This window comes from Lactuca virosa, chromosome 9 (genome assembly GCF_052849685.1).
Source record: "Lactuca virosa cultivar CGN04683 chromosome 9, Lactuca_virosa_CGN04683_v6, whole genome shotgun sequence".
Classification (NCBI taxonomy): Eukaryota; Viridiplantae; Streptophyta; class Magnoliopsida; order Asterales; family Asteraceae; genus Lactuca; species Lactuca virosa.
Genome location: NC_136434.1, coordinates 71,032,874 through 71,104,962, shown reverse-complemented (window position 1 = coordinate 71,104,962; position 72,089 = coordinate 71,032,874). Strand labels below are relative to the sequence as shown.

The following is a 72,089-nucleotide window of genomic DNA, read 5'->3' as shown; positions in this document are numbered from 1 at the left end:
CGTAAGGGTTAACGGTGTGGTGGATATATACGTAAGGGTTGCCCACTCTCGTTACCACTCTTAATAACGCCTAAGAACACCGCCCCTCTTCACCGTTATTGTACGTTATAGGTATTCCCATTGTTTCCAGTTACGAACACAGCATCCGGTAACGGCGTTTCCCTTTTTTTTCTTCTAATAATAATAACGCCTGTGGGCGTTGCCCACTCCTAACACTCTAAGGGTTAACGGTGTTGTGTCGATCGGTTTTACTCATAAAAAGGTAAGGTTTTACATTCCATATAAGTAACACTTCACTGATCTTGACATTTTTGTTAGAAATTACGGTGCGGTGTTGAAAGGAAAATCTTGGCAAAAGAAGATAGAATGAGGAGGGAGAGAGAATGAATTCGAACGGTAGAAGCCTGTTTGTGAGAATTACCGCCAACAATAATTTGCAATGTTGGGCGGTGTTTACCGCCGAGAATATCTGTCACGTTTGTAACAATCAAAAATATGGTCCCAAAAATTTTCATTTTAATAATAGATCAAATAGTATTTTCCAACATCATCCAAATATTCAAATAAAAACCAATCTATCAATTATTATAAAATCAGAGTGAAACATCATAAGCGGAATCCCAATGGTGCATGCGATGCAGTCATCCCGAGCTCAACCCTTTACAACCAGAAGTACCTGAAACATAACTAAAATCCGTAAGCACGAAGCTTAGTAAGTTCCCCCAAAATACCCATAGCAATCATACAATAAACATATAATGGGCCCCGCCCTGTCATCGGGCCCCGCCCGACATCGGACCCCGTCCGACATCAAGCTGGGCTCGGTAAACGGGCCCCGCCCAACATGCAATAACATATATCAATTAAACACATACACATGCAATAATCACATAGATACATAATTCATCAAGCCCCGCCCGACAAACACATAAACATAGACACATGCAAGAGTCACAAAGACAGCTAGCATCCTAACAACATAACGTAGACATAGGTCGACATTGGTGCCTTCGACCTGCTAAATCCGGTAAGGAAACTCACCTCGATAAGCTGACTGAACGAATGATCCCTGACTGCTGGTCCTACAGCTCTCTAAGCTAACAATTTACAAATAAAAGCTAATCAACCAAAGGATCTACCTCATTACCCAAAAATCTCTACTTGGGGTAAAAGACTATTCTACCCCTAACATAACTTGGTCCAAAAGATAAACAATCCCATGAACCCAATATATGGCCCAATTTCCAATTGGGCCCAATCCTTTCGCATAGGCCTTAGCCCAAGGCCCAACAATGTTTCTCTAGCCTATTGGTCCAGTTCCAGATGGTCCACCACGACCCAAGTCACTAATCTAAGAAAGTGACCCAAACTGAGGCCCAAGTAATGCAAAGCCCAATCCAGTGAGTACGCGGGGCGTACTCATCTGTACGCTAAGCGTACAGGCTGCATGGCGTGTACGCTGCACGTACGAGCTTGTACGCCCAACGTACTCTCCTATTAAGCCAAAATACCAATAAGCACTTAAACCATTTAGATCTGAGGCTCCAAACACATATCTGAGTCCAACGAAGGCTCTTAATCCATAAAGTCGACCACTTGGTGGCTTGCATGCCCCCAAATGAACCCAAACTTGGAATATGACAACCTACTTCCTTAAAAGAGACCAATACTCATGCATGGATGCTTCAATACCTCCAAGTTGGTAACTTTATGACTTAGGGACTCAAATAACATCAACGGTGGCAACCCCAAGCTTAAGAAACGACTTTGAACAATAAAGCTTCATCCTTGGGACCAAAAAATTCCAAAAACTCAACCACAAGAGATCTAAGCATTCATAAGGAAAGTTCTGAACTTTATACCTCAAATGAGTGCTAAATGATGATGATGATTCAGATCTTCAAGCTCAAGTTTCACTAACTCTCCTTCACCAACTTCCTCTTCTTCTTTCCAAGGCTCCAAGCTACCAAAAATGATCTTCACAAGGCCAAGAACACACAAGGATGATAAGGGGTTAGATTTTAGGGTTTCTGAGCTAAGGAGACTGATAAGGAGGCTGGGGAATGGGACATAATGACATATTTATATGGCTTGAACCCTAAAAATTAGGGTTTTGAGTCAGCACATATACGTTGCGCGTACCACCTAGTATGCTGCGCGTACGTGCATGGCTCCGCGCTTTTCCTTGACCTTACTACGCCCAGCGTACGGCTTCAGCTAGCCCAACATGAAGAGGCCCAATCTCTAAGCCCAACAACTACATGGCCCGAAACTAAATAAATGCAAGATTAAATAAATTAGCAATACCTTGGGATCACAGATGTTACAATTCTCCCCCACTTGAATGAGACTTCGTCCTCGAAGTCCGCTGCCCTGAACAAATCTGGATAATGCTCTGTCATCTCCTCATCGGGCTCCCAAGTCCACTCCGACCCCTTGCGGTGCAGCCACTGCACCTTCACTAGCTCCACAACCTTGTTCCTCAAGGTTTTTGTGTTCCGATCTAATATTGCCACTGGTCTCTCAACATAATTCAAACAGTCATCCACCTGAATATCCTCTAAGGGTACCACCACAGAATCATCCACTAAACACTTCCACAGATGGGAGACATGAAATGTGCTATGAATCTGACTGAGCTCGGCTGGAAGATCAAGACGTAAGCTACCGGGCCCACCCGAGCCAAAACCCTGAAAGGAACAATATACATGGTGACACCTTCAGGAGAACCATATCTGTCACCTGGAACTCCAAGTCTGACCGACGCTTGTCGGCATAGCTCTTCTGCTGACTTTGAGGTGTTTGGAGCCTGCTCCGAACCTGCTGAATCAGCTTAGTAGTCTTGAGTATCACTGTACCACCTTGGTACTCCTCATGACTCGCTGACCGACCTCGCCCCAACAAATCGGGGTCCTGCATTTCCTCCCGTAGAGCATCTCGAAAGGAGGTCGATCAATGCTAGCGTGATAACTGTTGTTATACGAAAATTCCGCTGACGGAAGATACGTATCCCAACTCCCACCAAAATCCAATACACACGCACACAACATATCCTCAAGAGTCTGAATTGTCCGCTCACTATGTCCTTTGGTCTGCAGATGTGAAGCCGTACTGAAATGGAGACGAGTGCCCATCTCGTCATGAAACCGCTTCCAAAACCTGGAAGTAAAACGAACATCCCAGTCTGAAACCACCGATACCGGCACCCCATGACGTGCCACCACCTCACGAACATAAATCTCGACTAACTTCTCTGCATAAATACTCTCCTGGATCAGAATAAAGTGCGCGCTCTTGGTCAATCGGTCCACGATAACCCAAATAGAATCCACTCTGCGCGCAACCCTGGGAAGCTTTGTGATAAAATCCATCGTGGTGTCTTCCCATTTCCATATGAAATCTCCAACGGCTGCATCTTTCCGTGAGGTCATTGATGCTCGGCATTGACTTTCCTGCAAGTCAAACTCCGCTCCACATACCATGTTATATCCCGCTTCATGCAGGGCCACCAATAATCAGGGCGAAGATCCATATACATCTTCGTCGCCCCAAGATGAATGAAGAATCTCGACTTGTGAGCCTCCTCCATCAGAACTTGGCGCACCCCGCCCCAATATGGAACCCAGACCCTCGATGCAAAGTCAATAATCCACGACTATCATAATCGAAGGAAGCCACCTGACCCATAATCCGCTCACATTTATGGCGCTCTTCCTTCATAGCCTCACCATGTGCCTCCCGAATCCGTTCCAGCAACGGAGTAATCACTATCATCCTTAAGCATATATCACAAATCGGAGCCGCAACCGCCTTGTGATAAAGGATCTCACAATCATTATCCTTCACCACATCCAACCAAGGTTGTAGAACTCGCTACTCGGTACCTGCTCGGCCGACTGGGGAGTAGCGAGTACCCGGGAGTACTCGGGGAGTACTCGGATTTGGTAATTCATGTAGAAATATTTTTAGGAAAATTATATATGTCAAAATCGTAAGTTAAAATCATAATTTGATTGAAATATATAACAAAATTAGATACATGTGAATACATAAGAACTTAAATACACACAATTTTCTCACTTCGTGAATAATTACTGAAAATTTAAGATATATATATTTAGTAATAATCACATGTGTGTGTTAAATAATAAATCATTAAGTGTATTATACATATTAATCTTGAAATTTCATTTTAATTAAGTTATTAGAAAAACCAACAGTATAAAAACATTCATAATAATATCTCATGTCAAAACCAAAGTGTCAATAATCAAAACATATTCTCATAGAACCATATTAGAGTGTAATCCCAAAAATCTCATGTGCGGAAAACATAGTGTGATGCGCTGCGATCAAGGCAGCTCCTTTCCTTTGAAAACGAATACCTGAAACCAAAACTGTAAACCGTAAGCACGAAGCTTAGTGAGTTCCCCCATCATACCACATACCATACAAATCACATACTGTCGGGCATATCTGGGTGCCCGGCCTACCCTGTCAGGCATATCTGGGTGCCCGACCTACCTTGCTGAGCATACCGGAGTGATCAACCTACCCCACTGTCAGGCATATCTGGGTGCCCGACCTACCCTCCGGTGTATCTCAACCGGTTACGGGGACTATTTCACTCCTACCACTACCACATAATAACATAACATAACATAGACATACTGTCTAGCATAGTAGGGTACTAGACTACCCTTTGTCCCTATCGGCTGGTAACCGGGGACTACTCCCCCTACTACCACTATCATATAACGTCATATCATGCTAGCTCATAAAACATATCAGGTAGTAGCAAACCTAGATAATTATCACAAAGACAATCATCTATCAAACAACTCCTACTAGTGGACCGGCATTGTGGCCTTAGACCCACTCCTACTGGAAGGTAACTCACCTCACACTGCTGAAGTCCCGCAGACCCAACCCCAGCTGCTGGATGATAGGTTCCCGAACTGTCAACATCAAAATAACACCCAATTAATAATTGGGTTCCAACACAAAAATCATAAATCCATGCTTGGGTAAAGGACTGCTTTACCCCAATCCTAGCTTGATTCAAGCCCAAGGCCCAATCCAAAAGCCCAACAGTCAACTATGAGTCAAAGCCCAACATACGGCCCAATTTTCCAAATTGGGCCCAAACCTTTACATGGCCTTATTCTAAAGCGCAACCAAAAAGTCCAGTCCAAACATTTCGCATTTCTAATGGCCCAATATCATATAATCATAAGGGCCCAAACTATGGCCCATCTATGGCCGAATTTTCCAAATTGGGCCCAAACCCCCTACATGGGCCTTACCCTAAAGCCCATTAAATTATTCTAGTCCATTTTATTGTTCTTGGATGGCCTAATATTGGCCCAATCACCAAAGCCCAATAGAAAGGCCCAACTCAAGGCCCAATTAAAAATTAGGGTTTCTTACATGAAATGATGATTAGGGTTAAGTGTTCCTACTTAACCCGTTAAGGACTTAATCCATCAAGTCCAATATTGCTTTAGGTTGATTGCAAATGATTATTAATTAATATATTAAGTTTAGTGAATAATTCAAGTGTGGGTCCCGATCAAATTCGCAAAATTAGGGTTTCACATAAAATGACAACTAGGGTTAAGTGTTTCTCACTTAACCCATTAAGGACTTAATCCATTAAGTCCATCACTCTTCTAAATAAATCATATGGTGTGATTGGGTTAAATTCAAAATTCTAATCTAATGGTCCAAATGTGGGTCCCAAGAAGTCCAAGGCCCATATATCCAAAATTAGGGTTTTCTAAACCCTAATTAGGGTTTCCAACCCACTCCCAACCCAATAGGCCCAATAACTAAGTCCTTAGATCCATTAGGGTTTCATTAGGCCCCTTAGGGTTTCACTAGGCCCATTAGGGTTTCACTAGTCGGGCACCACCCACTACCACCTCGGGTAGTGGTGGTCAACGGCGGCTCACGGAGGCGGCAGCACCACCTCACGGTGGTGGTTTTGAGTTTCTTTCCATTATTCTACTTTCCGGTTACAATTTAAAATGCTCAAACTCAAATAACCCACACACACACTAAGCTAAACACACACACAACCACCCTAGTGGTGGCCGGCGGTGGCACGTGGTGGTGGTGGCTATTCTCGATTTTTCCGACTAGACAAAACACACACAACACACCCGATTCCAATTTGTTCAAGGGTCCAACCACCCACTTGGTGGCTCACGGCGGCGGCTGCAGCTGCTTCACGATGGCAACAACATCGGAAATTGGAAGGAACGGCGGCAGGCGGTGGGATTTGCGATGACAGCCACCACCTCATGGTGGTGGCGAGTTTCTTGAGTCTAGGCCTAGCAACACACGACCACCCGAACATATTCGTCGCGAGCCCAACACCAAAGCGTACCCCGAACTCAGCCACACTCATGGTGGCGCACGACAGTTAGAGAAGAACACCATCTGCAACAGCCGCCCAGAATGGCTGCTACGACGACAGTGCAGTGGCAGAAGAAGACAGAGGAGGGAACGACAGTCCGACCGGTCCACGGAAGCAGCAGGTCGCCCCTCTTTGCGATTCACAACTTTGTTGGCAGAACATGGCGGAAGAAAAAGAAGAAGACACAGAGAGGCGGCACAACAGCGGCACGGCGGCGACAGCAGCTCCATCGGCCGGAGATGGCAGCTCGGTGGTGGGAGGCATAAGGGGGAGATGACGGTTGATCCTCTCCTTTAGGGTTAGGGTTCCTTAAGTCTATATACCCAATGCCCTACTAAAGTCATTGCCATAATGGAAGAAATGGTCCCTCTCCATAAATATCCTTTCAAAATAACTATTTACCCTTTAAACCCCAGCATTAAAAATCCATTACAACCTAGGTATAATATTTACCAAACAGACCCTGCCCTCAGAAATCTTTTCATACTAAGTCCATAATTTATCAAACAACCCCTTAGCCTCCAGAATTTCTTCAAATGAAGTCCCATAAGTTATCATTTAGTCACTGCCTTCATAAATACTTACAAAGTCAATCCAAAACTTACACTTTTAACCCCAACTTCTAAAACTGTGACAATTAGCTCTTTGAGACCATCCCTTGATATATAATTATTATTTTAGGGCTACTATTCGTTCATTAATTTATTTATTTATTTATTAAATAAACGGGGTGTTACAACTCTCTCTCACTTAAATTAGATTTCGTCCTCGAAATCATTCCTTACTATCCCTTACATGCCAAATCACTCAAGTAACATGGCCACAATCCTGGGCACACCCTAGCCTTCCAAGGGTAGCCGTGACAAATATTTGCAAAGCCCTAAAATTCGCAGGTGAACGAAATCCTTGCAACAAAATCACGTCTACTCCATATGAAATCTGCAGTCTCGAGGTGGTCTGACTCCCTGACAGGCCGCTCATACTACATCGGTATCGTTGAACCCAGTCCACTTGAATCTCAACTGACTACTCAACTGACTACTCAACTTCTGATAACTCGAGGTTTCCACTGGAAAACAGAATCACAAACCTAATTATCCTTGCAGACCACTTATACTTGGCCAAGGCTCAGATACTCCCGCTGTGAATGACTTGTCACTCCCCAAATCATCTACCTATATCGTGCATATGAGCAACCTAAAACACAATTACTAACACTGCCCAAACGTTGAAACTGTCCAAACATTGAACTGCTTGAAGCAGTATGTTGCCACATGGCTGCTTCCACAATCTACCGAGACCTGCCTGGTCTCAATTTGTTCGCCTATCATCTGAAATATCGGGTTCCGACCCGGATGCGGAGCCAAAAGACTCACACGCAGTCGCTCCACGCGACTTCTGAACGAAATCCTTGTCTGGAACTTGTTGCCACTAGTTATCATGCCACTGTGGCTCTAACAACCTCCTGATCCGACCGATCGGGTCCATGCGTCGAATCCTGACGTCACCAAATCCAAAGCTAAAAGTGATTGCTACATGACCAATGGTAGCCTAATATCCCAAATGACCTTACGCTGTCCATTGCTTTCCTGATCTCATAATTGTAGGGGCGATCCTACAGGCATATCATTGTCTCAACCAGATCTAATCCATCTGGGTAATTCCGAAACCCAATATGTGGATTTCCATATCCTCACTGCTGCACCCGAACTGGTGGGTACCACTGTTCCTTCCGCGTTCCAACAACACGCTCATGCCATCTACCAACCTAGTGAATGCTACGGCTACACCCACAGTCTCATGAAACTCTATCACTATCTGCCAACCTCATGGCCACGACTACACCCGCAGACTTACAACATTGTATCAGTATCTGACCGCTAGTGAATGCTACGGCTACTCCCGCAGTCTTACAACACTTCTCGTGCTAACTGACCACTAGTGAATGCTACGTCTACCCTCATAGTCTTACAACACTTCCCATGCTAACTGGCCACTAGTGAATGCTACGGCTACCCCCATGGTCTTACAACACTTCCCATGCTAACTGACCACTAGTGAATGTTACGGCTACCCCCGTAGTCTTACAACACTTTCCATGCTAACTGACCGCTAGTGAATGCTACGGCTACCCCCGTAGTCTTACAACACTTTCCAAACCGGGTCGAACACACACTCGACCTAAAACTCAACCGAACTTGAGTCCTAACTAAAGCTCTAATCTGGCTCCCAAAACCTGCTGTCTGAGAGTCTCGAAGGTTGTCTACTGCTCAGGCCCCCAGTGAAAGGCCACCGACTTCTTGGTCAGTCGGGTCGAAGGAACTGCAATCTCGGAGAAGTCCCGTATAAATCTCTGGTAATAGCCCGCTAGACCCAGGAAACTCCGAATCTCAGATGGAGACCTCGGAATCTCCTACTGCATCACAGCCTCTATCTTGGCCGGATCGGTCAGATTATCCTTCTGGTTGACAAAGTGCCCAAGAGATTGCACCTCGCGCAACCAGAACTCACATTTGGAGAACTTTACAAAAAGTCACTCCCCCACTTAGATTCAACTAAGTCTTCATGATACGCGAGAATTGAAGGATTCCAAATCCTTCTCGCTTTTTGATATCCCACTGATGACAACCTGTGCTTACCAATGCTAGCGATTAATCACCGGTTAAACCTTGAGATCGCCCATCCTCGGAAGTCTTGATGAGTACTCTTGAAATCTGGTCCAGTCTGACACCTCAATTTATCTCCTATGCTGTCAACTGAAGGCCCTAATCTTCACTCTGGCTGACGAATCCTCGTTACCACTTCCATTATCACAGCACGACTGAACTCTAACCAAATGCAACCCATGCGAAAATACAATTCTCTTGAACATCCAATGACCAACCACTTATGCATCTAATACCCGCATGTCGCACCCCCGACCGTCGGCGGAAACACCGGGTGATGTAACGTCATTCTTCGTATCACTGTTATATAACATACATTGAACAGTACTAAAGAAAATGCATACCTTTATTGATGATTGAAAGTTACATTACTTTTTTTCTAGAACCTATTACATAATATCTGACTATTGTATACTTCTTATTGAACAGAAAGGTAATAGTAAAACTTCTCCTGTTCGAATACATACCAGCTTTTCAATTTCCTGAAAACACATGCATTTAAAATACGTCAATATAAAGTTGGTGAGTCCACAGGTTTTGACTCCATATAAAAATAATACATTTTCCAAGTTCAAAAGTATAGTTTTGAAAGTATCATTTTGACTCTCCAACGTTTAGTAGATATATTAGGTATAATAGTTTACTTATCAATTAAGTGATACACCTAAACGTTCTATGTACCTAGGGTATAAGTATGGGGAAACTTATACTTAACATTTATACTTGTATGACAGCAAAGTATAATGTTTCTAACAATTTGCTACCATGAGCCTGTAACCGCTGCTATGACATAATACCTCTAATAAAACACACTCATGATTTCCATGAGAAACAACACACTCGTGATTTCCATGAGAAACAACATCGCACGCTTCATCGACGCCGGAACAATAACAAGTAAAAGGATAGTTCGCCACTCACTTATGGTTGACTGTAGCTAACAATCACAAGTGGGGTGGTCAACCCGTATACTAATTATACACGACTTCCTCGCTCACACGGGATTAACGGTTACAGTTCAGAGGATTTCCGCTAAGATCCCCAATCTTAGTTGATGAATAAAATTACTCATGTAGACTTCGACGACTTCTTATAGCTCTAACAACAAAAGCATTTTAATGTCTAAAATCCTAAGTTATTAGACTTTTCTTTTAAACATTTCTCCTAAGTTCGTATTACTTTAGGTAGTACAACCGTTATAACTTGAGGAAGAAACCAGCTTTTATCATAAAACCAACAATAACAACATACAACATACCAAGTTTTATTTAGTCATAAAACTAACAATAACAACATATAGCGTACCAAGTTTTATCTTGACATAAAACCAATAATAGCAACATATTTTGTAAATTAACATATAGAACTTCCGAATATAACTTCGGAACTATATCGCACACAACATATATATAGAATCCTAAGTATAACTCAAGATCTACATTAGTATAATAACATTCTAACAAGTTGATCATAGTTGTATATATTCAAAATATTATATTTAGAACAACTATACCCTGGTTATTATAACTATCTACGTTGATACTAATATACTATCATATAGACATAATAGTAACGTATATACAATATTTAGCATGCGTTTTCCCCGAAATATTAGAAAGTAACGGTCAGGGGTACGAGGTCATCGGGGCTCGAGATGCAAGAGGGCTTCAACAAATGAGAGAAAGGAAAGAAGTTCAGGTGTAAGAATGGCCGGGGTCGAAATTTATATTTATAGTAAGTTTTTAGACTCTCATGTCGTGAGTTTTATAAGACTCACGTCGTGAGTCAAGCATGCTCATCTCGTAGACTTGCCATTTGTGTCCCTAGCTTCGGAAGGTGGCCAGATGAGTCCTCACGTCGTGAGATATCCTTGCTCACGTCGTGAGTTTGGAACTTATCCCTTCGTAGCCTCGTTACGCACCTTCTAGATCCGAAATGTGGCAAAATGACTCCTCATGTCATGAGTTTCTATGCTCACGTCGTGAGTTCAGTCGGATTAGGGTCTCTGGCAGCTGTATCTTCGGAAAGTCGTAACTTTCGCATACGAACTCTGTTTTTGACGTTCTATATATGCACGCGTAGGTATTTACAAGTACTGCAACTCTCTTTTAGACTCCAATAGGTAATTCTAAGTCTATTTTAAATTCCTCTTATTATAGAGATTTATAGTGTTTGGTTTATCATAACTTCTTCATGCGAAGTCAGATTCAGACGTTCTCTATATTTTTGGAATCGTATGGACGTATACTTTGAGTTGCATCATAAAGAAAGTTCATATTTGTATTAGAACTTATCATGAACTACATAAAACCTTTATTACATTACTAGTTTAACAAAATCACATTACATGATTGGCATAATCACATGTGATTGTCTATTGACCTATTTTGACTGGTGTTACATTCTCCCCCCGTTAGAATAATTTCGTCCCGAAATTTATCTTATGGATGGGGTTTTGTCAAATAGTTGGGGTTATATTTCTTTCATCTGATCTTCACATTTCCAAGTAAATTCAGGTCCTCGTAAAGAGTTCCATCGAACTTTCACTCTGGGAAGACGACTTTGCTTTAATCGTTTGACTTCCCGATCCATAATCTCGACAGGTTCTTCTACAAAGGTGATTTTCATATTAACTTGTATTTCTTCGAGAGGTATAAAAAGAGTGTCATCGGATAGACATCTTTTGAGATTTGATACGTGAAAAACATCGTGTACATTACTTAGTTCTTGAGGCAACTTAAGTTGGTATGCGACAGAACCAATTCTTGCTAGAATTTCAAAAGGTCCTATATACCGTAGGTTTAGTTTGCCTCGTTTTCCGAATCGAATTACACCTTTCCAAGGAGTAACCTTCAACATTACTCTATCTCCAACTTGGAATTCTAAAGGCTTATGTCTAACGTCAGCATAGCTCTTTTGACGATCACGTGCAACCTTTAAGTGATCGTTAATTTGCACGATCTTTTCAGTTGTCTCGTGGATTATTTCTGGTCCAGTACGTAAGGTATCGCCTGTACATTCTCTGGCCATCTGCGTATCTCCAACTTCTGCCCAACATATTGGGGAATGACATTTTCGTCCATAAAGAGCCTCATACGGTGCAGCCTTGATGCTGGTGTGATGACTATTGTTGTAGGAAAACTCAATTAACGGTAAATGAGTATCCCACGTATTTCCAAAGTCTATTACACAGGATCGGAGCATATCTTCTAAAGTTTGAATGGTTCTCTCACTTTGACCATTAGTCTGTGGATGGTTAGCTGTACTCATATCTAGACGTGTTCCAAAGGATTTTTGTAGAGATTGCCAAAATCGTGAAGTGAATCTACTATCTCGGTCAGAAATAATAGAATTTGGAACTCCATGCAATCTGACAATTTCCTTAAGATAAAATCTAGTCAGCTTGTCCATCTTGTCGTTCTCCTTAATTGGTAAGAAATGGGCGGACTTAGTCAATCTATCGACTATTACCCAAATAGTGTCGAACCCAGTAGGAGTTTTAGGTAACTTAGTGATGAAGTCCATTGATATCTGCTCCCATTTCCATTCAGGTATTTCCGGTTGCTGAAGTAAACCTGAAGGCTTTTGATGTTCTGCCTTTACTCTAGAACAAGTCAAGCATTTGCTCACATAGGTAGCATTTTATGCCTTCATGTTTGGCCACCAGTAATGTACTTTTAAATCTAAGTACATTTTGTCAGAACCTGGATGCACAAAATATCTGGACTTGTGGGCTTCTTCTAAGACCAAGTCCCTGACTCCATGGAACTTAGGCGTCCAAAGTCGGTTCATAAAGCGTCGCGTTCCGTCATCTTTTTGTATAAGTTACTTTTCCATTCCTCGCAAAGCTTCATTCTTGATGTTTTCTTCTTTTAGAGCCTCAAGTTAAGCATCTCTAATTTGTGTGGTAAAGTTAGAATGGATAGTTATAGTTAATGCTCGTACCCGACGGGGTTTAATATATTCTTTTCGTCTCAAGGCATCTGCTCCCACGTTTGCCTTTCTGGGATGATAACGAATCTCACATTCGTAATCATTCAACAATTCGATCCATATTCGTTGTCTCATATTAAGATCTTTTTGGTTGAAGATGTGCTGGAGACTCTTGTGGTCGGTAAAAATAGTACACTTAGTACCGTATAAGTAATGTCTCCAGATTTTTAGTGCAAAAACTACAGCTCCCAATTCAAGATCATGGGTAGTGTAATTATTCTCATGCACCTTAAGTTGTCGTGATGCATAGGCGATAAATTTTCCTCTTTGCATCAACACACATCCCAATCCTTGATTTGATGCGTCGCAGTATACGACAAAATCTTCTGTCCCATCTGGAAGGATAGGATTGGTGCACTACACAACATTTGTTTCAGTTTCTGAAAAGCAGCTTCTTGTTTGTCTTCCCAGTTGAACTCCGTATCCTTCTGGGTTAGTGTTGTAAGCAGCTTGGCTATTATGGAGAAATTCTCTATGAATCTGCGGTAATAGCCAACAAGTCCTAGGAATTGACGCACTTCTGTTGGCGTCTTTGGTGCTTCCCAATTCCTAATTGCTTCAACTTTGGATGGGTCAACATGAATCCCTTCATTGCTAACTACGTGACCTAAAAATTGTACTTCTCTAATCCAAAACTCACATTTGGAGAATTTGGCATACAACTTTTCTTTTCTCAGTAGCTCCAAGATTATTTGTAAGTGTTGACCATGTTCTTCCTTGGTTCGTGAATCTATCAATATATCATCGATAAATACGATCACGAATTTATCCAAGTATGGTTTGCAAACACGATTCATGAGATCCATAAACACTGCTGGGGCATTGGTCAATCCAAAAGACATAACTAAGAACTCATAATGACCATAACGAGTTCTAAACGCTGTTTTTGAAATATCATCTTCTTGTACTCTGAGTTGATGGTATCCTGATCTGAGATCTATCTTTGAGTAGTAGCTGGATCCTTGCATTTGATCGAATAGATCATTAATTCTTGGAAGCGGGTAATGATTTTTGATCGTTAGCTTATTCAGTTCCCGATAATCAATACACATTCAAAATGATCCGTCCTTCTTCTTGACAAACAAGATTGGTGCTCCCCAAGGTGAAAAACTTGGTCGGATAAAGCCTTTGTCAAGAAGTTCTTGTAGTTGGCTAGAAAATTCTTGAATTTTGGATGGAGCCAACCGATAAGGAGATTTTGCTACTGGTGCTGCTCCTGGAATTAAGTCGATTTGAAACTTGACTTGTCGGACGGGAGGTATTCCAGGTAGATCTTCAGGAAACACGTCAGGGAAATCACATACTTGAGGTATGTCCTTGATTTCTTTTGTCTTTCTCTTCTTATCTACAATGTGGGCTAAGAATGCGCTACATTTCTTATGTAGATATTTCTAGGTCTTGGTACAAGAGATGACTTTGAGGTTCTTCCCAGATTTATCACCATAGATAATCAGGGCTTCGCCGTTTGGTAAGGGTAGTCGTATAGCTTTCTCATAACATAAAATTTCGGCGTGGTGTGAAGATAACCAATCCATGCCAATTATGACATCAAAACTACCGATAGGCATTGGCATGAGGTTGACGTGAAAAAAGATAGTTAATAAGAGTTAACATACAGTTTTCTAGGATTTCATGTGTTTTCTCGGTTTGACCGTTAGCGCTTTCTACTTCATAGATTTCTTTTAATTTGCTAGACTCATGCCTTAACAATTTTCTAAACGTCGGAGTTATAAAACTTCTATCTGCTCCAGAGTCAAAGAGTATGGTAGCATATAAATTATCTATGAGAAACGTACCATATACGACCGAAGGGTCCTGGATAGCTTCTCTGCTTCCGATCACGAATGCCTTGCCACTCCCTATGCCTCCTTGATTCCTTAACTTTGGACATTCGCTCTTGATGTGTCCAACCGCGCCACACTCAAAACACTTTCTTACTTCACCATGGCCTGCTCCAGTATTTGCTCCCTGATTCACTGTTGCAGGTGTTGTGCTCCTGCAGTGACTAGCAGTATGCCCCTTCTTGTTGCACTTTATGCAAACAAAACAGTCACCTGGATGATGACGGTTGCACTGACTGCACCATGAAGATTTTGGTTGAGTGGTTACTGCCGTCGTGGCTGCATAATTGTTTACCACTTCTTGTCTTTTCTCAGATGATTGTCCGAGATTCTTCCCATTAAACTTGCGCTTGTTTGTTCCAGATTTGGGAGACTCAGCCTTTGAGACCACTAATGTTCCTTAGATCTCTGTGAGGGTTAGCTGATGAGCTATTCTCTTAGTGTTGTCATAGGTTGTAGGATTTGATGTGATCACCATGCCTTTGATTTGTGATGTTAAACCCCAGATATATCGCTCAATTTTCTTATATTCAGGGGTTACAAGTGTTGGACACATTACTGCAAGATCATTAAATCTAGCGGTATAAGCTTTTATCTCTGAACCCTTCATGGTTAGGGTCCATAATTCTTGTTCCAACTTATGTATCTCCTCCCTAGGACAATACTCCTCTATTAGCACCATTTTTAGCTCTTCCCATTTCATGGAATTTGCAGTATCAATTCCCATTGTATTCACATGGCTGTTCCACCATGTAAGTGCTGCATCAGCGAAAGTACATGCTGCAAATCATACTTTACAATCGTCTGGACAGAAGCTTATTTGAAAGACGGACTCTGTCTTTTCTATCCACTTAGTCAAATTAACAACCCCTTCATTTCCATGAAAGCTTTTTGGCCTGCAATTCATAAAGTGTTTGTAGGTACACGTTCTAGCGGTCCCTACATTGCCTTCATTTCTAACTCCACTTCTTGTGACATTAGATAGAGCCGCAACAATTCTTTGAGCTATGATTTCTTCAAGTTCTTCTATACTCATTGGGGGGTTTGGTTCTGGTGGTTGTTGTTGTGGTGCCGATCGTTGGTTAGGGTTTAGCCGAGCACTACTCCTTCTAGGCATGTTGTTTTAGTTCCTATTATAAATAATAAGAATTTTATAAGTTTCATGAAGAATTAGTCATTTACTACATGAGTACTAAATACTTCAATTATTCTTCAAAGTGTAAAACATAATGGATAACACAATGATTACTGTAATATATGCTTCATATTATTACCAACGGTTACATCAGTTTATTTAGGCTTATAATAGAAAAGTTTCTATAAACATTGCAAAATTTGCAAGGTTTTCTACATCCTTGCTATAAACTTTACTCTTCTTGCCTTAACTAGTCTGATTTCTCTATTTACACAACCACCAGTTTTAGCTTATCTACCAGTAACCTAGGTGATGACCTAGCACGTCAGTGACATTAACCACTTACTCCTCCAGTGCTTGAGTTCTCTGCTCAAGACTTCCTGTGCGTTCTTCATTTCTTGAGATTTGATTGTAGAGCTCTAACTCTGCAATCCTTGCATCGTGAGTAATTATGTCATTATAAGCGAAATTTATACGATGATGGACATCCATCGCCGATTCCTGATCTTGCGTCCTTTTTCCTTCTAGCCTTCATACTCTTCCGGAGAGGTGAGTAGCCCTTCATTCGACAATTTCCATCTTATCTTAAATTTTCACACTTTTCTCAAACAATTGAGATAAAGTGTTAACTTCGGAAGAATGTGGGAGATGTGGTCGAGATGATTGACCAGTCTCATACATCTTAGCAGCTCTTTCTTCTGCCACCCACCTATCACCGGTTTATGCGATCCGTGTAGGTTCATCTTGAGCTCTATGATTTCCTGAAGATGTCACCTTCTGATTCTTCTTAATCCTTTTCCATATTGGTATGGATTTACGCGCCGTGCGTTTCATCTTTGCTCTTCCTGGAACTTGATGGTAAAGAGTGTTCATTGGTGGTAAAGATGATGCCACCGATTCTGTCTCCTCCATTGGTTCGCTCTCTTCCATTGGTTTACTCTCTTCCCATTCTTTGGAAGGTAAAGGTGCTCCATCGTCAGAAGGTATTGGATGAAAGGTGGTTGTATTTATAGGGTATCAAGGATCGCCTACCATCATGGGGAATGAAACTTCCTCTTCTTCATTCGTATCCTCGATGATTATCCATTCTCGTGAATGTGCCATGTCGAATTCCTATACATTTTGGATCACCAAGAGTTTAGTCTATCAAATATTACTCCCAAATTAAATAGTTCATATGATCTGATCATAATAAAATGTAGTTGCGCACCTACACCTAGTTGTGATAGGATCTACGCACATATAAACTTTAGTTGGAATATTTGATCTAAATCCTTGAGATCAAAAACATTCCGGGTATTAAGGTATACTCTCATCGCGGGTCTGAGCCTTTATATATGACTCTATATTTTTATTAATTGTATTCACGCTTTAACTATTGTTTGTTGCTTCAGATCTATCTGATAAGGCTCCGGCCACTCAGGACAGTCGAAAGGGCAGGATCATTTTAGCATATAGCCGTTTTGGAATCCAATAACCCAAATCGACATGTCTATCCTGTCACCGCTCCCGTAAGTAGTCCTTCAGTAGAATAATTAATAATACTTTTTAATGTAGGCTAAGGGATATACCTAAACCTAATAGAATAAGCCCTAAACTATAGACGTGCTTTCCTAAGAAAGTACTAGTTCACTATAGTTAATAGCTCTGATACCAATCTGTCACACCCCCGGCCGTCGGCGGAAACACCGGGTGATGTAACGTCATTCTTCGTATCACAGTTATATAATATACATTGAACAGTACTAAAGAAAATACATACCTTTATTGATGATTGAAAGTTACATTACTGTTTTTCTAGAACCTATTACATCATATCTGACTATTGTATACTTCTTATTGAACAGAAAGGTAATAGTAAAACTTCTCCTGTTCGAATACATACCAGCTTTTCAATTTCCTGAAAACACATGCATTTAAAAATACGTTAACATAAAGTTGGTGAGTCCACAGGCTTTGACTCCATATAAAAATAATACATTTTCCAAGTTCAAAAGTATAGTTTTGAAAGTATTATTTTGACTCTCCAACGTTTAGTAGATATATTAGGTATAATAGTTTACTTATCAATTAAGTGAATATACCTAAACATTCTATGTACCTAGGGAATAAGTAAGGGGAAACTTATACTTAACATTTATACTTGTATGACGACAAAGTATAATGTTTCTCACAATTTGCTAACAAGAGACTGTAACTGCTGCTATGACATAATACCTCTGATAAAACACACTCATGATTTCCATGAGAAACAACACACTCATGATTTCCATGAGAAACAACACCGCACGCTTCATCGACGCCGGAACAATAACAAGTAAAAGGATAGTTCGTCACTCGCTTATGGTTGACTGTAGCTAACAATCACAAGTGGGGTGGTCAACCCGTATACTAATTATACACGACTTCCTCGCTCACACGGGATTAGCGGTTACAGTTCAGAGGATTTCCGCTAAGATCCCGAATCTTAGTTGATGAATAAAATTACTCATGTAGACTTCAACGACTTCCTATAGCTCTAACAACAAAAGCATTTTCATGTCTAAAATCCTAAGTTATTAGACTTTGCTTTTAAATATTTCTCCTAAGTTCATATTACTTTAGGTAGTACAACCGCTATAACTTGAGGAAGAAACCAGGTTTTATCATAAAACCAACAATAACAACATACAACACACCAAGTTTTATCTTGTCATAAAACTAACAATAACAACATATAGCATACCAAGTTTTATCTTGACATAAAACCAATAATAGCAACATACTTTGTAAATTAACATATAGACCTTTCGAATATAACTTCGGAACTATATCACACACAACATATATATAGAATCCTAAGTATAACTCAAGATCTACATTAGTATAATAACATGCTAAAAACTTGATCATAGTTGTATATATATTCAAAATATTATATTTAGAACAACTATACCCTAGTTATTATAACTATCTACGTTGATACTAATATACTATCATATATACATAATAGTAACGTATATACAATATTTAGCATGCATTTTCATCCGAAATATTAGAAAGTGGGGCCGTGAAACTCACCCTAGTAGCGTGATTTTATGTAATCTAAGCGGAAACTGCCAGCGGTACGAGGTCGTCGGGGCTGGGGATGCAAGAGGGCTTCAGCAAATGAGAGAAAGGAAAGAAGTTTAGGTGTAAGAATGGTTGGGGTCGAACTTGATATTTATAGTAAGTTTTTGGACTCTCACGTCGTGAGTTTTATAAGACTCACGTCGTGAGTCAAGCATGATCATCTCGTAGACTTGCCATTTGCGTCCCTAGCTTCGGAAGGTGGCCAGATGAGTCCTCACGTCGTGAGATATCCTTGCTCACGTCGTGAGTTTGGAACTTATCCCTTCGTATCCTCGTCACGCACATTCAATATCCGAAATATGGCAAAATGACTCCTCACATCGTTAGTTTCTATGCTCACGTCGTGAGTTCAGTCGGATTAGGGTTTCTGGCAGTTGTATCTTCGGAAGGTTGTAACTTTCGCATACGAACTCCGTTTTTGACGTTCTTTATATGCACGCGTAGGTATTTACAAGTTTTACAATTCTATTTTAGACTCTATTAGCTTATTCTAAGTCTATTTTAAATTACTCTTATTATAGAGATTTATAGTGTTTGGTTTATCATAACTTCTTCATGCAAAGTCAGATTCAGACGTTCTCTATATTTTTGGAATCGTATGGACGTATACGTTGAGTTGCATCATAAATAAAGTTCATATTTGTATTAGAATTTATCATGAACTACATAACACCTTTATCACATTACTAGTTTAACAAAATCACATTACATGATTGGCATAATCACATGTGATTGTCTATTGACCTATTTTGACTGGTGTTACACCGCAACTGACACCACCATCTTCATGCTACCAGTCCTGTCCTAGCAACGGTAGTGCCTTGAACCCCAAAGTTCTTCCATAGACAACTGTCGACCATACCCGAACAAATGATAGAACCATTGAACTCTGACTTCACTGGAGAACTATCCCACTAATTCCCGACCAAGGATCTCCTAAATAATACTCCTGCACAGATCTTGACAAAGATCTGGAATGATAACGGTACACGCGGAACCCAGTCCGCAAGATGCGTCCATCTGTGGGTTCATCAAGGACTTTTCGGCATGCAGCATGGCATATATGATCCTTGATAACCCAAACACTAGCAGAAAACCGACCCGAGATCTGACTTATCCAAACTCACTCATAATTCCAAAGAGATACATATTCCCAACATCCACCTAGTAGTGATAGAAGATGACATACCCGCAACATCTAGAGGAATCCTGATCACCTTCTACTGACATGACCAACCCCGCTACCCTTGTAGTAGCCTAAACCCTTGGAATGTCAAACTCCCTTGTGTACTTTCCCGCACGTGCTGCACTGACTCCGGCCCTGCTGGCCTTTCACCTGATGATCTGAAGTCATGGGTCCTTTCCCGGGACCCTCTACTATACGCACCTGGCACGACCCTCTCTTCTCAAAGTGCTCCAAATCGATCTCGCATCCTCGGACTTAAAAGTCATATCCTCCATGGTCTGACACCCTGTCACTCTCTCTAGCTCACTTGCCAATGGCTAAGCTGCAATAACTGTAACATCCTCTGTCTCTAAACCGGGTCATAAATTCTTTCCCGAATCTTCTCAGATTCTCCAAGACTCTCACCAATTCGAGTATGGATTCTGTGCTTTCAGTAGTACGGGCCCAATACTACCTTCCACACCTATCCATACTTTCCTCAACAATCCTCCCGAATCCTCCAAGTCACTTTCTCAAACTGATGCACCCAAGTCTCACTAAACCTTATTACTAAACTACTGAAGCATATCCTAGGCTTTCCTAGGTTCCCGAACTTGTAACGCCCGTGTTTCTAGGCTAGGCATTAATATTTACATAATAGTCTAGGTTAACCTTTGTAACTCATTTTGAAGAAATGAAAAGGAATTATGTGAATATTATGTGAATTATGTGTTTTATGCTTAATTATTAGGATTTAATTAATTAAGAATAAAAATAAGCGTCGAAAATAACTATTAGATAAAGCCGATATCTATTAAGAAATTTGTAGTGGTCGTGACAAGGATTACATATAAAGAATACCGAAATCCGAGTTATAACGAAGAAGTTATGAACTGTCGAAGTTTCGCGACAAAACCGGCACGGTGCCGAATGTCGTAAAAAGTGAGTTTTTGATAAACTACTTTTTAGCCTTGGCGATCTAAATGAAAATCGTAGTGTTCGTTAAACCGAGAGTATGTATAAAAAGAACGCCCAAATCTGACTTCGTATGAGGAAGTTATGATTTTTCTAAGTTTCAGCTTAGAAGTAGACAACTAAAAACTCGAATTTTAGATCGAGTGATTTTTAGCCGACACAACCTAAACGAGAATCGAAGGTCTTGTCAATAGTAGCACAACGGTAAAAAGGCAGACGAAAACGGACGTCGGATGAAGAAGTTATGAATTTTTAACGGATTTCCTGTCCCAGTCTGTTAAAAATAATAATATCAAAATTAATATCAAAATTAGCCGACAAAGTCTAAACGAAAGTTGTAGAGCGTAATTTTACCTACGCGTGCATATAAAGAACGTCAAAAACGGAGCTCGTATGCGAAAGTTATGGATTTTAGAAGTTTGGGACACAAAAATCGAGAAAAATCCCGAAATACGAGGAAAATCGCATGGACCTTAGCCGGCCACGTCACCTCACACGCGATGATGCCCAGTGTCCGATGCGCGTCGCCCTCTCCTCGCATCCGAGGTGCGGTCCTCTCCTGATCCGACGCGTGGCCTTGCGTTGGCGCCTTCCGAGCTCCGCCTTGTACCCCTCTCGTCTGCGAGCCACCTGCCTTCCCCGTGTCAGCATGCGAACCGAGCCATGTGCTCCCCTTCGGCCGAGGCTCTCCCATATAAATAGTGCCTGCGAGATCTCTCGGATAATTTTAGGAAATTACCACTTTTACCCCCTAAATCCATATTTCAGCTATTTCCACTTCCCCCGAAGCCCCGATATTATATCAAACACCCGAAACACGTCCCGGAGTGCCCGAGAAGCCCGAGGAATTTATCTTTTCGGTTTTGAAGCTCGACCCTCGCAAAGCCCGATTTCTCAATAAAACTCCCGGTTTTATTAGAAACGGTCCTTTTAGGAAACGAAGTGCTGCCCGATTATCATTAAATCATGTGAGTGTATAGTTACTTTCATCTTACACATAGATATGAAATATTTTATGTAAAATACGTGCTATGTGAATATATCTTGTTTCTTTATTTGAGATGGATGTTGAAGGAATGATTTATACAGGTTTTTAAATAATTTAAACTGTATATGTATTTTTTTACCTACAAAAATGTTGGGTAAAACATGGGTAGATGAAATAGTTGGTATGTAATGAAAGATGAGTTGGATAAATGAGATGATCGGTGATATAGATCATGAGATGAGGGTGAGTGGTGAAATATGAGAAAATCCCTTACCCAAACGTTGGCCCCCGTCATTCAGCAGAGTATGGATGACAACCATGGACTATTCTAGATGATCTGTGGAACAGTAGCAGGCTCGCAACCTGTAAGTGTGTGAACTATATGTTCATCAGTTGTACTCTAAAAACGCATTGACATGTATTGTAGGGGGGATTCCCGTGAATAATACTGTCGATAAATAAGAGCTATGGACTTAGCACAATTTGTATAAACCCTGGCAGCTATGGACTTGGTACCTGTTGTATAAACCCTGGCGACGATGTGACTTCGTGCGTATTCCTTAGGGTGAATCCTTAGGAATGAGTGATAGTTGATTCTTAGGGTAAATCCTTAAGAAATAAATAATATAATGGGGTTGGGGTAATTTGGTTGATTGTTTGATGTTTAAGCATAATAAATTTATTTATTGTGGGTTGAAAACCCTATATGCTCACCAGGCTCCCAAGCCTGACCCACTCAACTTTTTATATTACAGGTAGTGGACCCCGAGCGTAGTCGGATGATGATGAGTGATTTTTGGATTATAGGCCAGTAGTTGTTAATAACTGTTGTAAGGCTTATAATGTCTTTTTTATGTTTTTGGTCTGTATCGGAACATGACATCCCGAGGTTTTGATATAAAATGAAAATATATATTTCTTAAAGAAAGGTTTTGATAAATTTTTATCATGTTTTGTTTTGGGAACAAATTCCGCAACATCTTTTAAAAGGATTACTCTGATTTTATTTTAAAAAGCATAAAATAAATCGGTCTTTTCTGGCCGAGAAATTAGGGGATGTCACAGTTGGTATCAGAGCATTAGTTTAAGCGAACTAGGAATTTGTAGGATTTCTAGACTTAAACTTAGAATGCTAAGTGATGATTGTGAGATGAGTGTCTACCATATTTTAGACACGAGTACTAGTCTATTTTAGGAAAGATGCCTAAAATGCTTTTATGTGCTAAATGCTATATGTTTGTCATATATGCCATTATTTGTTCGGATCTATGGTCTGTTGCCGATCGGATCTGGAAACCTTATGTGTGTAGGATTCTAAACGTATGACTACGATATTAGAACTAACATATAAACGTTTCGGAGTAATAACGAAGATTTAACGTCTATCGAAAATAAAGATCTAAATTCACCTACGATTGGTGTATAGATCGAAATGGCAAGTACTCAAAGTGGATTCGGAAACGATAATCCGCAGCCTGAGCCAATCACAATGGCTGGGGTACAGGCAATGGTGCGTACGATGTTGGATCAACAGATGGAAGAGACAAAACGTTTACTTCAACAAAGTAAGGATGAACTTACTGTGCCAGTACGTCAGGCATCTGCTCTTGAGGCAACTATCTGGGTTGCTAAGTCTATTGAAGAAATGATCAATGACAGGACCGCTAACAAGGTTGAAGTTGGCCAGAAGAGGAAATTTGAGGGATCTTCAAGGCCCAACAAGAGCAACACATTCTCAAAGTCTGGCACAAGAGGAGGTACAGGAAAATGGTGCGGAAAGTGCAAAAATAAACACTCTGGGAATTATGGCAGGAAGGTGAATTGCTTTAAGTGTGGAGAAATTGGGTATTACGCCAATGAGTGTACAATTCCCAAGGAGGTGTGTTACGGATGTAAGGAAGAAGGCCATATTTCTAAGGATTGTCCGAAGAAAAATGAAGTAACAAGGCAAGCGCACCGCCAACGCCAAGGGAATTTCAGAATATCCTTGACGAAGCAAATAACAACGCTAGGAATTAGAAGTAAAGACTTGATACCCGAAGATCAAGTTATGAAGTAGTAATGTGAATAGTAACAAGTGGTTTAGCCTATTAGAGGCATAGTATAGGGTAAACTTGAACCTCTGTGTAATCGTTTCAAGAAATAATATAAACCGTGGTTTTGTCATCTGATGATTTGAATGACTATGTGAAATTCTTGTATGGTGACTTGGAGAACTGCGAGACAATACTTGGGACGAGTAGGAGTAGGTGTGAATGGTAGTAGAGGCCCATACTACTGGAAGCACAGGACTCGTACTTGGATCAGGGAAAGTCACAAGGTTACCAAGGAGCTAGTAATTGATTCCGTCTTATTCTAGTATGTCATTACCATCGTTTCGGTAATGACTAAGAAGATAATTGTTATTCCAACCTTAGAGGTCATATCGAATCGAGTCCGACTAAGATGAGTATGTCACGTGATTCAGAGAACCAAGTTCGATGTAGCATTTGACTTAAGCCAGAAGATTGAAGTGAAAGATGATCAAAGCGATCAATAGAAGTATCGCGCTCATTGTTAAAGAAGTTGGTAGTTAGAAATGATACATGTTGAACTGTGATTGTATCACATTAGAACATGAAGGAAGGTATAGTCTGTTCCGGAATTTGTCTCTAAGAGACCTGAGTCTAAGCAATGCATTATACGATGAGAGATCATTAGAACATGACCCATCGGTCTGTTACAATAAATGAAGGAAAGTACTTATTCTAAGAAGAAGAAGGAGTCCTCAATAAGGATTTATTTTGTAACTCGAAGGTTACGATTGAAAGTCCTACGGAGATCTGAAGCTTTTTAGGATTAGTTGGATATTACCGAAGGTTTATCCAAGGCTTTTCTTCGATCGCTACTCCATTAACAGCTTTGACCCACAAAGGAGCTATTTATACTTGGAATGAGAAGTATAAGGAAGCTTTTGAGAAGTTAAAGAAGAAGTTGTGTGAAGCACCGATTCTTTCTTTACCTGAAGGAGTTGATGACTTCGAAGTTTATAGTGATGCCTCTGGAGTTGGGTTAGGTTGTGTTTTGACCCAAAGGGATAAAGTGATAGCGTATGCATCGAGGCAATTGAAAGAGCATGAAAAGAACTACCCCACTCATGATCTGGAGTTAGCAGCGGTAGTATTCGCCTTAAAGATATGGAGGCACTATCTTTATGGTACTAAATGCAAACTTTTAACTGATCATAAGAGTCTTCAATATCTCTTTAATCAGAAGGAGTTAAACATGAGGCAACGGCGCTGGCTAGAGTTACTCAAGGACTACGACTGTGAGATACTTTACCACCCTGTTAAAGCAAATGTTGTTAGTGATGCTCTCAGTCGGAAGGTAAACCTTGAAAAGAAAAAGCCAAGAGCGTTGAGAATTGAAGTTGTCTCGACAATTGTGGAAAGTATAAAGAAAGATCAAGAGGGAGCTCTAGAGAAAAATGACCGAAAGGAAGAACGTTTGGGAAACACATTGGTGTTTGATACAAACGGTCAAGGACTGAAGGTATTCCAAGATAGGATTACGGTACCTAAGACGGGAGGAGTAAGAGACCTTCTGATGGAAGAAGCTCACAAGACCATGTACTCGATTCATCCCGGCAGTACAAAAATGTTTAGGGATCTAAAACCCTACTACTGATGGCCGACGATGAAGCTAGATGTTGCTAAGTATGTGGCCGAGTGTGTAACATGTGCTAGGGTTAAGACACAACATCAGAAACCATATGGGAGTTTAGAACCTTTACCTGTACCCATGGGTGAATGGGAAGACATCACCATGGATTTTGTGACTAAACTGCCCAGAACAAGGAACGGTCACGACATGATTTGGGTGGTCGTTGATCGCTTCACTAAGAGTGCGCATTTCATAGCAGCCAACGAGAAATGGTCTATGGATAAGCTTGCAAATTGTTACGTGAAGGAAATTGTGAGGCTTCACGGTGTTCCGTTAACGATTGTATCAGATCGTGACAACCGTTTTACCTCAAGGTTTTGGAGGAGTCTACAAGAGGAATTGGGTACCAAGTTGTGTTTGAGTACATCTTACCATCCGCAAACCGATGGTCAGAGCAAACGAACAATTCAAACGTTGGAGGATATGCTGAGAGCATGTACCCTGGAATTCCAAGGTAACTGGGATGAACAATTACCTCTAGTAGAATTTTCCTATAAAAATAGTTTCCACTCGAGCATCAAGATGGCACCTTACCAAGCTTTGTATGGAGAAAAGTGTCGAACGCCGTCATGTTGGATGGAAGCTGGGGAAAAGCTGTTTGTGGGACCTGAAATAGTCCATCAGACTGCTGAAAAGTTGAAAGTGATTAGAGAAAGGATGTTAGCAGCTCAAGATCGATAAAAGAGCTATGCTGACAAGAAAAGACAACCGATATCATTCGAAGTTGGAGATTCGGTTTTACTTAAAGTCTCGCCGTGGAAGGGACTTATAAGATTTGGTAAGAAGGGAAAATTGAGTCCAAGGTTTATTGGACCATTTAGAGTTCTTCAGAGGATCGGGAATCAAGCTTACAATCGAGAATTACCGGAAGAACTAGAGGGTATTCATAACACCTTTCATGTGTGTCATTTGAGAAAGTTCACGGGAGATGTGCCCGACATAATTCCAATTTCTGAATTAAGGTTGGATGAAAACAAGAGGTTAATTGAAGAACCTGAGGCAATCGTTGACCGTAAGACTAAGAAGTTGCGATGCAAGATGGTCGAATTAGTGCTTGTGCGTTGGAAACATACGAATGGGTGAAATCCCACCTGGGAAACGGAGAGTGACATGATGAGTCGCTACCCGCATTTGTTTGTTGAGGTGTGATTCCAGGGTCGGAATCATCCTAAGGGGGAGAGAATTGTAACGCCCGTGTTTCTAGGCTAGGCATTAATATTTACATAATAGTCTAGGTTAACCTTTGTAACTCATTTTGAAGAAATGAAAAGGAATTATGTGAATATTATGTGAATTATGTGTTTTATGCTTAATTATTAGGATTTAATTAACTAAGAATAAAAATGAGCGTCGAAAATAAATATTAGATAAAGCCGATATCTATTAAGAAAGTTGTAGTGGTCGTGACAGGGATTACAGATATATAAAGAATACCGAAATCCGAGTTATAACGAAGAAGTTATGACCTGTCGAAGTTTCGCAACAAAACCGGCGTAGTGCTGAATTTCGTAAAAAGTGAGTTTTTGATAAACTACTTTTTAGCCTTGGCGATCTAAACGAAAGTCGTAGTGTTCGTTAAACCGAGAGTATGTATAAAAAGAACGCCCAAATCTGACATCGTATGAGGAAATTATGATTTTTCTAAGTTTCAGCTTAGCAGTAGACAACTAAAAACTCGAATTTTAGATCGAGTGATTTTTAGCCGACACAACCTAAACGAGGATCGAAGGTCTCATCAATAGTAGCACAACGGTAAAACGACAGACGAAAATGGACGTCGGATGAAGAAGTTATGAATTTTTAACGGATTTCCTATCCCGGTCTGTTAAAAATAATAATATAAAAATTAAAGTTAAAATTAGCCGACGAAGTCTAAACGAAAGTTGTAGAGCGTAATTTTACCTACACGTGCATATAAAGAACGTCAAAAACGGAGCTCGTATGAAAAAGTTATGGATTTTAGAAGTTTGGGACACAAAAATCGAGAAAAATCCCGAAATCCGAGGAAAATCGCATGGACCTTAGCCGGCCACGTCACCTCGCACGCGATGATGCCCGGTGTCCGATGCGCGTAGCCCTCTCCTCACATCCGAGGTACGGTCCTCTCCTGATCCGACGTGTGGGCTTGCGCTGGCACCTTCCGAGCTCCGCCTCGTGCCCCTCTCGTCTGCGAGCCACCTGCCTTCCCCGTGTCAGCATGCGAACCGAGCCATGTGCTCCCCTTCGGCCGAGGCTCTCCCATATAAATAGTGCCTGCGAGATCTCTCGGATAATTTTAGGAAATTACCACTTTTACCCCCTAAATCCATATTTCAGCTATTTCCACTTCCCCCGAAGCCCCGATATTATACCAAACACCCCAAAACACGTACCGGAGTGCCCGAGAAGCCCGAGAAATTTATCTTTTTGGTTTTGAAGCCCGACCCTCGCAAAGCCCGATTTCTCAATAAAACTCCCGGTTTTATTAGAAACGATCGTTTTACGAAACGAAGTGCTGCCCGATTATCATTAAATCATGTGAGTGTATAGTTACTTTCATCTTACACATTGATATGAAATATTTTATGTAAAATACGTGCTATGTGAATATATATTGTTTGTTTATTTGAGATGGATGTTGAAGGAATGATTTATACAGGTTTTTAAATAATTTAAACTGTATATGTATTTTTTTACCTACAAAAATGTTGGGTAAAACATGGGTAGATGAAATAGTTGGTATGTGATGAAAAATGAGTTGGATAAATGAGATGATCGGTGATATAGATCATGAGATGAGGGTGAGTGGTGAAATATGAGAAAATCCCTTACCCAAACGTTAGCCCCCGTCGTTCAGCAGAGTATGGATGACAACCATGGACTATTCTAGATGATCTGTGGAACAGTAGCAGACTCGCAACCTGTAAGTGTGTGAACAATATGTTCATCAGTTGTACTCTAAAAACCCATTGACATGTATTGCAGGGGGAGATTCCCGTGAATAATACTGTCGATAAATAAGAGCTATGGACTTAGCACATGTTGTATAAACCCTGGCAGCTGTGGACTTAGTGCCTGTTGTATAAACCCTGGCGACGATGTGACTTCGTGCGTATTCCTTAGGATAAATCCTTAGGAATGAGTGATAGTTGATTCTTAGGGTAAATCCTTAAGAAATAAATAAGATAATCGGGTTGGGGTAATTTGGTTGATTGTTTGATGTTTAAGCATAATAAATTTATTTATTGTGGGTTGAAAACCCTATATGCTCACCAGGCTCTCAAGCCTGACCCACTCAGCTTTTTATATTACAGGTAGTGGACCCCGGGCATAGTCGGATGATAATGAGTGATTTTTGGATTATAGGCCAGTAGTTGTAAATAACTGTTGTAAGGCTTATAATGTCTTGTTTATGCTTTTGGTCTGTATCGGAACATGACATCCAAAGGTTTTGATATAAAATGAAAATATTTATTTCTTAAAGAAAGATTTTGATAAATTTTTATTGTGTTTTGTTTTGGGAACAAATTCCGCAACATCTTTTAAAAGGATTACTCTGGTTTTATTTTAAAAAGCATAAAATAAATCGGTATTTTCCGGCCGAGAAATTAGGGGATGTCACAGAACTCACCCAGTCCTCAGCTGCTGAAAGATTCCTAGCAATGTCAACTAGCTACCTCATGAATATAGCCACATGCAACAGAGATCAGATAATCCTTTGAGTAAAAGACCCATCCCTAGAACGGTTGGACTCAAACAAGAACTGCGCAATAGGGTCAAATCTATCACTCTGAGATTATCTAGCCTGTGCCACATGTGACTTAGCATATTCACTTAATAGTTAGCTCACATTACTAAAAGTCCCACAAAGCACAAAGCAAGCAGGATTCAGACAATGGAAAATCTAACCATGAAATTCCAATCAAATCATTCTATCCTCTAATCAGGAATCTGTACATGCAATTCCAAGGCTCATACAATCAGGCATAACCTAAACACGCTATCCTATCACTGACTAATCAGTACTAGCATACAAGTCTACAAGCACATACAATAGGCATATAAGGCATCCTCCTAGATCCTCAGCCCTAATCTAGCATGCAGTTCTCATAATCATATCATAACATAACATAGCATAACATGTATGGGTATCTTGGGGAAAACTTACTTGAGCTCGGCTGATTGCACGCATCACACACCTTGTTCTTTTCAAAGTTTTTTTTCTCTTTTCATACCTCTTTTATAAAATGAATTTACTTTAGAAAATTCTCATACCAAGTCCTTAGTTTGAGTTCAGACACACCCGAGAGTGTGCCCGAATCCCTTAAACCAAGGCTCTGATACCAACTTGTAACATCCCAAAATTCAAGACCAAAAATTTCATTTTAATTAAGTTATTATAAAAACCAACAGTATAAAAACATTCATAATAATATCTCATGTCAAAACCAAAGTGTCAATAATAAAAACATATTATCCTAGAACCATATCAGAGTGTAATCCCAAAAATCTCATGTGCGGAAAACATAGTGTGATGCACTGCGATCAAGCCGGCTCCTTTCGTTTGAAAACGAATACCTGAAACCAAAATTGTAAATTGTAAGCACGAAGCTTAGTGAGTTCCCCCATCATACCACATACCATTCAAATCACATACTACCGGGCATATCTGGGTGCCCGGCCAACCCTGTCAGGCATATCTGGGTGCCCGACCTACCCTGCTGAGCATACCGGGGTGATCAACCTACCCCACTGTCAGACATATCTGGATGCCCGACCTACCCTCCGGTGTATCTCGACCGGTTACGGGGACTATTTCACCCCTACCACTACCACATAATAACATAACATAACATAGACATACTGTCTAGCATATCTGGGTACTAGACTACCCCTTTGGCCCTATCGGCCGGTAACCGGGGACTACTCCCCCTACTACCACTATCACATAACGTCATATCATGTTAGCACATAAAACATATCAGGTAGTAGCAAACCTAGATAATTATCACAAAGACAATCATCTATCAAAAAACTCCTACTAGTGGGCCGGCATTGTGGCCTTAGACCCACTCCTACTGGAAGGTAACTCACCTCACACTGCTGAAGTCCCGCAGACCCAACCCCAGCTGCTGGATGACAGGTTCCCAAACTGTCAACATCAAAATAACACCCAATTAATAATTGGGTTCCAACATGAAAATCATAAATCCATGCTTGGGTAAAGGACTGCTTTACCCCAATCCTAGCTTGATTCAAGCCCAAGGCCCAATCCAAAGGCCCAACAGTCAACTATGAGTCAAAGCCCAACATATGGCCCAATTTTCCAAATTGGGCCCAAACCTTTACATGGCCTTATTCTAAAGCTCAACCAAAAAGTCCAGTCCAAACATTTGGCATTTCTAATGGCCCAATATTATATAATCATAAGAGCCCAAACTATGGCCCATCTATTGCCCAATTTTCCAAATTGGGCCCAAACCCCCTACATGGGCCTTACCCTAAAGCCCATTAAATTATTCTAGTCCGTTTGATTGTTCTTGGATTGCCTAATATTGGCCCAATCACCAAAGCCCAATAGAAAGGCCCAACTCAAGGCCCAATTAAAAGTTAGGGTTTCTTACATGAAATGATGATTAGGGTTAAGTGTTCCTACTTAACCCATTAAGGACTTAATCCATCAAGTCCAATATTGCTTTAGGTTGATTGCAAATGATTATTAATTAATATATTAAGTTTAGTGAATAATTCAAGTGCGGGTCCCGATCAAATTCCCAAAATTAGGGTTTCACATAAAATGACAACTAGGCTTAAGTGTTTCTCACTTAACCCATTAAGGACTTAATCCATTAAGTCCATCACTCTTCTAAATAAATCATATGGTGTGATTGGGTGAAATTCACAATTCTAATCCAATGGCCCAAATGTGGGTCCCAAGAAGTTCAAGGCCCATATATCCAAAATTAGGCTTTCTAAACCCTAATTAGGGTTTCCAACCCACTCCCAACCCAATAGGTCCAATAACTAAGTCCTTAGATCCATTAGGGTTTCATTAGGCCCCTTAGGGTTTCACTAGGCCCATTAGGGTTTCACTAGTCGGCCACCACCCACTACCACCTCGGGTAGTGGTGGTCAACGGCGGCTCACGGAGGCGGCAGCCACCACCTCACGGTGGTGCTTTTGAGTTTCTTTCCATTATTCTACTTTCCGGTTACAATTTACAATGCTCAAAATTAAATAACCCACACACACTAAGCTTAACACACACACGACCACCCTAGTGGTGGCCGGCGGTGGCACGTGGTGGCGGTGGTTATTCTCGATTTTTCCGACTAGACAAAACACACACAACACACCCCATTATGATTTGTTCAAGGGTCCAGCCACCCACTTGGTGTCTCACGGCGGCGGCTGCAGCTGCTTCACGATGGCAACGACGTCGGAAAGTGGAAGGAACGGCGGCAGGCGGCGAGATTTGCGATGACAGCCACCACCTCACGGTGGTGGCGAGTTTCTTGAGTCTTGGCCTAGCAACACACGACCACCCGAACATGTTCGTCGCGAGCCCAACACCAAAGCGCACCCCAACCTCAGCCAAACTCGTGGTGGCGCACGCCAGTTGGAGAAGAACACCAGCCGCAACAGCCTCCCGAAATGGCTGCCACAGCGACAGTGCAGTGGCAGAAGAAGATAGAGGAGGGCACGACAGTCCGATCGGTCCAAGGGAGCAGCAGGCCGCCGTTATTTGCGATTCATAGCTTTGTTGGCGGAACATGGCGGAAGAAAAAGAAGAAGACACGGAGAGGCGGCATAGCAGCGGCACGGCGGCGACAACAGCTCCATCGGCCGGAGATGGCGACTCGGTGGTGGGAGGCATAAGGGGGAGATGACGGCTGATCCTCTCCTTTAGGGTTAGGCCGGTTCCTTAAGTCTATATACCCGATTCCCTACTAAAGTCATTGCCATAATGGCAGAAATGGACCCTCTCAAGAAACATCCTTTCAAAATAACTCCCATATTTACCCTTTAAACCCCATCATTAAAAATCCATTACAACCTAGGTATAATATTTACCAAACAGACCCTGCCCTTAGAAATCTTTTCATACTAAGTCCATAATTTACCAAACAACCCCTTAGCCTCCAGAATTTCTTCAAATGAAGTCCCAGAAGTTATCATTTAGTCCCCGCCTTCATAAATACTTACAAAGTCAATCCGAAACTTACATTTTTAACCACCAACTTCTAAAACTGTGAAAATTAGCTCTTCGAGACCATCCCTTGATATATAATTATTATTTTAGGGCTACTATTAATTCATTAATTAATTAATTTATTTATTAAATAAACGGGATGTTACACCACAGCCCCCAGCTCCAAATCATGCGTCGGATAATTCATCTCATGAGGCGTTAGCTGCCTCGAAGTGTAAGCGATCATGCGACGCATCAACAACACGCCCAAACCCGTGATCGAGGCATCACAATAAACCACAAAATCATCGACACCCTATGGCAAGGTCAGAATCGGCGCCTCATAAAAACGCTGCCTAAGTGTCTCGAAAGCAGCCTGCTGCTCAGGCCCCCAGTGAAATGTCACTGACTTCTTGTTCAGTCGGGTCAATGGAACATCAATCTTGGAGAAATCCTGGATTAATCTCCGATAGTAACCACCCAAACGAAGAAAACTATGAATCTCAGATGGAGACCTCGGAACCTCCCACTGCATCACAGCCTCGACCTTGGCCGGATCGACCAGAATACCCTTCTGATTGACAAGGTGCCCCAGGAACTGCACCTCGTGCAACCAGAACTCGCACTTGGAGAACTTTGCAAAAAGTTTCTCCCTCCTGAATGTCTTAAGCACCTCCCTCAAGTGCTCCTCGTGCTGCTCCTGCGTCTTGGAATAGACCAAGATCTCATCAATAAAGACTATCATAGACCGATCCAGCATCGGTCTGCACACGCGGTTCATGAGATCCATGAACGCAGCAAGAGCATTGGTGAGCCCAAATGGCATCACTACGAAATCATATTGGCTATAGCGAGTCCGAAAAGCTATCTTCTACACATGCTCGTCCCTGACTCGCATCTGATGATAACCCGATCGTAGATCAATCCTGGAGAACCAAGATGCACCCTGAAGTTGGTCGAAATGATCATCAGTCCTCGGAAGGGGATAACGATTCTTCATCATTACCTTATTCAACTCCCGATAGTCGATACACATCCAATGAGACCCATCCTTCTTCCTCACGAACAGAATCGGGGATCCCCAAGGCGAACTGCTCGGCCTGATAAATCCCTTATCTAACAGCTCCTGCAGCTGTATAGACAACTCCTGCATCTCAGGAGGAGCCAACCGATGCGGTGCTTTGGCTATCGGAGCCGCACCTGGAACCAAATCAATCCAGAACTCTACCTGTCTCTCCGGAGGTACCCCAGGTAAATCCTCCGGGAACACATCCGGATACTCCCGCACAATCGACACATCGTCCATGGTCGCCTTACCCTTATCTCGGGTATCCATGACATAGGCGAAAAAACCCGCACAACCCTGATGAAGGTAGCGTGTGGCCCTCGCAGCAGAACACATAACCGGCCCACACTACGACCTCTCACCCTGAATCACCAACTCCCCCCCCCCTTTGGGGTCTGAACCCAAACCAACTGTTGCTCACATTCGATCACAACCCCATTAGGGCTCAACCAATCCATGCCCACGATAACCTAGTTCCTACGCAAAGGAATGGGAACCAGATCCACCAGATACTGCTCGCTGAATAACAGAAGGGTACACCCTCGATGAACCCTCGCAACCCGAATCGACCTATCATCAGCAATCTCAACATCTAAGGGATAATCTAGCTCCCCTGGAGCTCCAAAAAATCTCTTTCTAAGCGCAAGAGATACAAAAGATCGGGTAGCCCCGAATCAAACAACACCAAAGCAGAGATGTCGTTCACTAGGAACGATCCTAAAACGAAATACACAAACATAAGCAACTAATAAATATCAATAAAGAGTTAAGGAGAAGACACATACCCGTTACCACATCAGGAGCTGCACGCGCCTCCTCTGCCGTCAGCTGATAAACCCTGCTTTTCGTCGTTGGCGCCTCTGCCCGGCCCTGATGGCCGTTAGTAATCCTCAATGTCGCAGGAGCGGGTGCTGATACTGGTCCTGTCGCAACCAATCTCAGACATTGGGGCTTCTTGGGGCCCATTTGATTGCAGTGAAAGCAAATCAGATCAGATACCGGAGTGATGGGGGTGGTAGCAGTGCAATCTCTACTGATATGACCAGTCCAGCCACACTTGAAGCTGCAGAACCCACCCCTCTGCACATCCCCTCGTGCGTCTTGCCACACTTGCCACAACGGCTACGGACATGCTGGCCTCTCGGTATAGGATCAGATACCTTGGGCCTCTTGCCCGAGCCCTCAACACTCGCAGCAGAATCTGGCTTCCTCTTCCTCTCCATCTCTAAGTCAATCTCCCTCTCCCTAGCCCTCGCTATCATGTCCTCCAACGTCTTGCAGCTGGATCGGCTAACAAACTGTCAAATGTCGCTCCTCAGCATCTCATGGTACCTGGCCTTCTTCATCTCCTCATCCGCTACATACTGCGGAACTAGGAGTTCCCTCTCCCTGAAAATAGTGGTGATCTCAGTCACCGTCTCAGTAGTTTGACGGAGATCCTGAAACTCTCGCGCCAGCTGCTGCACCTCAATCATCGGTGCAAACTCAGCTCGGAAAATGGTCGACAAATCACTCTAGGTCATCGAATCAATAGAAAAATCATCTCCTATAGCATGTCCTACCTCCTCCCAGCAATCACGTGCCCTGTCCTTCAGAAAGCAGGAAGTTAGTCTGACCTTGTCCCCTTCAGGACAACGGATGGTACGAAAGGCGTTGGCAACATCCACCAACCACCTACTGCTCGCGATGGGGTCCCTAGCCCCATTATAGTCTGGCGCTCCACATGCCCGAAAGTCTCTAAAGGTCAAAGAGTGGGTCCCAATCAATTCCATAATCTCAGCGCGAAAGGCGCTCAATCTATCATCAAGAATCTCCATAATACCCTCCTTGACCGTGCCAAAGATCACGGGAGTCTAATCAAGGATACTGCGCATCATCTCAGATGAGATGAACTCCCTCGTCTGGTCATCAAGATGCCTATCTCTAGAACTTGAGCCCGCACTCTCCCCAACACCGAAATTGCCCACTGGCCTGCCTCGCAATACCACCATACTAAAAATAGACCATAAAACTATCAGAATAAGCATCAATGCGCATATCGGAGAAATCACAACTACACAAGCTCCCTAGCTTCATTGCAACCCTCCTTGAATCGAGTACAGATCCTCTGCTTCCAGTAGTACAAGCCCATACTACCTTCCACATCTATCTATACTTTCCTCAAGAAGTGCCTTAACTCAGCCAAATTGCTCTATAACCAACAGATCCCTCACAGCTAAGGCTCCCAGCACTAAATCTCATCCTAGGTTTTTCCTAGGGCAAACTCCACACCACTATTCGCCATCAGCTGCAGAAGGAACTCAAGCTAAACCCCTTATAATTAGCTCACGAATACAATTACATATTACAAAACTAGATAATTTTTCGAATGAGAGGTCTCTCACTACAACGGTTGGACTCAAACAAGAGCTGCGCAATAGAGTTAAACCTAACCTTATGAAATTATTTAGTTTTCATAACATGTAACTTAGCATATTCACTTACTATCTAGCTGAAATTAACAAGAACTCCTAAAAGCATGAAGCAAGCAGCATTCGAGCATCACGCAATCAAAACCGAGCATATCCAAAATAGGTCAACCTATTACTGACTGATCAATACTAGCATGCAATTCTATAGGCTCATACAACAGTCATAGAAAGGCATCTCTCCTAGATCCTTAGCCCTAGTCTAGCATGCGATTCACAATTTCACAGTTCATATCATAAATAAACATCTATGGGTATATGGTCCCAAAAATTTTCATTTTAATAATAGATCAAATAGTATTTTCCAACATCATCCAAATATTCAAATAGAAACCAATGTATCAATTATTATAAAATCATAGTGAAACATCATAAGCTGAATCCCAATGGTGCGTGCGATGCAGTCATCCCAAGCTCTTCCCTTTACAACCAGAAGTACCTGAAACATAACTAAAATCCGTAAGCACGAAGCTTAGTGAGTTCCCCCAAAATACCACATAACAATCATACAATAAACATATAATAGGCCTCGCCCTATCATCGGGCCCCGCCCGGTATTGGACCCCATCCAACATCAGACCCCGCCCCGCATCAAGCTGAGCTTGGTAAACGGGCCCCGCCCAACATGCAATAACATATATCAATTAAACACATACACATGCAATAATCATATAGATACATAGCATACGAATATTCATCAGCCCCGCCCGACATCGGGCCTTAGCCGGGCAAACACATAAACACAGGCACATGCAAGAGTCACAAAGACAGCTAGCATCCCAACAACATAAGGTAAACATGGGACGATATTGGTTCCTTCCACCTGTTAAATCCGGTAAGGAAACTTACCTCGATAAGCTGACTGAACGAATGATCCCTAATTGCTGGTCCTACAGCTCTCTGAGCTAAAAATCTACAAATAAAAGCTAATCAACCAAAGGATTTACCTCATTACCCAAAAATCTCTACTTGGGGTAAAAGACTATTCTACCCCTAACATAACTTGGTCTAAAAGATAAACAATCCCATGAAGCCCAATATATGGCCCAATTTCCAATTAGGCCTAATCCTATCGCATGGGCCTTAGCCTAAGGCCCAACAATGTTTCTCTAGCCTATTAGTCCAGTTCCAGATGGTCCACCACGGCCCAAGTCACTAATCCAAGAAAGTGACCCAAACCGAGACCCAAATAACATAAAGCCCAATCCAGTGAGTACGCGGGGCGTACTCATCTGTATGCTAAGCATACAGGCTGCATGGCTTGTACAATGTGCGTACGAGCTTGTACGCCCAACGTACTCTCCTATTAAGCCAAAATCCCAATAAGCACTTAAACCCTTTAGATCTGAGTCCAATTAAGGATCTTAATCCATAAAGTCGACTACTTGGTGGCTTGCATGCCCCCAAATGAACCCAAACTTGGAATATGACAACCTACTTTCTTAAAAGAGACCAATACTCATGCATGGATGCTTCAAGACCTCCAAGATGGTAACATTATGACTTAGGGACTCAAATAACACCAAGGGTGGCAACCCTAAGCTTAAGAAACGACTTTGAACAGAAAAGCTTCATCCTTGGGACTAAAAAGGTCCAAAAACTTAACCACAAGAGATCTAAGCATTCATAAGGCAAGTTCTGAACTTTATACCTCAAATGAGTGCTAAATGATGATGATGATGATTCAGATCTTCAAGCTCAAGCTTCACTAACTCTCCTTCACCAACTTCCTCTTCTTATTTCCAAGGCTCCAAGCTACCAAAAATGATCTTCACAAGGCCAAGAACACACAAGGATGATAAGGGGTTAGATTTTAGGTTTTCTGAGCTAAGGCAACTGATAAGGAGGCTGGGGAATGGGACATAATGACATATTTATATGGATTGAACCCTAAAAATTAGGGTTTTAAGTCATCACACGTACACTAAGCGTAAGTTCATCGCTCCGCACTTTTCCTTGACCTTACTACACCCCACATACGCCAGGCTTACGCCTAGCGTACGGCTTCAACTATCCCAACATGAAGAGGCCCAACCTCTAAGCCCAAAAACTACATGGCCCGAAACTAAATAAATGCAAGATTAAATAAATTAGCAATACTTTGGGAGCACGGATGTTATAGCGTTGGCATACGACGACAATATCATCACCACACCCGACCGTCAGATACGTTTTCATGTGGATATGATGAAAAATGAATTTAACATGGCTGAGGATTGCTTATAAGTTTGTAACAAAAGTGTATTAATGGGTTGATATATATATATATATATATATATATATATATATATATATATATATATATATATATATATATATATATATATATATATATATATATATATATATATAGATAGAGAGAGAGAAGATCAAATGAGAACCCTTAAATGTTAAGAACCGTAAGAACCATTAATTTTAAAATTATTTTTATAAATTGCAAAAAGATGAAAGGGCATAATGGTCTTTTTTTAAAACCCATTCATTTAGTTCAGATCTATTAGTTTAGATCTGATTACATTTTCTTCTAATTTCCCAAAAACAAAATAATATATTCTCTCAACTTCTCTTATTCTTTCTCCACCTATCTTCAAGAACACAAACTCTACCACCATTTTCTCCGGCCAACACTAGCGTCGGCTGCCACCACCACCGTTGACCGTCACTGTCGACGGCTGCCACCATAGAAACTCTCATGTCATTTTCTTCTACTATCAAATCTACAAGCTTTGTTCGAACGAAAAACCACTCGACGTATGTGATCTCTGACAGATGTTGATTCCGGCGACTTTCCTTTGTTCTTCTTGCTCAGATCTGGTTAGATCTGAGTGATTCTGATGGGTTTTCTTGTATTTGATGGTGTTCCTAGTCCAGATCTATCTAGATCTGGTTAGATCTAAGAGAATTCGACTTTTGACAGCTCCAATCCCTCGTCTCCGGTGTTGGTTATGTGATTTTGAGTCGTCGTCGGTGTTTCTACCGCCACCACCTCCGATGACCAGCGATATACCACCATTTTACAACGACCTGGTCTTCCTTGTCCACCATACTCGTGATCCACCACCATTTTTACCTTGTTTGGCGGCTTCACCTTCACCGAAGACGAACCTGAACATTCTTCATTTCGATGCCTCTCGTTCCAAAATCCTAGGTAGAACATCAAACTCACGATTTCATCAACGAGACTCTCAGATTTGAAGTGTTTCGGTCTAGATCTACGATCTCTGATGATAGATCTACACTCTCTGGTGACAGATCTGTGATGTCCGTCTCTAGATCTATGATTTATATCTACAGATCAACGATCTCCGACGAGATTGAGAGATCACATCAAAGATCGCCATCAACCACCACCACTGCTGCTACCTCCCCGCTCCGGTGAACCACCGCTACCTCACTGCCATCTTTCAGGTATGTCAATTTTTGTTTTACTTGTTTTTACTTCTGTTAAACTGTGAATTTAATGTTTTAATTTCTTATTTGTTTTTTTTTTTTACTTTTGTTAATCTTAGTTTTACCTACTATTAAGTTATGAATCCAAGTTTATTATCTTATTTGTTCAGGTGTGAATTTAATGTTTTAAACCGATTATGTTTTGTTGTTGTTATGATGTGAATTGAATTTATAATGTGGGTTATTATGTTAATGTTTTTTCAAATATTATGAGTTCAACTCTTTTTAAGTTGTAAATTGTGTTGTTTTAATGTTGCAGTTATTGTTTAGTTATGTTAGTGTTAGTTTTAACTATTATTAATAAGAAAATAAGCTTTTAAGCTGTAAGTTCATGAGTTTTTAAAGTACTAAACTGTGAATTAGTGTATGAACTAGTATATTAAGCTGAGAATATGGTTGTAAATGTATAATTTTTATGTATTAAACTGTAAATTTATTATATTAAGCTGTGAATTTTATGTATTAAACAACAAATTGGTTGTATTAAGCTGTGAATTCACTGTATTAAACTGTAAATCGACTGTATTACAATGTGATTTTTTTAGGTCTTTGTAAGCTGTGAATTAACTGTATTAAGCTGCGAATTAATTGTTTTAAGAATTAACTGTATTAAGCTGTGATTTTTTTAGGTCTTTATAAGGTGTGAATTGTGATGTTTAAATGTTTCAGTTATTGTTTAGTTTTGTTAATGTTAGTTTTAACTATTATTAATAAGAAAATATAAGTTTTAAGCTGTGAATTCATAATTTTTTATAAGTTTTAAGCTGTAAATTAGTGTTTGAATCTATTAAGTTTAGAATAGGACTCTAAATGTATAATTTTTATATATTAAACTGTTAATTAACTGTATTAAGCTATAAAGCGACGGTATTAAACTGTAAATTTTTTAATGAATCATGTTTTTGCTAATGAAAATGAAATGAAAGAAAATGTTATACACATATATGATTTTCTCTAACTTTGAATAAAGTATGTAAACTTTAAATTGTTAATATTATGTAAATTAAACTTCAAGAGAAACATTATCCTCCAGATCTGAATGCATATATGTAAGTCTTAAGTTGATAATATAGTTGTGAATGTATACTTTTTGTGTATTAAATTGTGATTTTTTTTATGAAATTTTAAATTAACTATATTAAGTTGTGAATTGACTCTAATACGCTACAAATTTTTTGTGAATTTTGTGTTTAAATATGAATTATTTATGTATGAAGATTTGTATTCATTTTTTTGTGAATATATTTATTTTTTGTGTTATATAAATATGTAAAATTGTATTAATTTTTTATAATTATTTTGCATTAAACTTTGAATGAGTAAATTAATAGGTTTATTAAACTGTGAATATATAATTTAAGATGACAACGTATGATTTTATTTATACAAATCTAATTTGGAAGAAGGATGGTTGCGACGATGGAACAAGTGGTTAATGGCAGCATGTGGTAGTTGGTGGTGGTAGAGTTTATGTTTGACTTTTCTCAATATGTGAATTAATGTATAATGGAATTGTATTAAGTTGTGAATTTTGTGTATAAAACTATGAATGAACTGTATTAATTTGTGTATTTTATATAAAATTTGTGTTTGAATATAAATGAATGTGTGAATGAAAATATTAGGCTGTAAAAATTATAATTTTGCATTTTTCATACAAAAAGGTCAGGTTTTAACATATTTAACAAGTGCATAGTTAATAAATATTTGTGAAATGAGGGTTCTTAGAGTTCTTCACCTTTTTGGGTTATCATTTGAACCACTCCCTCTATATATATATATATATATATATATATATATATATATATATATATATATATATATATATATATATATATATATATATATATATATATATATATATATATATATATATATATATATATATATATATAAAAGTTCAAATAAAAACAGTAAATAGTGTAACAACGTAAAAATACTATGTTTATGTTATTATTCTATGATAAATGTTGTATACGTGCATTGTTGAACTAACTCTAATATAAATATTAACGTTTGATTTTTCATATATTCATTAGAATGTTATTATTCTATTATAAATTTATGTATGTGCATTTTTATAGTAAATTATAATTTTAGTTTTAACCTGTGAATATTCATTTATTCATTGCTGAATAATGACATAAAGTTGTGGATACAAAATTCATGCAGAATAAGAACAAAAAAAATAGTGTTTTTACGTTTCACACCATTTACTGTTTTTATTTGAAATATATATATATATATATATATATATATATATATATATATATATATATATATATATATATATATATATATATATATATATATATATATATATATATATATATATATTCAATTGTAGGATTTGTAAGAAAATGTTCCTGATATGTTGTTTTCTGACCCTACCACACCTAAGCATTACCCGAACCCACCCCCATGCACATGTTCAGTCACAATATTTCTGCTTTTATTCTGGCTACTGCCATACGATCTCGTTTCTTCTTGGAGTTTGGCACGCACGCCTTCCTACAAATACATAGTGTGTGAATAGGTGGAGCATTAATAGAGGGTAGTAGGAGTTGGCATTGTCGAATTTAATAAGAGGATTGGCATTCAATTCGACAAATCGAATATATTTATTTTCTTCTGTATTGCATACATATTTTACTCATCTTTGTGTGTGACTTCATTTTTTTTTTTCATTCAAATACAAGGTGCTTATTTCCGAAGAGTTGTCTCATGGACTGTCCTTGCCACTTCAACTAATAGATTTTGTCCACGAGACGTGATGCAGACCGTTTGTTGTGTATCGCATTTATCTTTCTCTATGATTGCTATCGATGTATTTGTATGACGTTTTTTACCTGGTTATAGAAGGTTATCCTTGCTCTGTCGAATGTGAAATAGTAGATTTTTATTTGGTATAAAATGTGTTATAAAACCCGATCCTATCCAGCCGATTCGTATGTGATAATGTGAAAGGTAAATAAAGCCCGGTTAGGTAACCTCTTCATTGCAATAGATAGAGCCCAATTTAAGTAACCGGGTCCTGTGAGGGAAATAAAGTCTAGTTCCCATTTATAGAACCGGTTTCCATGAGGCTCCCAACTCATGCATTATCCATCCCACATATCACCATTGATTTAATACAATACAAAGTTATCAGGCCGGCTTCCTGCTATCCGTTACTGTAAGTTAATTACATTTCCTCTGGTGTCAAGCTTGTGAAAAATCAATATTCTATGGTGTCAAGCTTCCAAGAGATGGGCCTTTGATCTCACATCTGTTCTACACGGATGATGCGATATTTGCCGGGAATGGGATCGCTTCAGTATTAAGAATCTGTCCCGCATCCATAAGTGTTTTCAAGTCTCGTCTGGATTGAAAGTAAATTTCTTCAAATCACGTTTATTTGGGGTCGGAGTCTCAAACTCAGAATTATCAGATATGGCTTGGGATGCTTACAAGGTGCGTTTCCGTTCACCTACTTGGGAGTTCAGGTTGGAGCAAACATGGCACTCAAGAAGAATTGGAAACCAATTATTGACAAGTTTTCATCCAGGCTCTCAAGTTGGAAGGCTAAATCCCTATCTTTCGGCGGACGCATTACACTCATCAAATCAGTTCTAGACAGCCTTCCCACATACTATATGTCATTGTTTAAAGCCCCGCAAGGAATTATTGGCCACTTGGACAGACTTAGGAGACAATTTCTTTGGGGTGGTGACGACCTCATAAAAAAGATACACCGGGTGGATTGGTCGAAAGTCACAACACCAATATCGGAAGGTGGGCTTGGCGTTGGATCGTTACACGCCCAAAATATAGCTCTTTTAGTTAAATGGTGGTGGAGATTAATGAACGAATATGAAAGCCTATGGACTAAGGTAATATCGAGCATCCATAATCTGAGAAATAAACCGGCAACTTATCTAGCAAGGAAATCTACCAACGGGGTGTGGTGCAACATTTCAAAAGCAATAAGCTCCATTGAAAGATATTGGCATTGTTAAGAATGAACTCTTCTCTCTTACTCCGGGATCGAGAGTAAAAATTATGTTTTGGAAGGATTTGTGGTGTGGTACTACTCCTTTTCAACAAAAATATCCCAATTTGTATGCAATTGAAACGCAAAAATGTTGTTCACCGGTAGATAGACTCTCGATCAATGGTTTTGCATAGTTGTGGAGACACGAACCAATAGGGACTGCCGAGTCAAATGAGCTGCTTCAAATGTACAGGGATATTGGTTCTTTGACAGTGGCAGGGGCATCCGACTTTGGGTTCCGTTTCAGGCTAAGCTCCATTGGGGAATACACAATCAAACTATTGAGAAAGTTAATTGAATCCAAACGGAGTTCTTACAGTGGCCAACCTATTTGGTGGTCAAAGACTATCCCTCTTAAGGTAAGATGCTTCATATGGAGGGCTGCTTTAGGAAAAATACCAGTGGCAGATACCTTAACACTAAGGGGAGTCAATATTCCGAACATTCTATGTCAAATGTGCAACAAGGAGAATGAATCAGTTGATCATGTGCTAGTCAAATGTTATTATGCCAAGGAGATACAAGAATGGATATTCGGCTGGTGCGGTATAGGCGATAAATCATTCACAAATGTGAGAAGCCTCATTGATTATGCAGCGGTGATCTGGAGTAATTGCCCTAGGAAGAAATACATTCTATCAACGGTGTTCTATAGTCTCATTTGGAATATTTGGCTGGCCAGAAATGAGAAAAACTTCAAGAAACTGGGAATGTCCTCTACAAAGGTTGCAGATAATGTGATTTCGTTAGCTTTTACTTGGTGCAAACACAGGGGGAATGTAGATTGCGGTAACTGGGCAGTCCGGAGTATATCACCTTTTTTGCATTTTTCTCCTTAATTGTCTGTAATGCTCTTTTCTTTCCTCTCATTGTAATTTTGGCTTGATCCTAGCTTCTTGCTAATCGGTGTCCTTTCTTTTATATATATACATCTTATTTGTTGTTTCAAAAAAAATTACATTTCCTCTGGCTTTTTGTGAAAGGATGGAATCCTTCAGCCCCATATATCATCATATAAGAAACAAATGGTTTCAATCATTAGAAATCGATAAACATCAATCTATATGCTAAATGACCAAATGTTCTATGTTGCACCTCTAGGCATTTATCAGGCTCTTCATCCTTCTTAATGACCAACAATACTTTTCTTGAATTTCTGTTTTACTCTTGTCCCTAGCTATTGGCATTTCCAGCCAACTCCAGAAACTAAACCCAACAAGATTAAGAAGATTAGAAGTTTTTCCATAGATCAAACCGATAAACTACTGTATATTAGGAAATATTATATGTCATGGTAAAAAAAACATTAATTGGTAAACGTATCCCTAAATCATACAGTAAGTTAGACAGGTGATATTCAAATCTATATTAAACAAAGGAGAACAGATAAGAGACATAACTTCGGCAACAAGAACTGAGTAACAAAGACATAAACATTAATTAGGATCAGCAGTAGGTAGGAAATTAAGAACAAACATATTTTTTTAAGGTATTCATCTAAAATGTAGAAATAAAGAAAAGAAAGCCATGAACAGAAAAAGAGAATTTGATATGCAAACAAAACAATGAGATTGATTACAAGAGCAATAAAGAAAATAAAGAGCTTCATATAGTACACAAATCAATCTTAACAATAGTCTTTGTTTTATAGGGATATTGTTTAGGATCGAGGTTTATTATGATATACGGTAAATATAATGCAATTTATTACAAAGTACGAAAAGAGAACTTGCCTAGGCAGCCTAGCTAAAAATTTCATATACATCGAAAAAAAACGCGCGCCATGCATTGTGTTGCTTGAATTGCTTCTGGTCTTGTTCAATATCTTCCTTCTTTCTCTTCAAGTCTTTAACTTCCTGAAATCATTCAACAAACATCCAATTCTTAATAAGCAGCAAACTCACTTTAAAATGTAAATCTGACCCTGAACCAATTATTTCACCTTAAATATATAGCACATGCATCTCTACTAGGGACCATAGTCCACAAATCCCCTGTACTTTGTTGGAGTAATTCAAAATTTGGGACAGTTTAGACCCAGGGGTATTTTAGGAAAAAATTCCTATTTTATAGTTTTTGTGTTAGACTAGGATTTGTTTTCATTCAGTATAAGTAGGATAACGGTTTTTTGTTTTGAATTAAGTTTTATATGCCCGTTTATTAGTAAAGCTTGGTGAACAAGAAATTTTTCCCGTAAAAGGTTTGTCACTGTTTCTCTTTTATTCTTCCTGTTTTCTTCCTTACATGCACCTTGGTGATTAAAGATTATTATCCAAGTTTCACTTACATACTTTTAGTCTCCAACATTCATCCTAGAAAATAATTTAATTTCAGTTATCACTACCTAAAAGTTTCAACGCATTTGAAGAGGCAAAATCAGAGAAAAGAAAAAAGAGCAAAAGAAACAAAAAAATAGCACCCATATGATTCAATAAACCACCCCACCACCAGCCAAAAGTCCCCAAATATTGAGCTTACTGGTGACAGTGTAAGGCCACGATGGCTTGAGTTGTCTAAAACATGAGCAAAGGGGACGAGGGATCGAGTGTATGGCAGCGATAGACTGAAAGCTTCACCGCCTTATAACGATTGCGAGTGTTAAGGGTGTTTGGAAATCCTTATTTAACGTAATAATTGCAATTTTCATAGAATTTTATCATTTCTTTTTATATAATAAACTGAAATCTAAAACGTTCCATCTAGCCACTACAAGAATAAGAAGCTACGGAGAGGACATACGTCGTTGCCATAGGTGCTTGCGTCGAATATGTAGTCGCCACAAGTGTAGAATATCAACCATAAAATTATATATGGATTAATCGCAAATAATAAAGCCAATTATTATTAAAGATAATTACTAAACTAGCCATTTTTACTAATTACTTTTTAGCTTTTAGCCAAAATTAGTCATTAGCCGGAAATAGCCCCAAAACTGTAGACTTCAGAATTACCTACGATCATCGCGCGGTCAAAGGCTGATTGACTATGCTTTTAGTGGGCTACCTACGGTTTGGTGGGTTGGCTACTGACTACTGTTTTGCGGCCCATTGGCCCAGAATATATAAAATTATAAAATTCATTTTTCTCATTTCTTATGTTTCAAGTCCAGAATTCTCTCTCAATAGTGCCTTCGAAAAATAATCAGGTTTGTCTCCGAATCTAGATTTTTTTTTTGTTTATCTTGTTTATTAGGGTTGGAAGTATAAGGGTTTTATTTATTTATTTATTTTTTTGTGGAAAAAAGCAAAAATAAAATAAAATTAAAATTAAAACTAAAACGTAGGTTCCTAAGAAACCCACGGTGTACAAGCCTTCAGTACACAAAACGTGCATTGAATATTTGTAAACCGTAGGTTTCGTTTGCACCTACGGTTTTCATAAAAAAAATTTGTTTGTTTGTTTGTTTGCAGCTTGTATAAAACTTCATATATAATGCATTGTTGTCACTACAAGAAGTCTGGGTATTAGCGGCGACGCCTGTCGTCGCTAATGGTTGAGGTTGTCGCCGCTAATACCTATAGCGGCGACATGTCGCTGCAGATGCGTCGACGGTAATGCTTCGTCGCTAATACACATCCAGACGCCGCTAAAGGTTACCTGTCGCCGCTATTGCTTTCGTCGCCGTTAATAGCCAGCCGTTGCCGCTGATAGTGTGTCGCTGCTAATACGCAGTTGTCGCCGCAAAAACTGTTTTGTTTTTATTTTATTTTATTTTTTTTTGCTTATTTAACATTAAATTTATAAAAAACAATATAACATTTATAAAATCTGATAACTTTTTATAGAAATATTAATCCATACACAAACAATCCAAAATATTAATCCATACCACCTAATTAAAGTATTCTTCCAAATTACAAAACATTTTCATAAAATCCTAAAGTAACTACTCGTCCTCATCATTTCCTTCATCATTTGGTGGCGGTAATGAGCGAAACCACTTTTCCAATGCTGCAGAACAGGTCGGGTCCTGTAGTATTGTTTGCAGCATTTCCAACTACAATGAAAACAAAATATATTACCAACATATCATAATAACATTATAATTTCCAAAAATTATACCATTCTACAAAATATCAACACATCAACATATCAAATACACTTAAACATACATCTACTTTTCATTATAACATTGTACTTTCAAAAAATTACCAAACTATAAAATATCAACATATCAAACCATAACCAACATATCATTATAGCATTCTACTTTCCAAAAATTACCAAACTACAAAATATCAACATATCAAACCATAATCAACATATCATTATAGCATTCTACTTTCCATTATAGCATTTATTTTTTAAAAATTACCAAACTACAAAATATCAACATATCAAATCATAACCAACATATCATTATAGCATTCTACTTTCCATTATAGCATTGTATTTTCCATTATATCATTATACTTTTCAACTTAAACTAACAATTACCTGTGATTGCGGTTGTTCTTGTGTCACTGGTTATTCCTGATCGTACATGGACACAACGGTTGGGGGTTTACGCCCAATGCCTCTGATATGTCCGCGTCGAACACCCAATATTCTTTCAAAATTGTTTTTTATATCAGTGGGTGTTAGACCGTTTGCTTCAGAAGTAGCTTGGGTTCGTTGGTTGATCTCCTGGAGTAAAGCATTCTGTATTTTAAAAAATAATAAAAATCATAAAAATTAGATTACTAAATACCCTTAACGATATAAACACTTATATGAAAATATAAATTAACCACTTACGTATTGTTGCTCGACTGCAGGGCTATAAAATACCCCTTGTCGATTGGAATTAGCCTTACGAAAAGCTTCAATTCGACTGATATCCTATTTAACATTAAAAATTAGTTTACTTATACTTTAAATAAATATTTAAATATATCATAACTTACTTCTTTGAAACATGCATTGCTGTATGAGCTCGACCCCCCTCTGTTTACAACTACTTGTTTTGCACGGCATTCTGTGTTTGACGCCGAACGCCTTAAAAATTCTGGCGTTTGAAAATGTTCGACTGCCTTTGCCCAATTTTCACGTGAATCAATGCTTCGCAACAATTGAGCACGCTCGTGATCCATGTTAACCTTATCCAAATCAAATTTATTCTGCAAAATACAAAAAATTTAGTTAATTAAATAACAATCACAACTAAACTTAAAATTGTATTCAAGTTACCTTTAGATGCACAACTGTTGCATTCCTTAAGGCGGAGGAAACATTGTCCCAACCAGATACGTTCAAAGGGATGTTGTTCCACAAATACCTCCAAATTTCATGTGTGAACCAATTACCACGCTTCCCGACAGGGGAATATGTGATCTCCCTGTCAAAATCCAAATCCACGGGCTTTCCCTTGTTTGCCCGTATCAACTTTCCCAGCTCGATATTTTTTGACATGCCCCTTCTTTTTTTTGGAATCTCGGCTGAAAAAATACAATTAAAAATATTTGTCACGATAACTTATTATAAAATAATAAAAATAGTTAATAAATATATCATAATAAAACTCACCATCCTGTTCGTGATGACCACGACCAAAGCCTACTGGAGGTGGTGGATCCCCGGCCCCATCACCTCCATGTCCAAGCCCCATAACATCGGCCATCATGGCCAAGAGTATCGCCCAAGTAAACTTCATCTGTAGCCTGTAAATTACAAGATGTACAATATAGAAATACAATATGAATAAAAGTTAGTTACCCTGCGAAATTGTAAGATATACTGTGACATCCCCTAATTTCTCGGTCAGAAAAGACCGATTTAATTTATGCTTTTTAAAATAAAATCAGACAAATCTTTTTAAAAGATGTTGCGGAATTGGTCCCCAAACAACATATGATAAAAGTTTATCAAAACCCTTCATTAAGAAGGTATATATTTTCCATATATATCAAAACTTCGGGATGTTATGTTCCGATACAGATCAAAAGCATAAACATGACATTATAAGCCTTACTACAGTTATTTACAACTACTGGCCTATAATCCAAAAATCTATCTTCGTCCTCCAACTATGCTCGGGGTCTACTACCTGTAACATAAAACGCTGAGTGGGTCAGGCTTGGGAGCCTGGTGAGCATATAGGGTTTTCAACCCACAGTAATAATAAACTTATTAAGTTCACCAATCAACAATAACCTTGATTACCCGTTCCCGTTATCCTCACTTTACGTCCCTAAACACTTTTCACAAGGGACCTAGCCTAAAGAATATCATCGGGATGGACACTACTGCTAAGGGGTTTCCTCAGCCATACATGTCCTAAAGGCAACCATGAGGGGGATGGAGTACAGCGAATAAACACCCAAGTTCATTAACACCTACAAGTTGCGGCCTGCTAATGTTTCCCACTGGACTGTCTAGAAAGTCCGTGGTCGTCATCCAAACTCCGCTAGATGACTGAATCTCAAATCACATCGAGACCTCTCATCACTTTAGTTTATCACACACCAACTATCTACCCATGTTCTACCCAACATATTTGTAGATAAAAATACTTATACAGTTTAAAACTTGTATAAAACATCAACTCAACAGTCACCTCAAATAAACAATTAATATATTTACACATAGCACGTATTATAAGGTAAATACTTCATATCTATGTGTAAAATGAAAGTGACTATACACTCACATGTTTTGATGAAAATCGGGCAGCAATTCGTTTCCTAAAACGTTCGTTCCTAATAAAACCGGGAGTTTTATTCAGAAACCGGGCTCTGCGAGGGCCGGGTTTCGAAACCGAAAAGATAAATTTTCCGGGCTTCTCAGGCTCTTCGTGGCGTATTCCGGGGGTTATAATCGATACCGGGACTTTGGGGAATGTTAAGATGAAGAAAATATGAAGAAAGGGGTGAAAGATGGTGATTTTCTAAATGTATCCGAGAAAGCTCGCATGACCCTTCTATTTATAGGGGGTCCGAAGTCGGTCTTAGAAGGGGGAGTCATCAGGCGAGGACACGCGGCAGCAGGGCGAGGGTGCGCAGCACATGGCTCGCATGTGCGAAGTCTCGGTGGCAGCCGCTGATTGGACCGAGGTCTAGTCCGAGACTTCGGACGTGGGCTCCTTCTGCGAGACTCGGACACAAGGAATAGGGCACGCGTCGGACTCCTAGTGGACCACTTCGGATCAGCTCACGAGATCGGATGACTCAGCAGCTCGGACACGTGGCACACATGACTCACCAATTTCGGACACGTGGCACAATCTAAGCGAGGGTGGCGTGGCAAAAACGTGACTATGCGTATTTTCTCGATTTTTGTGCAAAAACTTCTAAAATCCATAACTTTCGCATACGAGCTCCGTTTTTGACGTTCTTTATATGCACGCGTAGGTAAAATTACGCTCTACAACTTTCCTTTAGACTTCGCCGGCTAATTTTGACTTTAATTTTTATATTATTATTTTTAACAGACCGGGACAGGAAATCCGTTAAAAATTCATAACTTCTTCATCCGACGTCCGTTTTCGTCAGACTTTTTACCATTGAGCTACTAATGACGAGACCTTCGATTCCCGTTTAGGTCGTGTCGGCTAAAAATCACTCGATCTAAAATTCGAGTTTTTAGCTGTCTACTGCTAAGCTGAAACTTCGAAAAAGTATAACTTCCTCATACGAAGTCAGATTTGGGCGTTCTTTTTATACTTACTCTCATTTTAACGAACACTACGAGTTTCGTTTAGATCACTAAGGCTAAAAAGTAGTTTATCAAAAACTCACTTTTTACGACATTCGGCCCCGTGCCGGTTTGTCGCGAAACTTCGACAGGTCATAACTTCTTCGTTATAACTCGTATTTTGGCATTCTTTATATATCCGTAATCCTTGTCACGCCCACTACAAGTTTCTTAATATATATCGGCTTTATCTAAAATTTTAATTTTGACGCTCATTTTTATTCTTAATTAATTAAACCCTAATAATTAAGCATAAAACACATAAAACACATAATATTCACATAATTCCTTTTCATTTCTCCAAAATGAGTCACAAAGGTTAACCTAGACTATTATGTGAATATTAATGCCTAGCCTAAAAACACGGGCATTACAATTCTCTCCCCCTTAGGATGATTCTGTCCCCGGAATCACACATCAGCAAACAAATGCGGGTAGCGACTCATTATGTCACTCTCCGTTTCCCAAGTGAGATTTGGCCCATTTGTATGTTTCCAACGCACAAGCACTAAATCGACCATCTTTCGCAGCAACTTCTTAGTCTTACGGTCAACAATTGCCTCAGGTTCTTCGATCAACCTCTTGTTTTCATCCAACCTTAACTCAGAAATGGGAATTATGTCGGGCACATCTCCCGTGAACTTTCTCAAATAACACACATGAAAGGTGTTATGAATACCCTCTAGTTCTTCCGGTAATTCGCGCTTGTAAGCTTGATTCCCGATCCTCTGAAGAACTCTAAATGGTCCAATAAACCTTGGACTCAATTTTCCTCTTTTACCGAATCTTATAAGTCCCTTCCACGGCGAGACTTTAAGTAAAACCGAATCTCCAACTTCGAAGGATGTCGGTTGTCTTTTCTTGTCAGCATAACTCTTTTGTCGATCTTGAGCAGCTAACATCCTTTCCCTTATCACTTTCAACTTTTCAGCAGTTTGATGGACTATCTCTGGTCCCATAAACTGCTTTTCCCCAGCTTCCAGCTAGCATGATGGCGTTCGACACTTTTCTCCATACAAAGCGTGATAATGTGCCATCTTGATGCTCGAGTGGAAACTATTATTATAGGAAAATTCTACTAGAGGTAAGTGTTCATCCCAGTTACCTTGGACTTCTAGGGTACATGCTCTCAGCATATCCTCCAATGTTTGAATCGTTCGTTCGCTCTGACCATCAGTTTGCGGATGGTAAGCTGTACTCAAACACAACTTGGTACCCAATTCCTCCTGTAGACTTCTCCAAAACCTTGAGGTAAAACGGCTGTCACGATCGGATACAATAGTTAACGGAACACCGTGTAGCCTCACAATTTCCTTCACATAAGAATTCACAAGTTTATCCATAGACCATTTCTCGTTAGCGGCTATGAAATGCGCACTCTTAGTGAAGCGATCAACGACCACCCAAATCATGTCGTGACCGTTCCTTGTTCTGGGCAGTTTAGTGACAAAATCCATAGTGATATCTTCCCATTTACCCATGGGTACAGGTAAAGGTTCTAAACTCCCATACGGTTTCTGATGTTGTGCCTTAACCCTAGCACATGTTACACACTCGGCCACATACTTAGCAACATCGAGCTTCATCGTCGGCCACCAGTAATAGGGTTTTAGATCCCTATACATTTTCGTACTGCCGGGATGAATCGAGTACATGGTTTTGTGAGCTTCTTCCATCAGAAGACCTCTTACTCCTCCCGTCTTAGGTACCCAAATCCTATCTCTGAATACCTTCAATCCCTGACCGTTTGTATCAAACACAAACTTTTTTCCCAAACGTTCCTCCTTTCGGTCATTCTTCTCCAAAGCTTCCTCCTGAGCTTTCTTTATACTTTCCACAATTGTCGAGACGACTTCAATTCTCAACGCTCTTGGCCTTCTCTTTTCAAGATTTACCTTCCGACTGAGAGCATCAGCGACAACATTTGCTTTACCAGGGTGGTAAAGTATCTCACAGTCGTAGTCCTTGAGTAGTACCAGCCAGCGCCGCTGTCTCATGTTCAATTCCTTCTGATTAAAGAGATATTCAAGACTCTTATGATCAGTGAAAAGTTTACACTTAGTACCATAAAGATAATGCCTCCATATCTTTAAGGCGAATACTACCGCTGCCAACTCCAGATCATGAGTGGGGTAGTTCTTTTCATGCTCTTTCAACTGCCTCGATGCATACGCTATCACTTTATCCCTTTGGGTCAGAACACATCCTAACCCAACTCCGGAGGCATCACTATAAATTACGAAGTCATCAACTCCTTCAAGTAACGAAAGAATCGGTGCTTCACACAATCTCTTCTTTAACTTTTCAAAGGCTTCCTTATGCTTTTCATTCCAACCATAAGTAGCTCCTTTGTGGGTCAAAGCTGTTAATGGAGTAGCGATCGAAGAAAAGCCTTGGATAAATCGGCAATAATATCCGGCTAATCCTAAAAAGCTTCGAATCTCTGTAGGACTTTTTGGTTGTTCCCACTTCATCACACCTTCGATCTTTGCTAGGTCAACCATTATTCCTTCTTGGTTAACCACATGACCTAAAAATTGGACTTCTTGAATCCAAAATTCACATTTGGAGAACTTTGCATACAGCTTCTCCTTTTTCAAAACTTCTAGCACTTCACGCAGATGCTTGTCATGCTCCTGCTTGCTTTTCGAATAAATCAAGATATCGTCTATGAATACTATCACGGATTTATCAAGGTATGGTTTACAAACCTTGTTCATCAAATCCATGAAAGCTGCTGGGGCATTGGTTAATCCGAACGACATAACCAAAAATTCATAGTGTCCATATCTTGTTCTGAACGCAGTCTTTTCGATATCCTGCTCCCTCACCTTCAGTTGATGGTATCCTGACCTAAGATCGATCTTCGAGAAGTAGCTCGAACCTTGCAACTGGTCGAACAGGTCATCGATCCTCGGCAACGGATACTTGTTCTTTATTGTCGCTTTATTCAGCTCTCTGTAATCGATGCACATTCTCATGCTCCCGTCTTTCTTCTTTACAAACAACACAGGGGCTCCCCAGGGTGATGAACTAGGTCGAATGAAACCTTTGTCCAATAACTCCTGAAGTTGTGTCATAAGTTCTTTCATTTCGGTTGGCGCTAATCGATACGGTGCTTTTGCTATTGGCGTTGTTCCTGGTAACAAGTCGATACGAAACTCCACTTGTCGATGGGGGCAATCCGGGAAGATCTTCGGGAAAGACTTCCGGATAATCACACACCACCGGAATATCCTGCACCTCCTTCTTTTCCTTCTTAGCATCGATCATGAACGCTAGATATGATGTACATCCCTTGGCCAAACACTTTCTGGCTTTCATTAGGGAAATGATTCCAGAGTTTACTCTGCGTTTGTCTCCATACACCATAAACGACTCTCTCCCTGGCGGGTTTACTTTTACTATTTTCTTCCTACACAATATTTCGGCGTCATTGGCGCTAAGCCAATCCATTCCTAAAACTATGTCGAATCCATTTAACTCGGTAGGCAATAATTCCTCATGGAACTTATTCCCATCCAAGTCAATGAGGATATTTTTCATACGATGGCTAACAGGTACAAACTTGCCACTAGCAATCTCGACTAATAAGGCATTAACTAGTTTATCTACAGGCAAAGCTAGTTTTCTACCAAATTCATGCGATATAAAGGAGTAATTGGCTCCAGAATCAAACAAAAATTGGGCAGGCAATTCGTTTACGAGAAAGGTACCTGAAGCGACATCGACTTCTTCTTTTGCAGCTTCAAGGGTCATCTGAAAGGCTCTCGCCTTCGGCTTTGGTGGTAGATTGGGCTTTGTTGCATCCTTCCTCTTTGGATAGTCTTTAAAAACATGCCCTTCTTCACGGCACTCAAAACATACCCTCTTGTCGGATGGACACATATTGGCATAATGCCCAGTCTTTCCACATTTGTAGCAAGTAACCTCCTCGCTACATTTCCCAGAGTGCTTTTTCTTGCACTTCTCACACCATTTCACTTCACCTCCTCCCCCTCCAAACTTCTTAAACTTAGAAAATTTGCTTTTCTTGTTGGAACCTGAAGTTCCTTCAAATTTTCTCTTTTCACCAACTTCTGCCCTCTCTAGACCCTTCTCTTTGATCTGAACCTCAACATTCCTAGCAACCCAGATGGCGGCTTTCAAAGTGCGTGCGTGCTTAACCATCAGACCAAAGTCCGCTGGTAATCTGAGGGCAAACTTGTTAACCTTAGAGAGTTCAGTTGGAACTAGGTAAGGAACAAGCTTCATCTTTTCAGTAAAACTAGCAGCGTATTCAGTAACGCTCATCTTTCCCTTCTTTAAATTCTGGAACTCATTATTAATTTCTAGAAGATCCTGCTTAGAGCAGTACTGCAATTTCAGTTGTACCACAAAATCTTCCCAAGACATCTTACTAGCTTCTCCCTTAGGCATCGAATTAGCTAGTAACTTCCACCAGTTCAACACACCAGACTTTAATAGAGGAATTGCAAGTGCGGTCTTTTGTTTTTCGCTGCACTCACAGCTTTCAAACATCGTCTCCATTTCGGAGATCCAATTCATGACTTCCATCGGTGTCGGACTCCCAAATAGACACGGCGGTTTAGATGCCATGAAATCTTTGTATTTACATCCGCGTCCATCAACTCCTCCATCGTGGTTATTTTGTCTAACTATCGGTGGGTTGGCTTGACCAAGAGTCCCACTATAGTTCCCTCCTACTGATTTCCCTTCATTCAATACGGGCTGTTCAACAGGTATCGTAGTCTCTTCCCTATGTTGTTGTAGTAATCGCCTTGTCTCCTCCATCTGGCGATCTAACATCATCTGCATCATTGCTTGTACCCCAGCCATCGTCATTGGCTCAGGTGCAGCTCCTACAACAGGTACTTGCTCAACTACTTGAGGTTGAGGCTGTTGATCCCTGTTTCCATTTGCATTTGCAACTCCACTACGAGTTCTTGCCATTACAATCTATATACCGAATAAGGCGAATTTAGGTCTTTATCCTTGTTAGACATTTCAATTCCCTTATCACTCCAAACGTTTACATGTTAGTTCTAATCTCGTAATCGTACGGTTAGGATCCTATACACATAAGGTTTCTAGATCCGGTCGGCAACAGACCGTAGATCCAAACAAATAATGGCATATATGGCAAACATATAACATTTAGCACATAAAAACATTTTAGGAATCTTTCCTAAAATAAACTAGTGCTCGTGTCTAAAATATGGTAGACACTCATCTCACAATCATCACTTAGCATTCTAAGTTTAAGTCTAGAAATCCTACAATTTCTTAGTTCGCTTAAACTAATGCTCTGATACCAACTGTGACATCCCCTAATTTCTCGGCCAGAAAAGACCAATTTAATTTATGCTTTTTAAAATAAAATCAGAGAAATCTTTTTAAAAGATGTTGCGAAATTGGTCCCCAAACAACATATGATAAAAGTTTATCAAAACCCTTCATTAAGAAGGTATATATTTTCCATATATATCAAAACCTCAGGATGTCATGTTCTGATACAGATCAAAAGCATAAACAAGACATTATAAGCCTTACTACAGTTATTTACAACTACTGGTCTATAATCCAAAAATCTCTCTTCGTCCTCCGACTATGCTCGGGGTCCACTACCTGTAACATAAAAATCTGAGTGGGTCAAGCTTGGGAGCCTGGTGATCATATAGGGTTTTCAACCCACAGTAATAATAAACTTATTAAGTTCACCAATCAACAATAACCCTGATTACTCGTTCCCGTTATCCTCACTTTACGTCCCTAAACACTTTTCACAAGGGACCTAGCCTAAAGAATATCATCGGGATGGACACTACTGCTAAGGGGTTTCCTCAGCCATACATGTCCTAAAGGCAACCATGAGGGGGATGGAGTACAGCGAATAAACACCCAAGTTCATTAACACCTACAGGTTGCGGGCCTGCTAATGTTTCCCACTGGACTGTCTAGAAAGTCCGTGGTCGTCATCCAAACTCCGCTAGATGACTGAATCTCAAATCACATCGAGACCTCTCATCACTTTAGTTTATCACACACCAACTATCTACCCATGTTCTACCCAACATATTTGTAGATAAAAATACTTATACAGTTTAAAACTTGTATAAAATATCAACTATAGTTCCCTCCTACTGATTTCCCTTCATTCAATACGGGCTGTTCAACAGGTATCGTAGTCTCTTCCCTATGTTGTTGTAGTAATCGCCTTGTCTCCTCCATCTGGCGATCTAACATCATCTGCATCATTGCTTGTACCCCAGCCATCGTCATTGGCTCAGGTGCAGCTCCTACAACAGGTACTTGCTCAACTACTTGAGGTTGAGGCTGTTGATCCCTATTTCCATTTGCATTTGCAACTCCACTACGAGTTCTTGCCATTACAATCTATATACCGAATAAGGCGAATTTAGGTCTTTATCCTTGTTAGACATTTCAATTCCCTTATCACTCCAAGCGTTTACATGTTAGTTCTAATCTCGTAATCGTACGGTTAGAATCCTATACACATAAGGTTTCTAGATCCGGTCGGCAACAGACCGTAGATCCAAACAAATAATGGCATATATGGCAAACATATAACATTTAGCACATAAAAACATTTTAGGCATCTTTCCTAAAATAAACTAGTGCTCGTGTCTAAAATATGGTAGACACTCATCTCACAATCATCACTTAGCATTATAAGTTTAAGTCTAGAAATCCTACAATTTCTTAGTTCGCTTAAACTAATGCTCTGATACCAACTGTGACATCCCCTAATTTCTCGGCCAGAAAAGACCGATTTAATTTATGCTTTTTAAAATAAAATCAGAGAAATCTTTTTAAAAGATGTTGCGAAATTGGTCCCCAAACAACATATGAGAAAAGTTTATCAAAACCCTTCATTAAGAAGGTATATATTTTCCATATATATCAAAACCTCAGGATGTCATGTTCTGATACAGATCAAAAGCATAAACAAGACATTATAAGCCTTACTACAGTTATTTACAACTACTGGTCTATAATCCAAAAATCTCTCTTCGTCCTCCGACTATGCTCGGGGTCCACTACCTGTAACATAAAAATCTGAGTGGGTCAAGCTTGGGAGCCTGGTGATCATATAGGGTTTTCAACCCACAGTAATAATAAACTTATTAAGTTCACCAATCAACAATAACCCTGATTACTCGTTCCCGTTATCCTCACTTTACGTCCCTAAACACTTTTCACAAGGGACCTAGCCTAAAGAATATCATCGGGATGGACACTACTGCTAAGGGGTTTCCTCAGCCATACATGTCCTAAAGGCAACCATGATGGGGATGGAGTACAGCGAATAAACACCCAAGTTCATTAACACCTACAGGTTGCGGGCCTGCTAATGTTTCCCACTGGACTGTCTAGAAAGTCCGTGGTCGTCATCTAAACTCCGCTAGATGACTGAATCTCAAATCACATCGAGACCTCTCATCACTTTAGTTTATCACACACCAACTATCTACCCATGTTCTACCCAACATATTTGTAGATAAAAATACTTATACAGTTTTAAAACTTGTATAAAATATCAACTCAACAGTCACCTCAAATAAACAATTAATATATTTACACATAGCAGGTATTATAAGGTAAATACTTCATCTCTATGTGTAAAATGAAAGTGACTATACACTCACATGTTTTGATGAAAATCGGGCAACAATTCGTTTCCTAAAACGTTCGTTCCTAATAAAACCGGGAGTTTTATTAGGAAACCGGGCTCTGCGAAGGTCGGGCTTCGAAACCGAAAAGATAAATTTTTCGGGCTTCTTGGGCTCTTCGTGGCGTATTCTGGGGGTTATAATCGATATCGGGGCTTTGGGGAATGTTAAGATGAAGAAAATATGAAGAAAGGGGTGAAAGATGGTGATTTTCTAAATGTATCCGAGAAGGCTCGCATGACCATTCTATTTATAGGGGGTCCGAAGTCGGTCTTAGAAGGGGGAGTCATCAGGCGAGGACACGCGGCAGCAGGGCGAGGGTGCGCAGCACATGGCTCGCATGTGCGAAGTCTCGGTGGCAGCCGCCGATTGGACCGAGGTCTAGTCCGAGACTTCGGACGTGGCCTCCTTCTGCGAGACTCGGACACAAGGAATAAGGCACGCGTCGGACTCCTAGTGGACCACTTCGGATCAGCTCACGAGATCGGATGACTCAGCAGCTCGGACACGTGGCACGCATGACTCACCAATTTCGTACACGTGGCACAATCTAAGCGAGGGTGACGTGGCAAGAACGTGACTATGCGTATTTTCTCGATTTTTGTGCAAAAACTTCTAAAATCCATAACTTTCGCATACGAGCTCCGTTTTTGACGTTCTTTATATGCACGCGTAGGTAAAATTACGCTCTACAACTTTCCTTTAGACTTCGTCGGCTAATTTTGACTTTAATTTTTATATTATTATTTTTAACAGAGCGGGACAGGAAATCCGTTAAAAATTCATAACTTCTTCATCCGAGGTCCGTTTTCGTCAGACTTTTTACCGTTGAGCTACTAATGACGAGACCTTCGATTCTCGTTTATGTCGTGTTGGCTAAAAATCACTCGATCTAAAATTCGAGCTTTTAGCTGTCTACTGCTAAGCTGAAACTTCGAAAAATCATAACTTCCTCATACGAAGTCAGATTTGGGCGTTCTTTTTATACTTACTCTCATTTTAACGAACACTACGAGTTTCGTTTAGATCACTAAGGCTAAAAAGTAGTTTATCAAAAACTCACTTTTTACGACATTCGGCACCGTGCCGGTTTGTCGCGAAACTTCGACAGGTCATAACTTCTTCGTTATAACTCGGATTTCGACATTCTTTATATATCTGTAATCCTTGTCACGCCTACTACAAGTTTCTTAATAGATATCGACTTTATCTAAAATTTTAATTTTGACGCTCATTTTTATTCTTAATTAATTAAACCCTAATAATTAATCATAAAACACATAAAACACATAATATTCACATAATTCCTTTTCATTTCTCCAAAATGAGTCACAAAGGTTAACCTAGACTATAATGTCAATATTAATGTCTAGCCTAGAAACACGGTCATTACATATACAATATAGTCAAACAACATAAATAAAAGTTAGACAAACAATATGAATTAAATGTAACTTAATTTGATTTAACTTACTAGAAGTATGTTGCTATTAATAAAATTACTAGAAGTATGTTGCTATTAATAACCTAATTAAAGCTAAAGTAGTAATGACCAACATTAAGTCACTAAAAGTATGTTGCTATTAAGTTGGTTTTATAATTGATTTAATTTGATTTTATAAAGGTAACTTAATTTGATTCTAAAGGTAAATTAATTTGCTTTTCTAATTAATTTAATATTTTCTTTTTTGTTATTAGTTTAATTTATTAAACTAATTTTATTTTATTTTAATATTAACATTAACTTGATTTTAAAACTACTTTAAGTTGATTTTACAATTAATTTATTATTTTTTTAATGTTTTTTTTAATTAATTTAATTTTATTCTATAATTAAATTAAAATTATTAGAAGTACGTTGCTATTAATAACCTAATTAAAGCTAAAGTTGTAATGATCAACATTAAGTCACTAAAAGTATGTTGCTATTAAGTTGGTTTTATAATTGATTTAATTTGACTTTATAAAGGTAACTTAATTTGATTCTAAAGGTAAATTAATTTGATTTTCTAATTAATTTAATATTTTCTTTTTTGTTATTAGTTTAATTTATTAAACTAATTTTATTTTATTTTAATATTAACATTAACTTGATTTTAAAACTACTTTAAGTTGATTTTACAACTAATTTATTATTTTTTTAATGTTTTTTTAAATTAATTTAATTTTATTCTATAATTAAATTAAAATTACTAGAAGTACGTTGCTATTAATAACCTAATTAAAGCTAAAGTTGTAATGACCAACATTAAGTCACTAAAAGTATGTTGCTATTAAGTTGGTTTTATAATTGATTTAATTTGATTTTATAAAGGTAACTTAATTTGATTCTAAAGGTAAATTAATTTGATTTTCTAATTAATTTAATATTTTTTTTTTGTTATTAGTTTAATTTTTTAAACTAATTTTATTTTATTTTAATATTAACATTAACTTGATTTTAAAACTAATTTAATTTAATTTTACAATTAATTTATTATTTTTTTATTCATTTTTTTAAAATTAATTTAATTTTATTATATAATTAAATTAAAATTTCTAGAAGTACATTGCTATTAATAATCCAATTAAAGCTAAAGTTGTAATGACCAACATTAAGTCACTAACAAAATTAAGCACTTTGAAACCATATACAATACATTACTAGAAGTAAGTTGCTATTAATAACCTAATTAAGCCAAATGTATACATCCAATTTGCATATTCCAATTTCATACAATTAAGCCAAATGTATACATAAATTACAATTAAGCCAATTTCATCCAAGTAAAGCTAAAGTTGTAATGACCAACATTAAGTCACTAACAAAATTAATCACTTTGAAACCATATACAATACATTACTAGAAGTAAGTTGCTATTAATAACCTAATTAAGCCAAATGTATACATCCAATTTGCATATTCCAATTTCATACAAATTTATACATCTAAATTTCATTTTAAGCCAATGTGGTATAAACATAAATTACAATCCAACAAATGTATATATTCATGCCAAATTTCATTTTTAAGCCAATGTAATATAAACATAAAATACAAAACATACACAAAATGCATAAAAACTTCCCACAAATCTGAAAAAGCATACAATCCAACAAAATGTATACAATCCAACAAAATGCACAACCACTTCATATCTCAAAATACAAACATCATCACTCAACAAAATTGAAAATTACTAATAATTTATCATCTAAATTAACACCAAAACAGAAAAATCATAAAAAAGAGGAGGAATTCGACCTTGAATGTGGGCAATTTCGGAATGTAGCTCAAGGTCGCCGGTTTTGGGGGCTGTGGCGGTCTTGGGGGAAGGAGGGGCTAACACCGATCCCAACACGCACTTCCTAGTCCACCAAGTCGGAAAAACGTGACAAAGAAACGAGATTGAAGAAAGAAACGAGAGAAAAACGAGAGAAGAAACGAGAGTGCAGGAAAGAAAGTCGTAGAAAGGTAAACTGGAAATGGGATATCTGCACGGGCATTAGCAGCGACACGCAATAGCGGCGACGGCGGGTATTAGCGGCGAAATTAGGGCAATAGCGGCGGCATATGGAGGGAAAAGTCAGCGCGTCTTTTCGCTTTCCTCTACAATCGTTGGATTGAAAAGAAATCGGACGGATGGGGGTATTTTGACGCAGATCGCTGTAAGTGAGCATTAGCGGCGACGCCAGGCAATAGTGGCAACATGTAACGCGTCAATTACATGTCGCCGCTATTGCCTGGTGTCGCCGCTAAAGGCGTCGCCGATAATGCTAACCTTTCTTGTAGTGTGTGATTTTTGTTAAAAAAAACTAAAAAAATTACCAAAACAGTAGGTTTCTTAAGAAACCGTATAGTTTTGAGAGGATTCCGTACACCATAAAATGGCTTATTTTTTGTTTTGCAAAATGAAAAAAAAATTATAGCAAGGTGTAACACATAGGCATATAAGTGAAACAGTAGACGATCGTAGAGGGCTACGGTTTTGAGGGCTATTTCCGGCTAATGGCTTAATTTTGGCTAAAAACTAAAAAGTAATTAGTACAAATGGCTAATTTAGTAATTATACCTTATTATTATTATAATTATTAAGTTTCATCCAAAAATCATATCGATCTTTTCCGATTTGATTATACGAAAGGAAGAAGAAAGACTTTCCTGTTGTCAGACAAATGAAAATAACAGAACGACAAGTTAAAACCAACCTAAAGTTATTGATATTTGATAGGTAAAATATTGCACGAAAGAAGTTCATATCCTTAAAGGTTTTTATATCTCTATAAGGTTGTAAGCTTCAGCATGAATACTTATGATTTGATGCACAATACCCTTCGTTCTAACAACTATGGAATGAGAGATAAACACAAAGTGATTACTCGTAAAAACAAAAGAAACTTGGATTTTGCAGTTGCAAAAGTTGCAGATGGCAGATACACATAGAGAGCAGCTCTCAAATTTTGGTGTGTGAAACAAAAGAAACTTGGATTTTGCAGTTGCAAAAAATATGGCTCTATAATGATGAGGGCCCTATCACAGCTCACCACGTGTCATGTCAAGCCGATCATTATCTGCAGCTGCATGCTCTCCAAGCCACTCAATTTTGGAGGCTTCTAGAAAGTTCCACAACTTTATCCACGAAGTCAACATCTGGACAATGTTGATCGGGTTGGTCCAACCAACATGACCCGAAACGATGCATCGTGCGCCTAAATAGTGCCATTTCACGTACTCACTTCAACAACTAGGCTAGGCGCACGTGTGTGGGATTAACTCGTCTTTTGATTCACTTAAAGCCTTCGATGGCCTATCGAGAGAAAAGCCTTATAAACCCACAAATGTGGGATACATGGGAACTTGCCAACTTGCAAATTACATACTATAATTTTCCAGCAATCCCCCACATAGTTGGAAAGTTTCATTTCACTCAGACAAATGATGTCACTTTAGTGTCGCGAAGATTAAACCTTTTTTTATGTGGATAAACAAGAGGAGACCGATTCTATGATATCCTTATAAGTTTAAAACAAAAACCTTCTGACCTCCCCGATTTACCCCCAAACACCATCTGCCATTTTTTCGTCCTGACACTTGTTGACTAACGAACTCATCCCGTTATTCGGAAAAAACTAAGGACCAACTATGGTCCCACCTATATCTGTTAACATACATCCTTTCTTATTCATGAGATTGATGTGGTCTAACTATAGTCTTATATTAATTCTAACTACACAGTTTCAGTCACAAGACCACTCTATCCAGAATATAACTCAAACCTTGAAATATTGAATAATCTCCCTCAGGTGTTCGAACGATGTCTTGAATCCCCAAGACTTCATCATACAACAACAGAAAATGAGACCATCCATACAATCCTCGACCCGAGTCAAACCAGCTAACCTTATTCACAATATGGACATGTCATCCCATGAACGAACTTTATGCAACATAAGGTCACACCTGAAGAATCGAAGAAACGTTGCTCTTGTTAAATGAACTTCTATCACCACATGCCAAAAAGGTAGAATTCTGCGCTAATCACTAAAACCAACCACGCCAATATGAGTCGAACAATCTCAATCTATAATCCTCACACATATTTATGGAGCATTAACGAATTCCAACTGTATCACTTTATCTCTATACTCAAAGAGGATTGTACTCTTACACTCAGTTACTTCTACACTTGCGACGATAGATGATTACATCATAGAATGAAGAAAGCATACATACCTAATTTTTAAAATGATTCGCGATTGCCAATTATTTGTAATACATAACCGACCCTTGCTATGAGCTAACCAATTTCCATAATTCTAATATACAACCTGGATGATCCAACTGCTTCCTTGATAAAATACATGGCACTCCCATTCTGATCCATTTGCAAAGACGAGTACCCTATGCCTTTTACATACTAACTTCAGTACTCCACTCCACCGGAGCGGTCCATCTGCTTCCATATGAAGAAACTTAGTGCTTGTAAGGGGAACTACTTGACAAAGTGAGATCCTTGTTTAGCAGCTCCTATGCCGCAAGGATAACTAATGCATCATTGAAGACAACAATCCACTTAGCTACCCGAGTTGTACCCATGATGTGATTGATTCCAACATTACTTCTGACGTTAGGATAGAAATCTAAAACCTTGATAAATAGAATGCTAAAACTTATAATCATGAGCAACCAAAAGCCAGAGCGTCCTTTAAATCACTAACCCGAACACCCAATTCTACCCCACTTAGGGTTCAAACTACCACCGATTGTCACCTATAAAATCAGATCCCCAAATCAGCTCATCTAATTCTTTTAATTTTTTTATTCTTAAAGACTATGCCAAAAATAGAATCACATAGCCCTTTGAATAGTTAGCTCCGCCCTAGAACCCAATCAGACGAGAACAGGCAGTAGAGCTAAGCCAAAATTCTAAGCCTATGTAATTTAATTCGGAAAGGTCCTTTAACAACTGAAAATGAATCACAGATGTTCCAAAGTTCCAATGCTTCCAAAGCAATCGTGAAACTTTTGCCAAATGATAAGCAATCTGATCGTACTACTCGCTCATGAGTCGGAAAACTACAACAAAATCCAAATTGATCAAATTACACCGCCCAATATGAACATCCACATAATACATCAGACTGTCATAAAATAACCAAATACACCAGCCACCCCCAAAGGGTGTTTGGATCCAAACATCCCTTTGCATCTAATCAGGGACAAACATCCTTAACCTGACTCAGTTGATTGAAAAGATAATTATTCTCCCTTCTCACCTTAGTTACAGCCTTGGTTTAAGTATCCTCCTAACAAAATTTGGACCACCTTGAAATGTAAGCAAGAAAATCCATATGTGCTTCTTCCATACCTGATGCAATAACCACGGCTTCCCTGATTTACTGATAAGCATCAACCGTCTCGAATCTCTAAGCTTCCAGTAGAGCCTAACCATGCACCAACTCTCTCTTCCTCTCTTGGACTTCCAGTATGGACCCTGGAATCATATACCTAACCTGCATCGGGGACACTCGCTCTCCGCAAAACTGGGTCGAGGACTTGGCTCGTGACCTAGTCTCTACCCTAGCCACCGAACTGACATAACAATCTAATATCGAATATTCTATTACCTCTATCTAGTGACTGATAATTGTGTGATCTGCTCTCCCTTACATCCAGGAGACTGGAAAAATATTACTCAGTCATACCAAATGACAATACATGTTCTCGGTTGATCATCCCTAACTAGGTCCACATGACCTCATACTCGAATGAATTGTGCATGCATGCAATACTTAGACCCAAGCCAACATGGCCACTTAGGTATGAACTAGAATAATCCTCATCTAGACCATCATAACCATACGCTCGATAGAGACATAAACATACTATAGATGAATCACAGTACCATACCATATTATCTACTATCTACCACGTCGTTAGTAACCTATTTGACTCTTCATGATCCCCGTATGTAATATGTTCTTTCGGTAGTATGAGATTTTACTACCTTCAAAACCTATCCGTACTCGTCCCAAGAATTGTATCAAGGTTCCCAAGCCACTACTTACTACCAATTCTTAATGTTCTAATCATCTATACACGTGCTCAGACGAGCACACACCGCTAATCTTCCTAGACTTTTTTTTCTAGGATTCTTCTAACAATATATTCCACTTTATCCTGCTATCCTATTGTGAACTTCTATAAATATCAATTAACTATCTTACAAATACTAACTACATGTATCTAGAATCAAGCATTCATTCGACTGAGAGATCCTGCATTATGACGGTTAGACTCAAACAATAGTTATGCAATAAGGCAGAACCAAGCAATCTAAGACTACTTAATTCTATGGTCATGCAATACTAATGCATTCATTTAATAATTAACTAATACCGATATAGATTTCAAGCAAATCATTAGTCAAGCAAATAATCTAACAAGTAATTCTACCACGTTATCCTGATATGCTCCTTAGTCTATCTACTAGCATGAAATATCATGGCATGCCAACTACAAGCTGCCTAGGTGGAACTAATCATCTCCTGGCATATGAATACATATTGGTTGCATATAATCATCATGTAAGTCAGTTTCATCACATAAATAGTTATACATCATATCACTTACAAATGTCGACTAACCGTGGAGCTTTGTTGATTGGACAATCTGCATTCTCTTCTCCAAGGCATGTGACGCTTTCTTTCATTTATATGTTCAAAACTGGCCCCTTTTTACTTAGTTTACTTACAAAAAGAAAATTTTTTTATGGAAATCCACATTAGTTTGAGTCTAAACACACCACGAAGTAAGTTTAATTCTCTCAAACCATTGTTATGATACCAACTGTAACACCCATAAAATTCAAGCCAATTTAAAACTTTCTCAAAACATTTAAAACCAATAGTTATTACAAATTTGTTTTCAAAATAGTCTAATATCAGAGTCTTCCCAGAAACATAAATAAAACATGAGGAGCTGTACGATCACGCCTTCGCCTTGCCGTGATCCCCTGATGTACCTGAAACAATAAACTGAAACTGTAAGCCCGAAAGCTTAGTGACTTCCCCAAAATACTGATACATTGCACATATACAAAATAACAGCATGTACTGGGTCCACAGCTTTACAGACTGGATTACCCCTGGGCCCACAACGTGAGTCCGGATTGCCTTCTGGGCCCACAACTCACATCTGGATTGCTACCGAGCCCATAGTACGAGTCTCCTTTAGCTCGTATCTGGAATGCTCCCGAGCCCACAGTACGAGTCTGGCATGCCCCACCCGGACTTCAGCTCGTATCTGGAATGCTCCCGTGTTTGTTGGTTACTGCACAGAGTAGTATCACCTCAATCCACCCCACATAATATGTCGACATATAAGACAACCAATGCACATACAGATAATCACATAATACTACAGGTAGTCCTACAGATCTACCTAACTGACATAGCAACTAACATGCAACACTAGCTCATACTCAACATACTACCAACTGCTAGGATATCATATCCAATGGGCCAACCTTGGTGCCTTAGACCCCTTAGTATAGTGAGGTAACTCACCTCGCAAGTAGTGTTGAAGTACCAAAACCTCTGATCGCTGTCCCACCGAAAATCCCGAACTATCACATAATACATATCAAGTTAATACCCAAAATAACCTTCTTGACTAAGTGTCCACACAACTCATTAAATCCATTCTCTTTATTAGTCCTAGGCCCAATACCAAGTCCTTAACTTGAAGGTCCACATATATAAAAAGCCCACTATTGGCCCAATTTACTAAATTGGGCCCAACCTCCTAATTGGGCCTAACCCCATGATCCACTATCACCACCTGGCCCAAAATATCTTATTTACAAAGTCCAGCAAAGGCCCAAACCCATTTAGCCCATAAACAGCCTAAAATCCGAAGTCCATTTGTTAACGGCCCAACAGAGGACGTACGCGGGGCGTACTCCTCTGGTACGCGGGGCGTACTCGTCCAGTCGTTGACCACCATCGGGGGTGGCTGACCTAGTATGCTGGGCGTACTGGATTTACGCTGGTCGTACTCTACAGTTTTCCAAAACCTTATTAAGTGCTTAATGGCTTAAGCACTTAAGCCCAAACTTTAGATCCAGAGACCTAACATGCCTAGGATCCATAAAGTCACGAACTTTATCACTTTGGACGTCCATAAAGTTCTTAATGCTTGGTCTTAATCCATTAAGACCTTATTTCTCTTTGCATGGGACACATACAGCTAATGGGACCTTATTTTTATCACTCAAGGTCTCTTCAAGAGTCTGGAAGGACAACTCTTTTCGTCCAAATCACAACATGCACCACCTTATGGCTTTTGGGACAAGAAATGCTTCTAATAAAGTAAAATGATGAGATCTATGCATATATGCATAAAGTTTGGAACTTTATACCTTCTGGAGCTTCTTGAGCACAAGCTAACTTCAGATCTACAAGCTTGATCTTCTTCTCCAACACTTTGATGCAATACCTTCCTCTTAAAGCACTCAAGAACACACCAAATAAGCTTAAAAACACAAAGGAAAAGCTAGGGTTTAGGGAGGACGGATGTAAGTTGTGGAGGCTGAGGTAAGGGGGTTCTGGTGCTCATAATGTTGTTTATATAGGCCCCAAACCCTAAATATTAGGGTTTCACCCAGACATTAGTACGCCTAGTGTACTAAGGCGGACCTTAATAAGCTTAGCGTACTCTTATGTACGCGCAGCGTACTCTTATGTACGCGCAGCGTACTCCCTTTTGGCCCAAGTTTGCAAACTTGGTCCTTAAACTTATCTTGGCTCTTCACCTCCAACCCCAAGGACCATAAATGACAAGGTAATGATAGAAGAGGGTTCGGGAATACCTATTAATTCTCGGGATGTTACAATTCTCCCCCACTTGACTTAGACTTCGCCCTCGAAGTCTGCTGCGACAAATAGATCCGGGTAATGCTCCCGCATCTCGGACTCGGGCTCCCACGTCCACTCGGACCCCCTCCGATGCTCTTACTGTACTTTCACCAAAGGTATCTCCTTGTTCCTTAGAACCTTCTTCTTCCTCTCTAGTATAGCCACATGACTCTCCACGTAATTCAGGCGCTCATCGACCTGAATATCATCCATTAACACCGCTGCCTCCTGATCCATAATGCACTTTCGCAATTGCGAAACGTGGAAAGTGTTGTGGATCCGACTAAGCTCCTCCGGTAGCTCTAGCCTGTATGCCACCTTGCCAACCCTGGAAACAATCCTGAACGGTCCAGTGTAGCGGGGACCTAATTTCCCCATATTCCTGAAGCGGATCATACCTTTCCAGGGTAAGACCTTCAGGAGCACCGTATCACCCACCTGGAACTCTAACTCAGATCGGCGTCTGTCGGTGTAACTCTTCTGCCGACTCTGAGCGGTCTGCAGTCGCTGCCTAATTTGCTGAATTTTCTCGGTAGTCTGCAAGACTACCTCCGTCCGTCCCATCACCCTGTGTCCAACCTTTCCCCAACAAACCGGGGTGCGACATCTCCGCCCATACAACAGCTTGAAAGGCGGGGCGCCAATGCTGGAATGATATATGTTGTTGTAGGCGAACTATGCAAGGGACAGGTGGGCATCCCAGCTCCCACCGAAGTTAATGACACACGCCCTCAACATATCCTCGAGGGTCTGAATGGTCCGCTCACTCTGACCGTCGGTCTGCGGATGAAATGTTCTACTAAAGTGCAGCCACGTGCCCAGTTCCTCGTGGGACTTCTACCAGAACTGGGAGGTAAATCTAACATCTCGGTCAAAAATAATAGAGACCGGAACCCCATGGCGAGCGGCGATCTCGTGAACATACACGTCGGCCAACTTCTCGGCCGAAGAACTCTCCCGTATAGCCAAGAAATGAGCACTCTTGGTCAATCGATCTACGATGACCCATATAACATCAAACCCCTTCGCCGTCCTCGACAGTTTGGTAATGAAATCCATCGTGAATTGTTCCCATTTCCACATGGGAATCTCTAGGGGTTGCAGTTTACCATGCGGCCTCTGATGCTCGGCGTTGACCATCCTACAGGTCAAGCACCTCTCGATGTACCAAGCAATTTCTCATTTCATACATGACCACCAATAACTCAGACTCGGGTCTCTGTACATTTTGGTGGCCCCCGGGTGAATAGAGAAATGAGACTTATGATCCTCCTCCATGACTGTCTGTCTGACCCCACCAGACATAGGAACCCACACCCGACCGCATCGGGTCCATAATCCTCGGCTATCCTACACAAACCGGGTGTTCTCACCCCTGATCCTTTCCATCTTCAAGTTCTCAGGTCGCATGCCCTCAACCTGAGCATCTCTGATCAAACTCACAAGCGGAGAATCCACCGCTATCCTCATACAAATCGTTGGGGTGGAATACCCAGCAGACTTGCGGCTCAAGGCGTCCGCCACCACATTCGCTTTACCGGGGTGGTAAAGGATCTCGCAATCGTAGTCCTTGACTACATCCAGCCACATGCACTGCCTCATATTCAGGTTCGGCTGATCCATGATGTGTCTCAAGCTCTTGTGATCCGTGTATATGGTACAACGAACCCCATATAGATAATCTCTCCATACCTTGAGAGCGAACACCACCGCTCCCAGCTCTAAATTATGCGTAGGGTATCTCGTCTCATGCGGCTTCAGCTGCTGCGATGCGTAGGCTATCATTCGTCCTCTCTGCATGAGGACCACCCCTAAACCTATGATGGATGCATCATAGAACACCACAAAATCCTCAACTCCCTCTGGGAGTGTCAAAACTAGAGCCTCGCACAAATGCTGACGGAGGGTATCAAACGCCCTCTGTTGCTCAGGGCCCCACCAAAAATCTACCCTCTTCCTCGTCAGTCGAGTGAAGGGTACTGCAATCTTGGAGAAATCTCGTATAAATCTCCAGTAGTACCCTGCTAATCTCAGAAAACTCCTGATGTCTGAAGGAGATCTCGGTACTTCCTACTGCATGACTGCCTCGATTTTGGCCGGGTCGACCAAAATCCCCTCCTGGTTAACGAGATGTCCGAGGA

At 39.8% G+C, this 72,089-nt stretch overlaps 1 protein-coding gene across 1 annotated transcript; it reads left to right on the top strand.

Moving 5' to 3' along the window:
• The first annotated feature begins 44,370 nt into the window (after positions 1-44,370).
• On the top strand, positions 44,371-45,024 carry LOC145139371 (uncharacterized). The gene has a single exon (XM_079073217.1). The coding sequence runs from the start codon at positions 44,371-44,373 to the stop codon at positions 45,022-45,024; it is 654 nt and encodes a 217-aa protein (XP_078929343.1).
• Positions 45,025-72,089: the final 27,065 nt, after the last annotated feature.

Bases quoted from the DNA above. Each gene is read 5' to 3' on its own strand.
- LOC145139371 (XM_079073217.1), top strand. From the start codon at position 44,371: ATGTACAGGGATATTGGTTCTTTGACAGTGGCAGGGGCATCCGACTTT.